This window comes from Pipra filicauda, unplaced genomic scaffold, assembly GCF_003945595.2.
Source record: "Pipra filicauda isolate LSUMZ 115617 unplaced genomic scaffold, ASM394559v2 scaffold63_size3267554_pilon, whole genome shotgun sequence".
Lineage (NCBI taxonomy): Eukaryota > Metazoa > Chordata > Aves > Passeriformes > Pipridae > Pipra > Pipra filicauda.
The window spans coordinates 296,401-367,259 of record NW_024104798.1 but is presented as its reverse complement, the minus strand read 5'-3'; the positions used below and the strand labels follow the sequence as shown (position 1 = coordinate 367,259).

At 45.3% G+C, this 70,859-nt stretch overlaps 3 protein-coding genes and 1 long non-coding RNA gene across 9 annotated transcripts; 1 reads left to right on the top strand and 3 right to left on the bottom strand.

The window, feature by feature from the left end:
* Window positions 1–6,868: 6,868 nt before the first annotated feature.
* LOC120324656 lies at window positions 6,869–10,870 on the bottom strand. The gene is made up of 4 exons (XR_005566142.1): window positions 10,689–10,870; window positions 9,571–9,969; window positions 8,548–8,721; window positions 6,869–7,080 (listed from the first exon to the last, which is right to left on the bottom strand). It is a non-coding gene; the product is annotated as an uncharacterized LOC120324656 (long non-coding RNA).
* A 5,617-nt stretch (window positions 10,871–16,487) lies between these two features.
* On the bottom strand, window positions 16,488–49,631 carry EIF4E3 (eukaryotic translation initiation factor 4E family member 3). Of its 5 annotated transcripts, none has more exons than XM_027710673.2 (7): window positions 49,603–49,631; window positions 25,766–25,838; window positions 23,669–23,763; window positions 22,514–22,574; window positions 20,702–20,768; window positions 18,450–18,605; window positions 16,488–17,930 (listed from the first exon to the last, which is right to left on the bottom strand). In XM_027710673.2, the coding sequence occupies exons 3-7, from the start codon at window positions 23,692–23,694 to the stop codon at window positions 17,899–17,901; spliced, it is 342 nt and encodes a 113-aa protein (XP_027566474.1). In that variant the 5' UTR covers window positions 23,695–23,763; window positions 25,766–25,838; window positions 49,603–49,631; the 3' UTR covers window positions 16,488–17,898. The 5 variants fall into 5 exon arrangements, with proteins under 5 accessions (XP_027566474.1, XP_027566436.1, XP_039244294.1 ...); XM_027710635.2 differs by lacking the exon at window positions 49,603–49,631 and adding an exon at window positions 34,618–34,729; XM_039388360.1 differs by lacking the exon at window positions 49,603–49,631 and adding an exon at window positions 34,289–34,573.
* GPR27 (G protein-coupled receptor 27) lies at window positions 49,545–51,749 on the top strand. Its single transcript, XM_027710623.2, has one exon. It carries the CDS (start codon window positions 49,561–49,563, stop codon window positions 50,701–50,703), a length of 1,143 nt encoding a protein of 380 aa, XP_027566424.1. The 5' UTR covers window positions 49,545–49,560; the 3' UTR covers window positions 50,704–51,749.
* Window positions 51,750–62,387: 10,638 nt separating this feature from the next.
* Window positions 62,388–70,169, bottom strand: PROK2 (prokineticin 2). 2 transcript variants are annotated; one of them, XM_027710601.2, is made up of 3 exons: window positions 70,054–70,169; window positions 66,258–66,387; window positions 62,388–63,328 (listed from the first exon to the last, which is right to left on the bottom strand). In XM_027710601.2, exons 1-3 carry the CDS (start codon window positions 70,138–70,140, stop codon window positions 63,183–63,185), a joined length of 363 nt encoding a protein of 120 aa, XP_027566402.1. In that variant the 5' UTR covers window positions 70,141–70,169; the 3' UTR covers window positions 62,388–63,182. The 2 variants fall into 2 exon arrangements, with proteins under 2 accessions (XP_027566402.1, XP_027566411.1); XM_027710610.2 differs by having other exon boundaries at window positions 66,262–66,387.
* Window positions 70,170–70,859: the final 690 nt, after the last annotated feature.

Below are 70,859 nucleotides of genomic sequence, written 5' to 3'. Positions count from 1 at the left end.
ACATGAAAAATCCCCATTCCTTGGTAACATCTGCACTTTTTAATATGATTCTACAATTTGGGCTAAAAGTACCAAAGGGCTCAGTTGGCTCCCATGTGCTACCTTCTGTCCTCCTTCAGCATTGAAGCAACTCTTAATTTTATTTACTCTACATTAGACTTGTAGGACCCAACCTAAATGATACCAAGATCCAAGAGGTGCTCTCTTGGGAAAAGCCCTCCGAAATGGATCCCATGTCCAAATTGAAGATGACACCAACATTGGTTTCATTTCAAGGCCATCCAGATGTTCAGTAAAGTGATTAGGAAGTGGTGTGTATCAAATATAAGATACTCTGCATTGAACTAATGCATTTATTTGCTCTGAATGGTTTTTCAGTTCAGGGCAGCACTTTGCCTGTCACAAGTAAAGTGCTTTGACAGAACACATGGACATTTCTGCTGCTTAAACTGAGCCAGCAAACAGAATGGCCAGCAATTCCCAAGTCTCAAAAGAGTCCAAAGAAGTACTGTCACACTGATATATTTATTTCCTGGTCAACTAAATGCATGAGTTCAGGTCCCATTTTTCAGCATCCTTCGTGTCCACAGCCATTTGAAAGGAAGCAAATAAACATAACAACATTATCGTGGGGTCATTGAGTTTTCAGCCTCTTACTGGCTACCAGGTGTCCAGAATATCGCTAGAATCAGGTCGTATGACCCTTTGCTTAGAAGAACAAAGGCCAAGAGCTTGTCCCAGATATAGGTGGTACAGCACCTTTGCCCAGACAGGTTTGTTTCAGTGCTGTTCCCAAACCAGGTGTCCATGCTTGTGGCACCAGGCTCTGGTGCATAACCTGGCTCCAGCTGTGTAACTGGGAAAAGGTAGGCAAAACCTGCCCAGGGCTAGCAAAAGGTGGTAAAGCCTTGTCTCAAAGGTGCAAGCACCTTCTGCCTCTCCCATAGGGACCTACTGGGGATTTATCATTCCCTTCAAAGAGGAAGAATGAGGATGAAGTACAGCTGAGAACATGAAATTGGTGGGTCCCCTGTTTCACTGCCGTATTTAGCAATCCAAGAGAATAAGTAGCCCCCTTCTTCCTACTTATCAGAGAAATGCTCAGTGGATATGTTGACTATTCCCCTGTTTGCCACAGTTTTCTAGGGAGAATTACAGCAACAAAATCCCCAGGCAATCACTAAATCCAGAGGCATCACATCCTCTGCTAATGGAAAACACTAACTCCATCCAGCTCAGAAAAGGCACCAGCCACCCCATCCCATCCAAATGCAGCATCCATAGACACGAGCAGGATCTCCCCTGTCAGGGTCCCTTTTGACTCTGAGCCTATGTTTCTTTTTCTCAATCAGGTTTCTCCTTGTACCTTCTGCTTGTGAACAGGGGAGGACTCACAGGCACATGGGGGAAAAAAATCCAGATAAGAGAATGCAGCTGGGTTGTAATTTGTAGTTTCACAGTCCTCGGTGGATAAGCCCCAACACAATACATCCATTTGCCTGCAAATTCCGAATTGTGTTAAACCCACAGTAGTTCTAATGTAACAATATCTTCATGCTGAGCAACTTGAAGACTGCTGAGAAATACAGCACTTAAAGAGAACAAAAAGCAAATTCCCAGCAGCACCTTCCCACCCTCATGTTTTTATTGAGTTTTAGTAGAAAAGAATTCGAAAATACAGAGGGCCTGCAGACCAGATTAGGCATTGTCTGCATTAATTTGGGGTTTACATTACTTTCAGCTGATACTCTGATGAAAAATTAACCCAGCATTCCTCCATGGCTTGGGATTTCATGAACAAGTTTTGCAGACACATCTCTGCTCCCTGTGGCTGGTGTTCCCAACAAATTCCACTTACATGGGCACATGGGAAAAGGAGGAACAGCCCCGTGAGTGTATATTTGTTTGCAAAGCAGTCACACAGATGAAAAAGAAACATGTAGAACATCAACTCTGACACAAGAGCTCTGGAAGGGGTTGTGGGAACGTGACTTTTCACCAGCTTTAGCGACAGAAGAATCTGGCCACCAAGATTTGTATGGTCTTTTGCCATACAAATATCAGAAACTGATTTAAGTGGCATTGAGATTTTTCATTAGTGCCTGAAGGAGCTGGAACTCACATCTTCCTGCACATGAGGAGGTGTGGGGCTCCTCAGTCTTAGGTGATCTTGCAGGTTTTTATCTTAAGCCTACCCCTGAAGGCAAAAATAAAAGTTTTTTAAGGTTATGAAGGTGTTATGTTCCCAGCTGAACTTATCCCATTATGAGATCTTAATTCTCAAAATATATAACAACTTCATAGTTGTCATTTTATTAAGATGTATAGGATGCAAACCAGAGAACTGCATTCATAAGATTCATCAGTGTAACATATTTACATTTCCTGGCTTATTTCTGATGGAAACTAAGTTTTTAGCAGCCACCTGTAAATTCAAACACCTGAGGTCCTCCCTCTCACCAGAGGTTACAAACTTGAGCCACTTCTCCCAAGAACATCCAGGACCAGAAAACTCTCACCGTAAGGGGCACTAATAAGCAAAAACTCCATCTGTGACTGAGCAGGAGGAAACATGACTGTGGGAGGATAACAGGGCATCAACACACCCCAGCTGAACAGAGCACATGCTGAGCACTCCATCCAGACACCTTCAGCAGCAATCCAACATGCTTTACCATCCTGGAAAGACAGGCTCCTGCAACACCACCATAGTGCTTCCACCTTCCAGGGAAAGGCTGGTGGCCTTTTTCAGTAACAGCACGTCCAACTCCTGGGAAGTACCAGCACAAAACTCACTAAGTCCCATCACTAACGCTTGTAGCTTCCCAAGGCACAAAAATCACTCCTGACTCCACCAAAACCGCTCCTCTCTCTCAGTTTTTCACTGCACCCCCCTCCCAGCAGCCCGTAAGCCCCCCAAGCAGAGCCCAAGAACACCTACCTTCCCACAGCAACACACGGTCTTCCTTCTCCCTGTGGCTTCATTCCAACCAGCCTTGATCCATAGCTGGCAGAGAGCTGAAAGGCATGGGAGCCCCTTCTCAGGGGCCATATTTCCCTTCTCCCTTCCAAACCACCTCCCCAGAGGAGAGCTTACCTTCCTTGTGGGCTCTTGTAGCCTGAGGGAGCTCTGGGAAAACAGCTTGTGCAGATGGAGCAGGTCAGGCCCATTCCCTCACTGTCTGCTCACAGGTGTAGGCGTTTTCCTCTCCTGAGCAGGAACTGGAGGTTGCAAAAACACAGTGTGAAGCATCTCCCTGCTCTGCTCCCTCAGGTGGGACGGCAGGCAGGAACATGGGGACCTCAGCTCCAGAATTTCTTGTCTGGATATCCTCCACTCAAAGGATTTAGACCCTCTAAGTTAAAGGAGTTTACATGAGACAGGGTGGCAAATTTGGGATTAAAGCACATAAAACATTAGGTTTTAAAAAAATACAGTAAAAAACAACATCAGTTGGAAGTGATTGGCAAGAATTAACATGGGCATTCTCACTGGAGCAAGGTCTAGAAGCTGTAGCAGACAAATACAAGCATTTCCATCATGCATTGCTTTATATACACCCTGCAAAGGCAAATCACTGGGTGGGAAATGGAAATCATGAAGGAAAAATATACATGTTTCTGATTATTCTATCCCTAATGTTGTGTTCTGTCATTATGGCAGATTGCTTAATTGTGCTGCTGATTACTTTTCCTGAATTCTTCCTACAGCTGTAGTTTTTGCAGCGCCGTGGAAACACTAATTAGCAGGAGGAATGTTGCCTTACATTTCTTTACAATATATACATGTTAAAAAAGAGAATTCCTCAGCATTTACTTACTTAGTCCTCCTCTGTTGTTTATTTAACCCATCTCACTCCTTGTTGATCTGTCCCTGCTGCACACCGTGCCTGGGAAAGGTGCAGAGGTCACGTCTCGCTGTAGGCTGAAGGCAGCTGTAATCCCAGGCAGCAGCAGCTCAGCTCAGTCCTTCCCACCCCACAAAACTCACCTTGTCCAGCAATCCGAGTGTGCATTCACTGTGGGATGGGTTAGTCTTTTGCTACCAGGAATTATCTCTATACTTTGCAATATGCAAAATAAGCTGCCGGTATAGGAACATCTGCACGATGCTGTAATCTTACTGCATGTTTAGACTCCACATCCTTAATGATCCATCACAGGGCTGATTGGAGGTTGTTTAACTCTTGTTTCACTGTGACGTGTTTGCCCTGCTTGTCCTGCCATATATTCCTGCAATATATCCACTTTCTGAGGAGAAATGCTTATTATTTTTTGGAAATTACTGCTGTGGCATTGGAATTTTTTATTCTTTTGTCCTTAAGTGCTAACTTCCAGTTCAGCCAACCTTCCTCTTCCTCCTTGTCATCCTCTCTCCAGCAGATGCAATGGGAATAGAGAAGCTGCTCACTAGAAGTGTGTGTGGAGCCCTCACATAAGTTATTTTAAGAGGGGTCGGAGGGGATCCCAGTCTGACAGTTCCATAAACCCACCAGTATGGGATTGTTGGGATTAACAGCAAAATCTGAGGGGGAGTAAGCAGCACATGGCTGCTGTTTGTAAGCTTTGCCTCTCTCTGAAGTTACTGATGCATTGACCCCATCTAGCACAGCACTTTTTCTGTTTCTCTTGCACATTTAACCGTGGTCTGAGCCAGCACCTCAACTGTAACCCCAGGGCCAGCCAGCTCTGTGTAATCAGCATTTTAAGCCTCCAGCAGAGGAGGTTTTGCTCTGGATGCTTGAGACTACAGCTATTCCGTCAGCTCAGTTTGGGTTTGACTCTCTGGGAGCTCGCACAGCCCACGCACCACAGCACGGCCACCCTGCTTCCCAGGAAAGGAAACTTGGGTGGGATGAGAAACCTCTTCAGGCGCCCCAGGGGCCCGTGGCGTGGCTGACTCATGAGCGATGCCCACGGGGCTGCCGCCCGGCGCTGAGATTTCGGTGGCTTCAGCGAGTTCCCCACTCAGCCCTGCCCACGGCCCATGACACGAGCGATGGGTGTTTCGGTTCACCAGCAGCACCAAAGTCAAGACAAAGCAAACCAAAAGCAGGTTGGGCTGAGCAGTTTAACAGCTCAAAACCCAAGGCGAGGAACATCTCGGCTCAGCTGAGCAGCGGCGGTGGGTGAGAAGTGCCCAAAACTCACTGAAATAGGGTTTGACCACCTGAAAGCTGAGAAGGAAATAAATGAGAAATCTGGGTAAAGCCAAGGGCAGCTCATTAAGTCCCATTTGTAAGCAAGAAGCCAGCTTTGGGGCTTAGAGCACATGCTCAAGGAACAGAGGCTACACACCAACGCAGATCCATTGGAGCGGCCTCCATGCTTTATGTACTTCCACAAAATCCATTGGCTTCTTCTGGCATGTATTTTCCCACCCATATATTGCTCCTGAAACTAAAATGACTTGAACAAATAGTGCTGTGCACCAGGACAAGGACTTGAGGATGCATCACACTGACTGAAGCTGGCTGTACTGCTGAGACAGGTTGTAGGCAGAATCCTTGGCACCTCCTGGGCTTCCTACACACCCTTCAAAGGACCAGACACCACGTGCATGGCCAGCCCCGTGGTGCTGGAGGCACTGGGCTTGCTTTGAGCCTGCAGTGGAAGAGCTCGTGCATGCTTAGCAGGCGAGGTCAGCGTCTCTGGACATCTGGCAGCTCCCAACAGGCTGCCAGACATTGGGAAATCTGAGACAAACACACAAAAGCCTCCAAATGGGCCCGTACACAATGGTCAGGTGGGAAATGCCTGGGGAAACCAGCATGTATGGTAACCTGGCACTCTACAGTCTGCTTTGCTTTAGCCATGATTGGAATGCAACCAGTTCTGGGTTTTGTGGAGCCAGGAGTGGGACCTTCATCCCTGTACCCACTTCACAGTCAGGTTCACTAAGGTATTTAGACACTGGAATCTCATTGAACAACTAAATCCCATTCATTTCACTGGACCTCTGCTCACAGGGAGAAGTCCCTACCCAAAAGAGCTTGCCAGTGAGGAGCAGAAATGTCAGGTAGAACAGATTGTTAAAAACCAATAGCAGACACATATCCTCCAGAAGAAAAGCCATTTTATCTGGCTGTTTCCAGTAAGTACAGGAAGAGGTTTCATGGTCACCATAAGTATTAGGATTGAATAATGTTTGGCTATATTAATCTGAAGTGCACAGCAGGGAATAAGGTAATTTTTCCATCCTTCTGATTATATGTAAAATTTTTATATGAGCTTTTTGTGGATTTGATTGCAGCAACTTGGGATGTTTCCCAGTTTGCTCCTCTCCCAGGACACTTTTTCTGGATCAGCTGCTAGCGAGCCCTAGTAGAACACATGCCATAAAATATTTGTTGCTTTAACATTTCAAACAACCTAGAGAGAGGAGGTTATACTCTCCTGGCCCGTGGCCCGTGTGCAGTGCCTTTGCTGTCTCGGAGGCCCTCTGTTAATATCTGCTACAGCCAAGCACCAAGGAGTGGGATGGTCCCACAGCACCATGTGGGCTCACAGTGACTCACCTGCAAACAGAAATCCATGCTTTCCTGCCCCAGCATGCCTGGTGACACCTTTCAGTTTGGTTAATCCAGGACATGTTGGCTAAGAATGTCCTCACCCACCCTCTAAGTGGCAGTGCACATAAGTCACTTTGTTACTTAAAGTCTGTATTTCTTTGTTAAAGGAGATGCTGCAAAGTGCTTGCAAATACTGTTGGCTGCTGTGAACTGTGGTGCCCGAATCAATGAGGGACATGACAGTCAATTACCCTTCCACTTTCTGTTTGTCCCCAGCAATCAACCTGATCGATACCTTCAATCTCAATTGACAGGAGATATCAAATCTGAAATAGGACGTTCCATTGTTCTGGAAGTACTGTCACATTGTGTGCAGGCGGCCACCGTATTTATTTAACCACTCATTTCACTTCCACCTGCTCCAATCCAGCGGGGTGATGTGCTCTCCAAATGCATCACATTCATCCTTCCGGCACAAGTGCGTGGCCGCCGTCATCGATGGGGACAGCAGGACCACAGCTCATTGCCCTGGGGCATCTTCACTGCAGAGTTAGCTACCTGAGAGTGGCTGCGGTAGAAAATATGGATAAAAAGTTTAGGCCACTGCAGCAGGGCAAAAGGAGGAAAAGCAGGAGGGAAACTCAGGTGCTGAAGCAAGGAAGATGTTTCCCAAGGTGCTGCTCCGCAGAAGCGCTGTGAGAGTGGATCAGGCCCAGCCTTGCTCTTGTCCCAGGTGGCATCTCCATCCATTGCCACCCCTCATGTCACCCAGTCACCGTTCAAGCAGTGACAGTCTCTTGATGTGCACTCACTGGCAGAGCACTTGGCTTTGTGGGAGGGAGGGTGGTGAGGAGCAGGAGGTTGTGCCTGTCTTTGTTACAGGAGACTTAGCAAAGCTTCCAAATATTTGAAGAAGAGCCCTGCCAGGAGCTCTTTCAGAGTTTCCTTCAAAGATGCCAGTTCGAACAGGCTTTTGTAATTGAGAAGGATGATTTGCATTTGTAATGGTTTAAACACAAACCCATACACACCGGCTGGGTGCAATGCAGCAGGGACAGGGCTGACTGGGATGGAAGCAGTCTGGAGCAGGGAAGAGCTTCCCTGTACTCCTGCCCTCCCACCCAAAAGCCTTGTGGGCTTTTTTTGGTGTCCCCCACACATCCCTGCAATCACAGGCTGCATGACATCTCCCTGCCATTGGCACCTAATGGTGCCCAGGCCCCCCACCATGACAGACGTATCCTCTTGGTGGCCCTTCAAAACCTGTCCTTTGAACAGCAGGATAAGCTCCTCAATGGAATGACTACAGCAGCCAAAAATGGCCATGCTAACTTCTGGAGCTCTGTTGCCAGGTACCTGTGGGCAGTTCAGCTGTGAAGCCAGAGGTCTCTTGCCTGCAGCAATTGCTCCCCAAAGGTGAATCCCAACTCCATGACTTACCACCACAGTGCTTCCAGCTCCTGCAGGCTTCACTGCAGGGAACTGGCTCCCTAAAGCACATGTCCTGGGGTCAGACAGCCAAGGCTCTTGGCTTCACCTTAAAAATACTCAAGGAGGTGGTGAAAATAGGAGGAGTACCTGCTGCATCCTTGGAATCATGAAGAAAAAGCTGGAAGACTTGTACTCAGGAGCTCAAGATGTAGACAGCAAAAAAACTGCTCTCTCAAAAATGATTTACTATTGGTTGGCTGTAACAGGTCTGAGCTGTGGGTCCCCTCACCCTCAGTGACACCCTCAGCGACACCCTCAGCTCCCTGCAGCATCGGGCAGCCCCAGCAGACCCTTCAGGGTGCACTGCACAAGCAAACACCGCAAGCCCAGGCCAGGACCATGGCTGGAGGCTTGGATGGAAAGGAGGGGAGAAATAGCTAATCCATTCATCAGAGCACTGCACAGCTCCAGCATATCCCAGGAAGGACTGGGCTGGATGATGCTGCTCACAGCCATGCAAGTAGGAGGTACTCCTGATGCACACCTTTGGCTTCTCTCATCCTGCTCCTTATTATCCCTGAATACAAACATCCAAGGCAACAACCTTAAAGGTAAATTCAGACATCCCAGTGTTCCCTCAGCCCTTGCAGCCCCAGGTTGGTTCTTGAAGCATCCTGCACACCATTTTTAGAGGACAATCGAGTGAAATAGATCCTGACGAGCCGGCCGTGAGTAACGATGTTCCGACGTCCAACGTGCAACGGAGGCAGGAAAGCAGCTGAAAGATAATGGAGATAAAGCATTATTTCTAGGATTGCCGTATGGCCAGGAGCCAAGGCATTCCCCTTTAATACACAATCCTTGTCATAAGATTGAATATCCATTTGGGGGCAGAATTTCCCTACTTTCCTCTGCACACTCCCCTCTGAAAGCGTTGTAATGCTTTACTTATTGGCATCTTATTTTGATGAATAGGCTGCAATTGGTGCAAAAATCTCCTGAATGGCTTTAGGAGGCTCAGACATGTGATCGTTGGCCCATTTGCACTAAGTATCATCACTCAAAGTCTGTATTACTTACAGGATGCTTAAGCCAGCATATTTTCCTAACAGGCACAGTCCTCTGAGGGTATAGCTAAGTGTGCTGGGGACTTCTTTGAAGTAGCATAAACAGTAGTTACTCCCCAAAGACCCATTCAGAAAAACACCCTTAAAAACTAAGTTTTGTGCCTTTGGAGAAAAAAAAGCCCAACTCTAACATACTGCATAGGGAGCAATGCTGGGAGGGGTGGCTGCCTGCTGGGCTCAGAGTGGCATGGAAAGGAGAGATGTCCTGTCTCTGCTCTTTGGCTACAGTGAAATGCAGGTATTGGTGGGGAGTAAAAGAAAGGGAAGGAAAAGGGACTTCGGAGAAATGTGGGTCAAGTACAAGAGGCTGCTTTTGTTTGTTGTATTTTATGTAACGGGCAGGGATAACCCAGGTCACAGTGCCTGGGAAAAGCAGACCTCAATCAATCAGCGGTGGCAGCAGCGAAGTCTCTGAGCTCAGGTGCATTTCTGCAACCTCTTACAGCCATGAAATAGCTTCTCTGCTGACAAGCTGGCCCCAGTACCAGACTACTCCTTACCAAAGCACTTTTCCTCTCTGGAGCCCAGGGAACGCAGGTCCTTAGGGTGGTTTGTGTGAGCACCCCTTGGCAGATGTTTTGGGTGGCACAGCCATGCTGTGTGAGGTTCAGGGACACCTGTGCTGGGCAGCACAGAGGGTAATTAACACCAGCAGCTAACCCAGTTATGAAGCCCTCCTCGTGCTGTGTGGCAGGAAAAGGGCATCACTACCCCCAGCACACTCACCTGTATGGGTTTTGCTGGTTTCTTCCAGAATTATTCCTGACCTTGTCAGTACTGTAGGAGACTCATCCCACTCTTACCTTCTGAGTGCAGAGATGCATTTGATATGCTGCTGTTTACTTTCCAAGAGTCAGATCCACACAAGGCCCTGTCTTAACATCAAAACCAGCTCATTTCTAGGTGAGGAGAAAAGAGAGAAAGGCAGCTATTCCATTTAGCTCAAGAGAGGGGAGAAGCCACTTGCAGCATATAGAAGTTCCCTCCGTGGTTTAGTATTTCTAATTACAATTAATTAGAAGTTGTAGTGTGCTCTACCCCACCCTTTCTGCCTCTTTTTGTGCAAAATGATTGGCAAGAGTTTTTTTCAAGAGTGTTGTATTTACAGTGTCAGAGATGTCACCAACACAACGGTGTTAGCTGGCACTTTGTGTGGGATGTGCTGCTTTGCCCCACTGTGGACATAAAGTGCTTTTTCTATGTCATACCAGGAGTGCAGAGCCCTGGGAAGAGATCCCATCCCATCCCCAAGGAGCAACACCAGGGCAGCACTGCCAGCTCCACTCCAGCTGCAAATCTGCCCAGCCATGACAGCTTCTCCCTGTTCCTACAACTTGCTTTAAACTTTGTGTGCTCAAAGAAAGTTATACCCTGACTATTTTTAACTTGCAGTTATGTTCAGAAATGCCCCAGAAATCAAAGACTATGAATTTTTCATCAACAGTTGAAGAAAATCTATTTCCTTAGTGCTCTTCATAATTTAGCCACCCTCCCCTCTTATTTGCACTGTTTATACATGAATTCCTACAGCATTATGTGCTTTGTGTAAGCAGGAAAAGTCCAGTCCAGACACGGCTCCATGACAGATCCCCCTGACTAATAGCAGAATTATCCTTACATAAGTCCTTTCTCTTCCTTGGCATTTTTTCTCCCTCCAGGAGGGTGCTTCCCCGCACACCACGCGGGATGGAGCGGCTCAGCTCCATGCCTGATGTCACAGTGCCATCTCATGGCAGCTCCAGTGCCAGCCTTTTACAGGAGATCCACTTGCTTTCAACTCTTAGCAGGTGTTTCCTTGTTGAGCTGTTGAGGTTTTAAATTTATAAACTCTTAAAAAACCCCAAAACATTAGAGGTTTTGGTAGTTGAAAACTATGTCCAAAACTTAAGAGGCTTCAAAAAAAGTTCTGAGATGAGCACAAGCAGCAGACATAACTTATTTTCTTAGAAGATGATGATCAGCTTTCCAGCCCAGCCTGCTGCCATATAAATGGTAACACTACACAAACATGTGTCTGCCATATTCCAGACCATCCCTAATGGCTCCTTCATTTCAACAAAGAGAAAAGAGAAGACAAAAACATACTTAAGTCTGGAAGCCATTGCAGGCTTTGAACAGTAAAACTCCTGCAACTATTGAACTTCCACTCCCACCTCCTCACGGCTCTCAGAAGCTTCCAGCAGTAAATGCCCATGGGGGTTCCAAACACCAAGAGCTCCATCCTGCTCCATCCAGCATCTGTGGGTGCACAGCAGGAGCACCTCCATAAAGGCAGCAGAGGAGAAGCAGAGTGAGCACACACTGAAATTTGAGTCTGCGCCCAGTCTTGTGGCGTTCCAAGGAGCTGGGAGGAGTGTTGAGGAAGCCACGCTTTCTACAGACCTTTTCTTCAAGGCTGCAGCTCATCCTGTGCTCACAGGAGGATCAGCAGGAGGCCTAATCCCAAAGACTAAGGTCTGGATGCCAGCAGTGGTGGGAAGCTTTCTCCCCCTCAGAGCAGCAGCACACACAGCACTGGCGTGGAGGGGTATCCTGCTCCAGCAGGGAAAACCCAGGAAAATCAGATGTTGTTTCCAACCAGCTCAGGACCCTATTGGCAGAGGTCCAGTGCCAGGGTGGGAGATAAGCTGTCAGGACATGGAGGGTCTGCTGCCCCCCATACCAGAGGCAGCTCAACAGGTCCCTCTTTGGGAAAACCCGGGGTCTATATCTGATAAAAACAATCAGGGAAAATATTAGAAAAAAAGGAGGTGCAGCATCTGCCCTGCTCTTGGAGCTCCCTGGCAGGTACTTCCCCTGGCTCAGGCTCAGCCCCCTCTGCTGCATCCATCCCTCTGGTTTGGCTTTGACTCTCTCAAGACTGTGGGTCTGGTAGGATTGGGATCTCCAAAGAAAGCTGAGAGGTTTACCCAGAGCATGGCAGGGTGGCATGACCACCAGCAGAGTTTGTTTTATGTGAAGACAGTACCTGCCTCTTGCAGACTTCAGGCTGACTCAAGAACTGTGTGAAGGAGGGAGAGGTGCTCAGGGAACACAGACTGTGAGCGGCTAGAAAAGGTGAAAAAGGAGCAGGAAGGATGAAGGTGAAGGCAATGAGGATACTCACATCACTTTTGTCATTGGCTTGACTCCAGAGGGAGGATTGTCTCTGGAAACATGGAGAGGGGCTGCCTGGGCTCCTATGGTTGGGTGTCCTGCGGGAAAAAATTCCAGGAAAGTCACCTGGTGACTCCTCACCACACAGCCAGAGCAAGAGGGTGGTGGATCTGAGACACAAAGCCAGAAAAGCAGTGCTGCCACTGCTGCAGAGTGTAGATGTAGAGAACAACTAGTAAGGTGGCTGGGAAATACTGAATGCAAACAGAACAAAAAAGTCCCCCCCAAATTATCCCAAAGGAAAAAAATAAGCCATCAAGCTTTCTGTGCAGACCATGCCTGTGCCACACACTGCAGGATCATTTCCCAGGATCATTTTGAAAGGTTGCTGAGAGCCAGCAGTGCTAATGCATTTGGGTCAGCATTTTCCTACTCCGAACCCACTGTTTCATGACCAAAAAACACTCAGGAAAAATCCCTTCTACCTTTGTTTGGATTTACTATGTGATCTACCCCATGCCTCTGACAGCTGCAGGGGGAGGCAGAGGTGCAGGGTGCCAGGATAGGTGCTTCTCTGGTGTGATGGGAGGTCATGGAATATGGTTATAAGCCCAGGAAGGGCACAGCATGGCACAGAATTACATGTACCATCCATCACTTGCTGACTGTGTTGTTTTCTCTTTGCACACTTGTATGGAAATGTAACTACAAAACGTTCCTCTGAACAGTTCCCTTATGTGCAAATATAGCTTTAAATGACTTCTCTAGGAAAGAATCCTCAGTATTTTATACAAATTGTCTTGCATGTTTATTACACAGAATCGTGATCCAAAAAGAAGGGGATTCATCCCATGCCTGTTCATAACACTGCTGTCCCTTACTCATTAGGAGCTGGAACATACTCCAGGCCCCCTCATATGATAAATGATACTGACTTTGCTCTTTGCTTCCAGCCTGCTTGGATGTGCTTATTTATGGAGCCTCAGTGCACTGATGGATACGGTTCTCTCCCAGTCCCTCCACGAGACAGAGCACATTGCGGGCACTGGACTTGGAATAGGCAGTTTGGAGAGGGATCAGTAGAATCTGAAACTCTGCTCCTGGCCTTGCTGCTGTGCAGGGACACCCTGGGACCGCTCCAGAGGTGCTGCACTTCCCACTGACTCTCTCTTCCCAGCAGCTGGTAGCTTCCCCACCACATTTAAAGCCCTTTTACCCATCCCATGACTCAGAGCAGAGCACCAGGCTGGACTCTGAGCCACGCAGGTGCATGGATGCCCACTGGCCTGCCCTGGGAATGCTGTGCCTGGGAGGTGTGAGCAGGATGTCTCCTTCTATATTTAGCTTGGCTGGCTCAGCCAGCCCATTCCACTGTCTGCACAGCCTCGGGGAGAGTGGAAGGAAACAACGTGCTGCCCAGCCAAGCCAAACACCAGGAGGTCAAATGCTGCAGCACGGCTTCTCGGAGATGACACACACACCCGGGGCAGGTCCACTTGACTCCTGGCACAGGAGCATCTTTCAGAACCCTGCAGTAACACCCCAGCTCCAAATGCCAGCCCCTGCCCCAGGCTCCAGCACAGGGATGTCTCCCCACCTCCCTCCCAGGGATGAGATTTGCAGCCTGCGAGGGAGGAAGGTGCTGGGATGGGTAATCCTGGTGCAGAGCACAGCCCCCCTTCCCTGGCAGTGCAGGGGAAATAATACAGCCTTCATTAACTTGTCAAATTAAGAAATTGAGAGCTGTCAAAGTGTAGCGAAGATTGGAGGTGGCTTTTATAGCAAACCTTCGAATCTCCCACTGTTTGTCTAATCTAATTTCCTCATCCTCTTGTCCTAAGAGAATCATTACAGGAGAGGGAGAAGTGGAAAGATGAAGACAGGAACAGTTTCCATCTGAAAGCACCTCCCTTCCGTGTGTGTGTGTGGATGAGAGTGTTTATATAAGCTGTGCGGGATCAGCAATTTTCCTCTGCCAGGTTTATGTTTTAAGACAACTCGTAAACTTCATCCCCTCTGGTCAATCTGCCACAGGAAGAATATAAAAATAAAAATATTCTTTTGTTTTGGTGAAAACCCTGCTGTCCTCCAGTGCTGGCTTTTAAGAAGGCAGCGCCAGAGAGTGTTCTGAAAAAGCAACATGTGGCACATCTCAAGCCCCTGCAGCTGAGATAAAGCCCTGGAGGAACCTGCTGGTGACAGCAGAGGGTGAAGAAGCTGTCCAACGACAGCACAAAACGCAAATAAATTCATGGTTAACATCATCTCTGCTGGGGAATGAAAGGTTAAAACCACACCAGCAACTGATTGGGAACAGGCTTTTGAGGCAAAGCTGCCATTCCTTGCCTGCTAATTGTTATGTTTTCCAAAGATTTCATCAAGTAAGTTGTGTTCAACAAACTGCTATTTAATTACCAGAGTAGAATCCTGTTAATTAGCCAGCCCCAGAAGACAGCCCTTCATCCCTGTTAAGTGAAATTCTCAACTAATCCCTCCAGCAGCCACTGTTTTGCAGCCTGGGGAGCCCCAGAGAGCTATTAGAGATGCCCCCAAAGGTGGGGGGAGCATCAGAGCTCGGCCCCTGCCCAGGACTGTCCTCAGCCCTTGGAAGGTGCAGACCAGGACAAGTGTAGCACTCAGAAGTAAAAAGCTGTTTATTCCTCAGCTCTCCCTCCCAGCGCTGTTTTCCCAGGTGGCTTCAACCATAGCCCAGCCAGCAGCTCCTCTTCCCCTGGGGCTGGCACTCCCATTGCATCCCTGGGCTGCATCCCCGTGCTCCCTCCCTTCCTCCGCACAGTCTGTGCCCGTGCAAGAGGCCACCAGCTCCCCTTCAGCCAGTTCCCCACCATCCTCCATGTACCACCACATAGCATCAAGACTTTCCCCAGCTTTTACAAGGTGCTACAAACATTTCCAAACCCAAGCAGTGCTCTCTCCTCTCACCTCTCATGTCACCTGGTACAGAGGACAATCCCCATGTGACAGTAACTCCACACCCAGCAGACCCGGGGGGGCAGGACAGGCGTATCAAGGATATGAAGTTCCCATAAAACAAAAAAACCAGTGCTCCAGCTGTGTGAAAAGATTCAGCCTTTCTGGATAGAGCCCAAGGGCACCATCCCAGGGTGGGAGGGATCAGCCAGGGCTTGTTCCCACCCCAAGAGGGAAGCAGGTTTCTTTCATTCTGCTAATCTGGACAGGAAGTTGTAGGCATGTCTTTGATTTCCATTTAAACAATTTAGAAGATTTTGAAGAAGTGGGGGGGGTGTCATTTAATCAAGTTCAATAAAGCAAATCTCCAGGTGAAAATAATAAATATTTAAAAGAGTAAAACTATTAACTGTTCAACATCATTTGGAAAAAATACATCCCTACAGATGCAGGGATGAAAGGACAGTTCAAAAATTCTACAAAGTCTTTAAATCAATGGTTGCAAAATACCAATATGCAATTTGTCAGGTTCCTGTGAACTTGCCCTACCCAGTCTGATCCAAGCCTGATTTTGGATTGTGGCATACGATACACTGAATTTTAGGCAAGAACACATCCATCAACCCTGATTCTAAGTAATAATAACTATCATCAGAATTAAGCCATATGGAAAAAAATCCATGATTTTATAGACCAATGAAAAATTGACAACAGTTTGTAATGTGGACTTTAGTAGTCAATGTGCAGCTACCCTGCCCTATGGGTAGAATAAAGTGTCTCTCAGTCTCTACCCAACATTGAAGCAGAGAGGTCTTTTATATTAAAGGGGCACACAAGGCAACAATATAAAAATAATTTCCTTCAATAGGATGAATAAAGTAATACCTTAAATTAGCAAGTTCCAGTGACATCACCAGCTCAGCCATTCCTGGCAGCAGATCCAACTCTACTGAAATCAACATCCGTGCTGAAAACAAACCTGGGGAAGAGGTAAGAGAGTCTGGCTTGTTTCCAAAAGTAAAACAAAGAGGAGGGAGAGGTGTGTGATTAATTCTCCATTGGTATTCCACTCACATTTCCTCCAAAGACAGGGAAGTATTTCAAGTGAGAAATCTTGCTCATCAAGCTGTTACAAACATTTTTCCTCAATGTGTTCTACCCCTCTCTTCTCTGAAGTCACTTTTCTTCTCCATCACACAGGCCTGGAGGCTGTCCATGTACATCCCACCTGCAAGTATCTGCTGGCACTCCATACTTTTTCATTAAAAAAAAATCTCAATCTATGAACAGAACAGATAGCTTTTAAGAGAGTTTTACTGAAAAATACACAGGTTTGAAAAAACAGGACCGGAAACATTTCATCTCAGAAAGCAATTACAGAAGCAAGACATTTGGACTTTAGAAAATGTGTTTAATTGTTAATACTCATTAACTACACAGTTCATAAATACAAGTTAAAGTTGTAAATACAAGATGAAGTTGTAAAAAAAAAAAATCTCAAGTGCGTGATAATTATTTTTAAATTTATTTGATTTTTACTGTTGTCTCCTTAGTATGTGGAAATGAGTGCAACTTGAACAGCTGCCAAACAAAAACCTCTAAACGAGGAAGGAGTGCTAAGTGGCACAGTCATCTGTACCTTGCAGCTTCTTCTCGTAAGGGGAACTAAATCAATCTTTGGTAGTATATTAAAGCACCTCAAATAGTTAAAATAGACAAACACTTAAAGGTTAACACTGTTTATATTTCTATTCTTGCTGCAACACAATCTATTACTTTTCTGTATTTTTTGTTTGTTTTAAAAAGGTCACTTTGGAAGTTTTCATGGCTTGAAACTACAGATGAGGGAGCCTCTTCCTTAGCACAGAAGTCAGCAGCAATTCTGACACTGACCTAGTGGGTGCAGACATGGGCCTGAAGTACTCCTGGAAGTGGGAGGGATGGATCCAGTTTGTAAAACACATTAGAAATTATTCATTACACTTTTTCATGAATGTACAGAAATGTACCAAAAGAAAGCATACAATATAAAAACATGAGCACCCCATCGCTTCTTAAATAAGATGGGGTGGAGTTTGCAGGTTTTCCTACCAAAAAATTTCTCATTCTAGCCTGAACGAGGGTTATTCTGAAATCAATACAATCAAAAGACATTAACATCATCCCACACAGGGTTAGTCCCAATATAATGAATATAATTTAATGAACCCTTTTCTATTTACATTTACAGTATGTGTGCTGTTGTCAGTGCACAACCAGATTACACTGAATATTAGAATATTAGAATAAATGCAGTGCAATTTCTTTCTCTCTTGGGACAAACTCAGTGAGTAAATCTTAGCATGATAGGAATGTCTCAAAGTGAAAATTGAAAACACATTTCCCCAAGCCAGCATTCCTCTATGCAGAGCACATCTCAGAGAAGCAGCGCAGCATCTCTGTGCATGTTTGCTTTTCACTAAGTACAGTACAGAAGGAAAGAAAGCCTGCTGTCTGAATGAAATGGGAATATAGAATCAGGTTGCAAAAAACAAGTGGCCAAAATATCTTTTAAAAGAAACAATGAAGAATTAAAAAGGTCAACTCAACATGAAGTGATGAATTGCACATTTAGCGGTCAAGGCAACTGTTTTTCTTCATTTTCAACAGCAATAGCCCAGTTTGAAATGTCAGAAACTCAAAAGGACCAACTGCATGTAGCACTTCTGCAGGGCTTCCACCATTCTCCTCCTTGTCCAGACCACCTCAAAACACCAAAGAACAAATGAGCTTGGCACACACTGCACTTAATGCTTTCCATGTCAGCCTTCGAAAGCATGATGCTCTCTGTGGGCTAGGGAAGAGAAAAGGGGAAAAAAAGAATAAAAGAACATGTACACTATGGCAAGGAAAAGATTAAAAAAACAGAAGATGGCAGTGTATAAATCAGTCAAGGAAGACATAACATGCCAACAAGTGATCTTTGGGAATACACTATTCTGATAATACATTTATAGAGATATTAAAATACGAGATCCCTTAAAATCCTGATTGTAAATGGTTCCTTTAAATGAATCCTTCAATTGAACAGCGTGTAGCCTTGAGAGTTATCAAGAGATTTGTCTCACTTGTTTTATGACTCAGGCATATTAAACGTGAAACAAAATATATTCTACGATTAAATTAAAAATGTCTTTTGAATGATAGCTAACTTTTACATTGAAGGGACCTAATTTTAATGCAGTGACAGATGCTATGTTCCTAAGTGATTAATGATGAATCAGGCAGGATATTCCCATGGAAATACCCTCCCAACATCTTGTTTTTCTAATGAAGGTGGAAATTAACAGTACAAACAGTACAAAACACTTACGTTTATAGAAGACTGCCTTAAAAGATGTGTGTGGCAGAAGTTTGTGAATCTTCTCTAGAACTTTTGCTTCACTTGCTGAAGAGGCATTCTCGTTCCAGACTTGCACAACATCTTCACGGTCCCGAACGCTGACACTAACCCCTATTACTTCATCTTCTGCACAGAAGGGGAAGAATCATTAAGGAATACTTTAAAAGTGAGACATGTCTAATTTGCTACTTATGTATTATGAAACAGTGCCCAAAAGCTGAGGAAAAAAATGAAGACTTGAAAAAAAAAAAAAGCAATCTCCAGTGAGGAAAATACCAATGTTCAAACCAGACAAAATAGTTACCAGAAAGAACCACTGTGTTTATAGAAGCTATTGGAAATATTACCTCATAGTGTTTTTTATGAAGTGCCATAAGATTATTCATCTTTGCTATTAGCACTCTTGATTAGAAGGGAATCACAAGACTCCCTTCAGTAAGGTCAGCAATAAGATAATTTACCCACAATAATGCCTACAAGCAAAAATGTGAGGATGAGGGTGAAACAACTAAAACCCCAGGAACAGTACCTGGTGGAGATCAGATACCAGCTTTTCCAGACTTTGTTCCCTTTTCCCCTTACATTTTGTCAAGATAGCAACAGAAAAAAGGAAAAAAAAAAAATTAATAAAGCCCCAGTCAGGCTGCTGCTGCCAGTGCTGGTAATTCCATGTTTTGCTGAGAAAGCCCTTTTTGGTGTGAAATTCTCAGGATGCAGCTTTATGGAGAGCTCAAAGGCTGAGCCACAGCTTTCCACTGGGAGCAGTGGGTGCCTCCAGCTGTGAGCTCCATGGCACAGCTGTCCCATGCATCCTAAGGAAGGGGTCAGTAATGATAACACAAAGATGGTGCCAAAACCACATGGACAAGGGGAAAACTACCTCTGTAGGCAGCAGAGTATCATAAAGTGACCCCAAGTCAACCCTATCAGTATATAAAGGGTGTGAGAGACACTGTTTGGAAGGTCTTTGCTGAACTGCTCTGTGAATCTGAGTAATGAAATTCTTTTTTATGGAATGACAGAGCAGTGAAGGAACATTCCTAACAGGATATTCACAGCCACTGTAACATCCAGTTTAGTCAGATATTCATGCTTAGGAGAGAAGTAAATATGGTCAAAAGAAACGATGGAGAAGTGCCATTTGAATTGAAAAGTTAGTTTAGTAACAGCTCCCAGAACACTTTCCCTCTAGGCCAGTGGGTCAGCAAGTTCATCGTTTGCTTCACCCAGAAGCAAGAAACTATTCTTTAACAGAACCTTAATGAATTAAATGGTCAGACTTGTACTTGCTTTTCATGACTAAGAAGTTGCCTTTGACAATCCGTTTTAAAGCAGCTAGTGTTCACAGTACCTTCTCAGAGTTCCTTTCCTTGCAAGGAACCTTGCAAGCCTAGAGAAGATATTTATTCTGAAAGGGACTTCATTAAATTATTACCTCTGACCAAAATAATATGTGAGCTTCTGGATGATTAATGCCCATTTTCCAGTAAACCAGTAAAGTACTTTTAGAATATTTATGTAAATTCAATTACATGAAACATTACCTTGACCTGAGCAGTATTTTTAAGCAATGAACAAAATATTGCTTCTGGGTAGAGTGCTAACCTGGGATTCAGGAGAGCCAGGTTTGTGTTGTGGCCCTGCTGTGGGCTTTTAATGTCACCACAGGCAAACCACGCAGTGTCCCTCTGCTTCAGGTCTGCATTGGTGCTTCCCCTGACAATTCCTAACCAGTGGGACCATGAGGGCAAATGGGGACATCTATTCAAGGCCAGGTTGGATGGGGCTCTGAGAAACCTGCTCTAATGGAAGGTGTCCCTGCCCATGGCAGGGGGTTTAGAACTAGATGATCTTTAATGTCCCTGCCAACCCAAACCTTTTATGATTCTATGATTGATCTAATTTAGATGCTTCCAACAGTGACAATCCAAACAATCTGCATGGAAGTACCATTTAGGGTTCCATAATCCTGATACTGGGGAATGAAAATTAATTATTTAAATACTGGCTAACTGACAGATGTTTAATAACTAGAAAACCTGCTGGCTTCCCACAGACACAAGCTGTCGAGCTTGAGTCTTGTACAAAGGTAGTCAGCATACCTTGTCCTCTTCTTAATGACAACAGGTATGAACAGGGTTTCCAGCCCTACACCCCATTTTTAGCAGTGCTATCATGTTCTGTATTCCAACTCAATTTGTCATGCTTGCCTCAACCATTACCTGCTGCACAACAATCTGTAAACTGCTCTCCAATAGTTGCCAGCAGTAGCTCTTTCCAAACTGCAGCCTAAGGAAGCAGAAAAAAGTTACATTTGCATTGTTATTTTTTAATTTAAAAGTTAGTTTTGCTAGCTCAGTTTGGAGTGTCTTCTCTTTCTGAAGTTGTCTAGAAAAAAAGGAGTATTTATTGCAAGTACATGCTGTGTTATATAATTCATAGTTAGGTCTGAACAAGATGGTTCATCTCAGTCAAGGAGATGCTGTGCACTCGTGATGAAGAACGAACCCAAAAAATGAGAAACAGGCATAAAGGTATTATTTATGTTATTTACAAGGCAATGAAAGCTGACTGAAGTTCACCTTCAAGCAGACCTTTCAGAAGTGACTGGGGCCATGTGGTGTGTAGTTTGAGAGATCAAAAGTACCTTCATTTCAAAAATGGGCTGTCATTCAGCCTCTGAAAAACAAGGCCTCTGGGGCCCCTAAATTCACTGCCCAGTAATACAGGCTTCCCAAACCACTTGTCACTTCTGGCAATCTTCACACCTTGGATTATAAGAGGAAAAAGACAATTTGAGTCTTTTGTGATCACTTGGGACTGCAGGGGAGGAAAGCTGCAACTCACATAGAGGAAAAAAGCCCACAGGCAAAAATCAATTAACTTTTGGCTGAAATTGAGTGCCATCTTTCAGCATTTAATGCCTTCTGCAAGGCTGTCACATTTTCCTGACACTTCACTTTTCGTGTTTAAAGGCCTGATCCAAAGCATACTTGCACACATAAACACCACGTGTGAAGAGGTCAAATCTCCTCGCCATGGAAGTTCACAGGAGAAGTTACTCACGTGCATTTGATTAGGGATGCAAAGAGAAACCCAGTTATTTCATCAGGGCTCAAACAATGACATGCCTGAACAGACTTAATCTTTAACACTTTTGAATTTAAAAAAAAAAAAAAAAAAAAAGAGAGGGAAAAAAGAAAAAAAGAAAGGGAAAAAAACCTGAGCAGCACTGCAATTTCCCAAGAAGCACACCAGGTGCTCTGACAACTCACCGTTGCCAAAGGGGATGATCTTACTTGTCTTTTCTACTTTACGCCCATCAAAAGCTCTCCTGGCCGTACAGTCTAATTAAAAATAAAAAAACCCCAGGAGACGTTTTGCAACAACAGAGTGTACTAAGCTGGTTCATTAAACAGTCTGATCAGAGGATCAGAGCCAGTGCAAGAGGGATCAGAAAAGAAGGAAGCGAGATCTTGCCTCTTCCAGTGGGAGCACAGCCATGAGTTACTGGTGGAAACAACGCCTTGGTCCACGTTTGGCTGTAGAAAGTCACAGGCTACTCAGAGCCATCACAGGGGCAAACAAGCCACACCAAGCAGAAATAGTCCTACAGAGTTTGACAGAGTGTTTAGGAGCATTTCAGTGAAACTCTGTGCTGTGTCGACTGTGGTTCTGGCTATAATTTAGCATAGATTATCAGGAAAAGGTTTCCTGTTTTCCTTTGTATGCCTGTAAGCAAACAGTCTCGAGAACAAAGGTGATTATAAATTCCCATGTTTCCAAATGGAAACACTGCAGCTTTCATTTGCTTGATAACACGTTGCCAAATGTTATCTAAAGCAAGAGAGACGGAATTATTGGAAAAGAAACTTTTGCTCATTGTATTTAAAAGGTTACGTATGGTAAAACAGTGTTTGGTTGTTGTGTTGGATGATGTCAGAAGTAAAAAGTTTTACAACAGCTTTATCAGATACAATTTAAAGATACTCCCTTACTAAACAAGGTCTGAGTAAGAAGTCAATATAACATACCGTACTTCCTTTAGGGACCTTCATTTTCCATATACCTCCTTTGGCATTGCTTTCTTCTTCCCTGTTATGAGAAATAGATCAGTGAAAATAAACAGTCAATTCCACATCTAGATAACCTTATGTTTGTGGTTTAATTTTCCCAGAAAAATCCCATCTGAAACGCAATTACTAACTCCAGGGAGCATGACTCTGACTTCTGACATCACAGATAATTCTTTCATTGTTCATATGAAGTGTATCTCTCAACACCTAATCCCTTTTCCTAAGTTTTGTGTCTTGGAAAATACTTACATTTTCCCTGACAACAGACCGTCTTTGAAGTGGCTGCACACTGTATGGGAACAAGCCACAAAACAATTTTACGTTTTACCATGGTAACCTTTTATTTTGGAAAACCTCTGGCATATTTTCACAGAAGCAACTTATTAGTCTCCCATTCATCCAATTTAACAAAAGAACATGAGCACACTTCATTTCAGTTTTGTGACAGCTAGAAATTAATTGCTCATATTTAAAAAAGACTGAAGTCGCCCAGGGTCAGGGCAGACATAATCATTAAACTGCCTTGTAATGACAAAGGCACGATGTACAAACCTGTGAGCTCCTCAAGTTTATTCTGCCACAATTCATTCAATAAGATTTTAAATTATCGCTTTTACTTTCCTGTTAAAACTCTGTAAAAGCAAAGTTAAAGGAATAACCTAAAATTCATCTTTGGTGGGAGACTGTTGGTCCTGGGGAATTTCCATTAGGTTTCATAGGGGGTTTAGATATTCCAGTCCTGACAGATGCTGGGGAAAGGAGCTGGGAAGCTTTAGGAGGACACTTTCAAAAAACCTGCAGTCCTCAATTCTTACTTCAGAACTGGTTTTTCTGTCTAAAAAAAAAAATTACATATATGTGTATATATATATATATATATATATATAAATGCTGATATTGGCCAATATACTTTTGTGTGTAATTACTGAAAAGTTAGTGGGTTACTGATGATGAGATCAACCTCTGGCAATCCCTTTCCTAAAATACAAAATTACTTTGATAGACTTAAAATAAAACATAAGCAAGACATTCCTGTCCCACACCTGTCTCCTTTCTCCAGTTCAGGTTCTTCCACTGCCCATTCCCAGAAATGTCTGATGACAACACACGTACCAGAGTGGGCGTCTTTCTCCCCGCATTAAATGGTAACTACATCTCAGAGGCAAATTTGTCACAGGAGGAATGTTGTTGTAGACACTCCAGAAATCCTTAAAAAGAAAAAACACTAGTTGCACTAACACAAGAGAGTACGTTTCCTGCAGATTTACTGCCTTGCTAGTTTTCTCTAAAACAACTACATATCCTTCTCCTAGAGAACTGGCATCTTCTGTGTTATAACAAAATGCTAGGAGAAGAACTTGTTAAAAGTTAATTTCTACTTTTTTTTTTAGATGCCAATTCTTCATAAGTGAAGGTGGAAAGAAGGGAAGCAGTCCAAGTGTGGATTATTTTAGAATCAAGGTCCTTTTCAATAGGGAGGGAAGAAAAATAATAAAAAACAGAGTTACACTAAGCATGTGAGAACAAAGCAGCACATAGTATTTTATTAGCATATAAAAAAAATATTTGTATCAAATATCCTAGCCTAGCCTAAACTTCATTGTGATTATCCCGAGTTACAAAACCACCACAAACGATAATTCTGGTGAACTAAATGCCTAACCAGCAACCCAACTATTTTGTCTAAATGAAAGGTTTCAACCACATGCAAAGAACGTGATATGCACATGTTAATACAGGAAGGGGGGAGAAATCAGAAGATCCAAGTTACCAGGAACCATTTGATTACTTCCCAGTGTCTCTGCTGGTACAAGCAGAAGCTGTCATGCATGTTTGGGGTGGATAAAAGGCACCCAAAAGCAGTGGTGAGCAACAGGGAGGGATGACTAAAAAGATCCCAATCTCTGTTCTTCTTTATCCAACAGCCAGGAATAAGATTTTTAAAGACTTAAGTTGCATCAACATGTGGTGATGCAATATTAATTAGTAGTGCAACTCATTAAGTATTATCTACACATAATATTCAAGTATTATCTAATACATTAAGTATTATCTAATACTTAATCATTAGCATGATTTTAGTAACAAAGATTGCAACATTATGTGATAAAATTTTGCGGCCCTTGGTGACTCTGCCTACCAGCAATTACCATTTCCCAGTCACAAGAAGAGAGATGGAAGACTAATAAAAATATAAAAACTTGTTATGAAACACCTGTTTCAACTTTTGTCTTATTCTTACCTGGTTGTTTGCCCAAACTCTAAAGCTACTGACAGAAAAAGAAGCAGAGCTACACTGGCAGATGGCTGTGGAAGCATTTGAAAGCTCTTTATGTCCTGAACCAAGGACTTTGTTTGGAAGGTTTTGGGTTGAAAACATCCTTCAGGTGGTGGAGGCTGGAATTCCTCATTGTGTAGGTACTGGCCATGAAGGAGAGTGATGGAGTCAATGAAGATTTTGGCTTCACTTTCCCAAGGAAGATCATATTATATGAAAGCCTTGTTTAAAACTCCAGGAGATCACTACAGCTGTGCTTCTCAAAGAGAAGGGTTTGGAGCTACCTTAGAATTTCAGAGATTTAGTGAACTAGAATCAGCTTAGCATTAAGGTGAGACAAATACCAATTGGCTACACTTCATGGTAACTGTGGTATTAAAACAGAAAGGCAATTTTACTTGCAAGAGATGTCCACTGCTAGGCACTGGCAGATGACACAGACATGCAGAATTTCTCATTACTGTGAGTATTCCATGATGTAAGAGTACTTTAATTCAAGTCAGTTTGCTAAATTTTTTTTGATTCATGCTCAAGTAGGAAAGACTAAAAAAAAAACAACCCCACAAGCTGCAATTTTTAGTCTTTGTATAATGAATTTCTGTGTTAAATAAAACATGGGAAAAAAAGCAGAAAAATTATTAAAATAAATCAAGTATAACAATCCAACAGAGGTACAAGTGGAAACTCAGGAAAATTTAATAATCCAATATGTTCAATCCAGTATGCCTCCTCCTTTCCTGGTCTGGAAAGCCAAGTGAAATTCAAACAATGACTCAGTAATACACACACACAACTCCAACAAAACTCACGTTTCACACCTCAGGTAAGCAAAGCCACAGTTGTGACTCATTCTGTGAGGAAAAATGAAACTTAAGGTGTGAAGTTACATTAATAACGTGTGGTAGCTCCTGTAGCAGAGCCTGACACTTTACCTGCACTGTTTGTACTGTATAAATCTTCTTCAAGTTTGATGCACATTCAGCCGCTGTCGTACCAGGAAGTGATCTTGAAAACAAAGTACAGATTAATTAAAACATCTGTTTTATCAAGGAGGGAAAGAAGGGAGATGGAGATGGAACGTGAATCGCATGAGTGCGAGGTTGAAATATTCACGTGTCAAAGTGGAAGCCCAACTCCAATTATCATGAATCATTTAAAGATAAGAGTTAAAAAGTGCTTTTATACTTGTGAATAGGTTAATATTGACCACGTAATTTGTAAAATATGTTGATTAAACGGGAGAATTAGGAGTTTTAAACCAAGCAGCACAGCGCTGCTCTCAGGGCCACCCCATCCCCTCAGAGCCCTGCTGTTCACAGGTGACGGGCTACCAGAAGGGGACTGCATGGTCATCCTCTGCAATTATTTTTAATTGCACTTAATACACTTTAGCCCCCTTTTTTAAGCGTTTTAAGACACTCCCAGTGCTTCACACTTGGAAAAAGAACATAATCCGCGCTGTTCCCAGCGCCGGCCGCTAGGTGGGGCAGGCGCACAGGCGGCGGGAAGGCGGGATGCGGGATCATGGAGGGATGGTGGGAAGGCAGGATCATGGAGAGATGAAGGGATGCGGGATAGCGGCAGGACCTTCCCTCAGCCCCACACCGCCCTCACCGGGGCCAGTCACAACTGTCATGGGTCCCTCTGATGGATGGGTCATGCACACGGGCTGAGGAGAAGCACACGTCCCAAAGGGCAGCTCCCCTGCCAGGTGCCATGTAAACCAACGCACACAGCTCTTCCACCACTGGCACTATGTCTTCAAGCCACATCTACCACCAGCATGTCCCATAAAGCCACAAGATTCTCAGGTTGGCCTCACTGCCAGACACGCTGGTACACCAGGAATGGTTCAGCTTCTCCAGCTCACCCTCATACTGACCATTCCCAGCTCCCACCTGGAGCTGCTCCCTTCAGGCACGCACAGCACAGCTGCACCTCATCCTCTGGAAGGCCTTTTCCAACCTAAATGATTCTATTTAACCTTCATCATGAATCTTCAGTGCTTGAGACACTGGACGGTGCATCCACACCCTCAGACATCACTTGGCTCCTGTCACCACACTAATAGTGCATCATAACACCCACCTTACAATTCCCAGCACACAATCCCACAGACACAATTTTTAGAGGAATGAGGTCAAAATTGCTAAGGCACATTCAATTTGTTAGAACTGGAAATATTTTTTCTCTTCAGAAGCTGAAGCAGGATTTCTAAAGAAAAATGAAGATCAAAGACGAAGCAACCTCCCATTGTGTCCCAGAAGAGGATACAAAAATGTGTAAAATTACTAAATCTGGAAACAGAGGCAACAGAACAAGTTTAAGGAAACAGAAGAAAACGCAGCTGTTGCTCAGGTACCAGCTGAAGAAAGGATAAAAGCAAACTAGATCTCAGTAACCCTCCCTGATACATCTGATCAGAATGAAATATGTCCAGGGAAACACTGAAGTTACTCTCAGTTGTTACAGATATCATTTAGGCTCTGGGGCAAACCCTAGACATTCACATAAAGGAAGAAATTTAATATGCAAAACTACTGAAACATCATCACATCTTCAGAAGTCTAATAATAGCTCTAAGGTTTTTTGAAGGCTCCTATCAACATAAGTTACTTTAAAAATACAAAACCAAAAGAAAAATCCCTCCCAGCTTTTCCAGTATAGAACACCTACGTTATTATTTGCCTGTTAATTACCAGACATAAGAGCACATTACAGTGGTGGAACTGGCAAGAAAACAGTGTTACATGTCCAAATCTCAAAAATCACTAACTAGAGGTTATAAAAACAAGCAAACAAAACCCAAGAAATTGCTGTGGCACAGATTCTAGTCCTGTGCTCATGAACTATGAAAACTTCCATGAAAAAAACTGGTAACTTGAAACCAGCAACAAACAAAACTGTCATCAATGCGATCAAAAGGAATTATCATAGTAAGGATTTGGGTTTTTTTTGTGTTTTGGCAGTTTTTACTTACACCTTACACTCAGCATTGAAGAGCAAAAAGAGAAATTCACATTATTTAATAGAGAGTGCCAGTCAGCCTGGTTTTGAATGCACACAAGAAGGTAGTAAATAAAACAGACTTTGAAACTTATCACGTGATATTTGTCAGTAGGGAGTAGTGGATTTGCAAACTACCCCTTGTTTTTAACTTGTTGCTGACAGAAGTAGCAGCCCTCTACTAACACTTGGTTTCATGTAGAATAGAACACAAACAGGCAAAGCCTGAGCTAACTTTGCCTCTCGCTGTCCCAAACCCCTGCTCAAGAAATTACTTCTCTTAGGCACTCTCAGTAACTTAGCAGTCACCAGTGCATGTGGGGTAACATATGCTGTACAACACACAGTATCATCACTCTATATCCTCATTCTGATACTGCCACTGAGTTGCCTCAATAGTAAGGTTTACTCAAATAAAAGATTAAAATGTGTTCTCCAACCATAGCCTTCAAAGGTTACCTCGATAATCATGGTAGTCATTTAGCAAATTCAATGCCGTTTAAAAGAGCAGCTAAGACAGGTAGACAAAATATTCCACTCTGAGGTTATAAAATGGTTCATTTTGATAGCTGCAAATAACATTTTCCAGAGAAACTGTGATCAGCTGGCAGAAAGCACCAACCAAGCAGTAAATTATCTTTTAAAAGTTATGGTGAGTGACCATTTATTTCTAGTGACCTGCCCAGTAAATGCTCCATGCCCACGAGATTACATAGTGTTATTTCAGCCTTTCATCTAGCTCTGGAAAGTGTCAATCATTTATGGGTATGAGCATGAACCCCCAAACATTTTTATTTAAAAACAAACAAACACAAACAAAAAAAACCAAACAAAAAATCCCAACAATCAAACAAAACCAAAACCCTATTGAAAAGGTTGCAATTGAGAATATGATGATGCATCAATTTAAAAGTTCAGGGTCATTTGTTGCAGAAATTACACCTGTACAAATTTGGTTTGATGGATGTATATAAGGCAGAGACAGTATTCTAATCACAGACAGACAGAAGGAAAAATTCCTGCAAAATTCCGGACTGCTGACAAATCTGAACTGCAGTATTTCTGGGATAGTCACCCATAAACTCAGCAGATCCACACAGATGATCACTGTGGGGGTTTTGTGCCTTGAAACCCATGAAGTTTTGATTTTAATTTTTTTCAACTGAGTATAGAGCATAAATTTAATTTAAGTTAGCAGAAATGGCAGATGACTTCCAATTGAAGGAATCTGTAGAAATTCCTACTTCTGTAAGTCTTCCAGGAAACACTCACACTATACACTAGGAGTACTAAGATGTTTGTGTACTTTACTAATAACCTCAATACACATGGTACTACAAAACAAGACCCTGCAAATACTGACCCTTGAAATGAAGCCCCTACAGGAATCCTCCCATTTGGATAATTTTACTGCCATCAAAATAAAATTAATCTGATATGCCATAGTGACCTGTCAATTACTGCCATGGAACAATTCATTTCCAAGGAACTCAGCAGGCCCTGCCAGTCCCCCTGAGCACAGTAACAGGAAGGGACATGGATCACAGCACCAGCCTGGCACCGACAGCTCTTCTGGGCATTGAAGTAGTTGGTCTGTTGCCACTCCACCTACAAATGCACATCTGGGTTCCCCGTGGAGAGTCTGCACATAAAATATTCAATGGTTCTCCTGGCCTGCCTGCTCTGCTTCTTCAGGACACTATGGGAGAAATTTTAGTGCAATATCAGGGCTAATTGAGCTGCCTAATCAGGCCAGACCCACTGTACAGCATCTCATGGTGAACCACATGGGAACGTGGAAACAGGAATAATCTACATAAACTGAATCCTAATGCTAGCTTGCTTCACTACTCCTTCATTATTCCAGCATAAATAAAGAACAAAGGATACAAAGATAAATCCCATTGTTTTATCCATGAATAAACCTCCAGGTGGTTGTGCTTATGTTAATTTCTGATGCTGAACTGTAGCTTTTCTGTTTTTCTGCAAAGAATTAAGTATAGAAGTTGTTTCATATGTGCTCACACTGGCCTTTGTTTCCCGGTGGGAATCTCATCACGGCTTTAGCGGGAGCTTTAAAAGCTGCCAAGCAGTTTTGAAAATACCCCTGCAAGTGCTTAACTACAACGGTTTTTGGTATAAATAAGCAAAATATTTACTTACAAAGCATAAACTCAAAAACATGCTGTGGCAACTAAATAAATCTGGTAATCCATTCTGACTACAAAGACTGATTTCAAGCCATCAAAGCCTGTCAAAATGCACTTAGTGGGTTGAACATTCTTATAATATTAACCACCATTTTTTCATTGTAAGCCACCTACTCATAAGCTGTAATAGATGAAATAGAGGATCCTAGATAAATAAGATTTTTCTATAGGGAAGAAGGGAAATTATTAAGTTTAGTTTCAAACATCTGATGTGTTCAGTTACGAAGATTAACACATTATTAAAATAGCTCAGTTATCAAAATTTATCTACTAAACTTTATATAGAACTCATCTATAACATACAGAGAGAAAAATCAGCGCAGATAATACATTTATGCAAGAATATTTTGTCTTTCCTGGAGTAGACTAACAACCCTGCATATTTGACAGTGTTTATAAGCACATACTTCCCCTCACAAAGATACTGAAGAGTTAAACTTTTCTTGCAACAGAAATAAAATTATCTAAAGAGCATTGTTTGAACTCGGCCGAGAAGGCAAGGCAGGCAGGCCATGATCCTGCAAAGGGACCTGCCCTGCTGTACACTGAGAGTTCCATGGGAGTGAGGTTTACCTAGAAATGAGGCTCAACTCCTGATAGCACTGATTTGTGTAGAAGGGTTCTGGCATTTTCCTCGCTGTTGACTGAAAGCGGTCTGGCAGCAGCGCTGGCAGCTCAGACGCAGTGAGATCTTCAAACGATGGCTTTTTGCAAGGACGTGCAACGTCTTCATTATCACATGTGCACACACACACACTGGACTGAAAACCCTGACCACTGACAAAGCCTCTGGCTTCTTGTGATGCCGAAAAAATCAAACAGCTACTAGGACTCCGTTATTTCGGTAGCAAAAGGCTCAGTGCAGCAATAAACATGAGATGTGCACTGGTTTTGGCTGGGTGGAGTTGGTTTTCCCCAGTTGGTCTAATGGGGGGCTACATTTTAGATTTGTGCTGAACACAGGGTTGCTAATATAGAGATGTTTTTGTTATTGCTGAGCACTGCTCACACAGAGCCAAGGCCCTTTCTGCTTTTTGTACTGCCACACTGGCATGCAGATAAGTACTTGTACAGCAACGCTGGCTGGGGGTGCATGGGAAATTGGGAGGAGAGACAGCCAGCACAGCTGACCCCAACTGACCCAGGGGATATTCCAGACCATATGCCATCATGCTTAGTCTATAAAGTGGAGGGAAGAAGGGGTGACATTTGGAATGATGGCATTTGTCTTCCCAAGTCACTCTTATGCACGATGGGGCCCTGCTCACCTGGAGTTGGCTGTACACCTGCCTGCCCGTGGGAAGCAGTGAATTAATTAATTCCTTGTTTTGATTTGATTGTGTGCACAGCTTTGGCTTTCCCTATTAAACTGTCTTTATCTCAACCCACGAGTTTTCCAGCTTTTACCCTTCCAATTCTCTCCCCAATTCCGCTGGTGGGGGAGTGAGCGGCTGTGTGCAGCTTGGTTTTTGGCTGGGGTTAAACCACGAAAAAATGGCATGTGATACCCAGGTTAAGTAACAGCTGGGATTTGCAAACTAGGATATTTTCATGATGTCCACAAGTACATCAAAAAGCATAATCGGTTTCACAGCTTTATATTCATACAAATATCACACCCAGATCCACAATCCCAAATCCCATTAAGTGATGTTTTTAAGTGCCTAACATGGCCTGTTATTCAGCCTTTGATAGTCATGTTACTTGACTTCTTTTGTGCAATCCCTATATTGAATGCACTCCACAATGCAGTGACCAGATTCATAATCCTCATTTTTGATTAGTTATATTCAGTGATGCACACTGACACTTTGTCATAAAAAGCGATTTAAAGGCTACACAATGTAGCAAAAACTAAAACGGCAATCTTTCATTTCAGAGCTAGAGGCCACTACAAGCAGCACCAGCATCTCACCAAGGTTAACAGAAGTGTAAAGAGCCACCAGCATGAATCAGCTTCCCATGGTGGCACCAGCAATCTCTGGAAGACTTGCCGAAATTCCCCATGCTCCCTAAGACCACTGCATGCAAAAGTCCTGCAAATGAGACATGTGGATATGAACTTGGAAACCTGCTGAATAGACAAACAAAACTGCAGATCTAAACTGCTGGTTTCCAAACTTTTACTACGTGACCTTAGAACATTTTAACCATTAAAAAGGAAACCTCATTGCTCTTAAATGAAAAACACCTGCCAGCTTTTCTGCTGCCTTCTATGAAACTGCTGACCTGTGAGCATTTGAAGATCATAGATGGGATTTTATTTGTCCAACTGGTGAATAATATTCTCCCAAAGCTTTTATCGTGCTCACTTTCCTAAGGCATTTATGGGGTAGGATACCAGACAGCGATATCAGGTGGTGGCTATTTCAGACACACATACCAAGAAAGGCTCAGAATTTATGGGAAATGCAGTTGCCCTGTGACATGTGTGAGGTGATGGCAATGAACCAGGACCTGCCCATAGGATACCGGCCTCCAGATGTTCAGCCTGTGCCAGGGCATTCACAGAAACAAGTGCTGATGTAGATCAAACAAAGGCATTTAATTCCAGGGCAGGAGATGTATGCAGTGATGCTGTGATAAAAGCAAGGCTGTGAACCCCAAGGGTAGCACATCCCTAGTTGCTACACAGAGCACCACTTAGCTGATGGATATTTATTTTAACAGCGTGACTTAATGAAAAGATACATTTTAGAGATCCTAAAATTGTATGTCATGGATCTCTCTCACAGTAATTTAATAGAAAAAGATAACTACATATCTGTCTCGACATCTATTTATCCTTACGCATCACTTCTTCCTGCTTTTCAGTCCAAGTACAGGGTAAAATGTAGCAGCAGCCAAAAATCAATACCATCTCCTGAGGAAAGAGCACTGCTCCACACTAGGTACTACTGAAGTAAGTTAAAAAAGCACCCACAGTTATCTGCTACAGAAAGTCCATCCAACACAAGCCTAAGCAGAGATTCCTCCATCAAATCTCCATGGATGTACCAATAAACATCCCAGCCACTTCTCTGCAGAGACATGAACCTCCACACACAGCAGTAAATTAAGTTCTTGGTTCCATCTCCTGTGTGCTTTTTAATGCCTTGAACGTTTTTTTGACAATAAAACATGCCTTGTTTGCCATCATTCTTGTTCCCTACCATTATTCCATTGCTGTTGTCAGTAAACAAAACACACAGTTTTGTGTATAAATGATCTCACTTTTTTTTTCCCCCTGATACATACACTCTTGGATTTATAAGTTAAGAAGCAACAATACTAATTAAATGCACTTATATGTGATCTGAAAGAAGACAAAACCAAAAAATCAATAGAATAACTGAATTTTAAGAGTCTAAAGTACGGTCGAACCAAGACTTAGGAAAAAAAAAAATCATGACACAACTCAGGGACTTGGAATGAGTTTTAACTTCCGATGTTGATTATAAAAGATAGACATGCTTATCTCTACATAGCTTGTGTAAATAAACAGATCTGGTTGGGGGCTTGCTTAAACACCAGTCCAAATGGTGCTTTTTACAGATAAAGACACAAAAAGTATTACTCGGACCCTGAACCCGACCACAACTATGTCATGAGTACAAAAGGATTAATCAGAAATTATTGGTGGGTTTATTTATTAGATTTGATTTGTGGGACCTGATAATATTTGTGTGCTTTCAACAGTTTCTTGTTATTTCCCTGTCATGAGTTGAAAAGTTACCAAAAAAATAACTAAAGGGGAGAATTTCACCAATAGTGTGAGGCAGTTGAGTGGCAGAAAAGCTGATAAAGGAGAGAACTTTCCTTCTGGAATGGGGGGACAGGGGGGATCGGAGAAATACACCAGAAAACTGGTAAAAGGAGACAGAGAGGATTAAAAAACAAGACGTTAGAAAATACACACTTGAAAAAACAATCTCAAATTCTGGTTATAAACTTTCTGTTTCAGTTTTGACTTTGGTACTTTTCCCCTATGCCTCTCTGTGTGCACCACGGGGGTGAGCTCCCCTGGCAGAGGCTTTCCACGGCATTAGAGGCTCCAACTTCAAGCACACAAAATGTAATATGAACACTGCAGCTAATTAATAAATTTTAGCTAATCTTTCAAAACAAGAACGGATCACCTACAGGAGCCAAACCTGATATTAAAAGAGTTATAAGACCAGGCACATCCCGGCCGCTGGGACCGGGTCCATTTGGGCAGGAGCAGCAGGGATGCACAAACCACAGCAAGCAAAGCACAACCTTTACTCTTCCATTCCCGGGGCTGTCGAGCGTCATTTCTAAATTTAGAGCCCAAACCTCCACCGACGTTTCCTGGGTCAATGTGCGGCCGTTCAACTACAAAACCGAAAGCGTTTCCAAACCGGTTTCACTACGCGGCTCCCTCCTCGATGGGGACAGGCACCGGGACAGTCCCTCGCACCAGCGCTTCTCCCGTGTACGCAGCCCGAGATTAATTTCCCGGTGTCCAATCTGTTGGACGAGCGAACCGATAACGCGCAGGGATGCTCTCCACGGACGGATTTGGGGGGTTTTCTCCAGCTCCTCTCCGCCCCCCTGGCCCCACTCACTTGTCCAGCCAGAAGGTCCATGGCGAGTGGAGCGGCAGCCCCGGTAGCCCCGGCGCCTCCTGCTCGGGGGGGCTGAGCGCCATCAACCCGGGCGGGCGGGGGGGGGGGCGAGGGGCGGGACGGGCGCGGGGAGGGGACAAGGGACGGCGAGGAGGGACGGGGAGGGGGCGAGCGGGACTCGGGCTTGGAACAGGGGCAGGGGAGGGACAGAGAAGCGGGGCAAGGGTGCGACGGGAAGGACAGACGGACGAAATGGGGAAGGGGAGCCACGGTGATGGTGACAGCGATGGACGTGCCCAAGGGCCCACTGGAGAGCACGGGTGGCTCCCCAAAGGGGCCGTGACCCAGGACATGCACTCGCCCGGTCACTGCCTCTCCTCTGGGAGGGGAATCGCCGATCTGCTTCCTTAGACCTTTACGAGGACCCACGGCCAGGAGGCTCTGGGGCAGACAGGGTACCCGAAGTCCCCGTCCTGCACCGCGCACGCTGCTGGCAGCCCCTTCTCTGCACAGGCACAGGGCACATCGCAGACCTGATGCGTCTCTGGGGCTGCCTTTTTGAACAAATTAACCTTCGTGCTCAGTTTGGCTTGGCAACACTGACCAAAACACTAAATCTCTCTGAAAACCCGAGGTTTAGGACGCAAAACCTTTGCACGTTCATGTAATAGAGGGATGGCCGCCGTGCAAACTGACCATGGATGGAGACAACACAACAACGAACCTTTCCAGACTTTGGGGGGGGGGGGGGGGGGGATAATTTCTTTGTCTTCTCATCTTCTCTACAGCCCATTTAATTTATATATTTGGTTTTATAGGGAGATGTTCCTCACAAATCCAACATGGACATGTGCAAAAAAACCCCTCACGTTATTTTTATAATAGTATTTTTAAAATTAAGATTCTCCCTATTGGGACTGTGCACAGTAGTAAAGTTAAACACCCACATAAGTGATAGCAGGATCAAAGACTATGAATCACAGATTGCCTTGCAAGCACATTTAGTAGGATGAATAACTTCATATATACTTCATCCTATAGGAAAAATCAATAAAGACACACTCCTTTAAAGAAATAAAAATCTAACTGTAGGAAAGGGCAAAGATCACCCATAAAAAGCAGTCTGCACAGTGACAATAAAGAAACACAAAAAGTTAATGATTATGTTGTCCAGATGGAAAATGCAAACCGCTAATCCAAATTAAATAAGATCTGGAAAACCAGTTGCGCCATCTCATGCAATTTAATTTATTCCTCTTTAAATAGAAGGCAAGATAATGACCATTTGGGAGAGCTTGGATCTAAAAATTCATTGCTATGCCCACTCTGAGCATTTTCTCTCTATTTTAATGGTGAGCCCACCAAAAATGTTAATCCTGAAAAAAAACCCTACAATAAATGGCTGTATCTAGGCACAGATTTTCTCAGAAGAGCTGGAGGAGAGGAGGAGAGTGCTAATTTCTTATGACCTCAAAGGGCCACATCTTGCCTCTGTGACTGCTGACGACAGTCTCCACGCCCAACACATTTTTGGTGTCCTCTGCTGAGGTTGCCAACAAAGTATTACATTTTGGATATGCAGCAGCATCACTGTGGAAGTGAGGCCTAACTCACTAGGCTGTATTACAAAAACTAACTTTGAATCCAGCACCTGCCTCTGATGAGAACCACATGCTTCAGCGAAAACCTCCAGATTCCATTAGGAGGGAGCTGCTCATCACTTAAAACATTATAGCTCAGGCTGAAAACAAATCATCATGTTATAAACAACCTGAGCTGCAAGGAACAATATAAAAGTACAACCCCCACACCTCTGAGACACGGAGTGAGAGCCAGGCAGCACAGCCTGTATCATTATTCCAAATGAGACATGTAAAGCCTCCGTTTATTCCTTATTTACATCGGTAAATACCAGGCTTCACAGTGGCACAAGGAACACTGTGGGAATCTCAACTAACAGTAAATTAATTTGGCTGTGGAGGAAGGGCAATCACAGGATGCATTGAATTAGCACATCCTTTGCTTACAGAGATTGCTAAGTCGTGACACAGAGGCAAGAACGAGTCTCCCGAGATGAATCTCGCAAGGAAAAATGATCATGAGCGCAGCATCCTGATTCTGCTCAGCTACCTCGCACTGCCAGCACATCTTGAGTGAAATCAGTTCAGAGATTAAAAATCCCAGCAAGTTATTACCACTTTCAAAAAGGTATTTATAAGGCTTTAATTAAAAATTTATTTTATTGATATTTGCCATCTATTTGAAATGTTCTTTTGTAAGGAAACCCTGGTGATGCCTCCTGTGCTTTTGTATCTTCTCAAGCAGCTTTACCAGAAACAAACAGTGTTACAGTTCAGCCCTGTGCTAAAAGATGGTGCAGAGATGAGTTGCTTAAAGCTCACCACCAGGGAAGGGGCTTGTGGCTCCATTCCTTACACCTTCTCCCAGCCACATCCTCCTTTTGCTTGCAGAGTTCTCCAGGTAAACAGGTAGTTTTCTGCTAAGGCCTTATAAAGCGGGATTGTGGGGAGGAGAGCAGGACTCAGCCAGTAGATTAACTCAGCTAATTTCTGATGGGTAACAGCTGAAATTTGCCCAGGTAGCAACTGGGGAGGAAAAAAAAACAACTTGGAGTGGGGAATACTGTTCTGCCCCATTTTGTGTGCTCTCAGCACTGTTTGGCTGTACCCAGTTTCAGGCACCTGAACCTTTTTGCCTCACAAAGGCCCAAACCACTCCATGCTGTGCTAATTAGAGCTGAAGAAGGTACATTACAGCCAGAAGAAACAACGAATACTTCCTACCTCTTTCCATGGTTTTACTTGAGATTTAAATCCCTATTCTTATAATCCTTGCTGATCCCAAAATCTTGACAGCAATGGGTACATTACATGTGCTTGAAACATTATTTGCCTATTCCAGGAGATTTTCCAATAGTCCCTGCCCCAGCTAGTGCAGGAAATCCCCCTGCTATGATACAGTGGTGTTTTGAGGGGACACATTGCCTCTTAAAACCATCAGGACCCTCCTTTCCCCTGCTGAGAGTTGTGCACCATCACTGTGGCAACTGGAGTGCCTGCGTACATGAGAAATATTGGGAAAGCAATAGGCTTATTTTAGCTATATTCTAAATATTAGGAAAGCATTAGGCTTATTTTAGCTATATTCTAATGTAGTGCAGCACCTGGAAGGGAGGAAGGGAACAAGCACCATATGAGCAGTCCTACTGCATTTCCACCCTGGAAGCGTTCCACAGCTATGTCCGAGGCAACAGGCACCACACCTTAGAAAACATCTGAGATAACCTGGGTTCGTTCAGTGCTCCTGATACAAAATGAGTGGTGTGAAAGGTTGGGCTGGACCTCTCTCCAGCCAAAGCTCCTCTTTTTCACTCTGAGACTGAGTTAGCTGGAACATAAACCTTCCTGGACTTGAGGGATGGCTGGAGCACAAGCTTTGGCTGCTGTGCCCAGCTGCTGCTGCTGCTGCTGCTGCCTCACATCCCGAGCCAACAGCCATGAAATGTAATTTCTCTACCAAATGCTGGTGTCACGATCACTTGCTCTTGAAACACTGCCTGGGACTTCAGAAGCATATTAAGTAACACAGGAGCTGCTCCTGAGAGGTTCCCAGGAAGATAAACTGAACAACCGAGAGCTGAAGCAGAGGTGAAGATGAAGGGATTTTAGTTGATATTTGCTTCCAGAGGCTTAAATAAATGTTTTTTAAACCCTAAAACACGATAATAAAGTGTTGAATCCCAATGCTTTTGGCAAAAGCTCCCTCATCTAGGAATGATTTCATATCAGCCAAGCTGTTAAGCAGAGGTTGTCATGGAAACAAGTTATATTCAAATGATATGGCCAGAGATATACTGTATTTAGTGAGTTCTTCATTTGCTGCATGTTGGGAACATGTCAGAACTAAATGATATTGCATAACTTTGTTTTGTTAAAAACAAACTGGCTCGCTGCCCCTGTTTTTTCTCGCAGGCTTGTGTCCAGTCCTGCCTGGGACAGGTGGTTTTCCACACTGCTCCACAGGAGAGGCTCCTCACACAGCTGGTCCCTGCAAGCTCCCATTCATAGAAGCCTTCCTTCAAAGGCATGAACCTGCCCGAGTCAAACAAGCAGAGGAATCTTTCCTTAGCTTCTACAATTGACATAACCATCCCTAACGAGTCCGAAAAGAAATGCTGTTAACTAGATCCTTTCCTCCTCCACTAAAAAAGTTCCTACATATGCATTGTGAAAGTCTGAAAAAAAAATATCTATACAATTACATAAAAGTAAAGCCAGTTCATGTGTTTGTGGGCATCCCATAGGTGTCCATGACCTCCTTGTAAACACAGGAATCCTATTAACTTACTGTTGGTGACTGATGCCAGAACAAATCTCAGAGAGGACACATGCATACTAAATTTGTACCTCTGCTTTTTTAGCTGTGGAGCTGTTAAAAAGTGCAAGAATTTTGTTATGTATCCCATGAGTAAATGCATATTTTTCTTAATATAAACAAAATAGATGGAATCATTCTTGCTCAAGCTATAAACCAAAATCAAATCATCTTTGGCCAGGATGCTGTGTAGAAACTCTATCCTGAAGAGCGAAAACAAAAATGAAATACAAAATTGGCTCCAAAATCACTCTCATGGGAAACGCTGTGCAGCTTTTATGAAGCAGAGTCCAAAGGAGGGTGGTTTAAGCAGTCTCCCAAAGGATCAAGATTCCTGATTGCCCAATAGAAGCTGAGCAGTAAGTATAAGTCAAACAAAAGTAAAACCTTACCCTTAAAAGTTGTTACATAACTGAACATACTGTAAAATGCTTCATGGGAAGGTGATGGCATCTCACAGCCTCCAGGTCCAGAGGCATGGAAAAATGGAATGGGAGCTTGCTAACGTCTGGGGCAGGTTATTCTAAATTTCTCCAAGCTTTCTATTACAGTTTATAAAGAAAAAAACGAGGCCAAATTGCTCCTCTGGTATCTGAAAAAGCAAATCACAGGATGGAATTCTGCCAGATGTGAACATGAAGAATTCAGTACCAGTCCTCTACCTCCCTCAGGTTAATGTACAAGTTGGAAATACACCAGTCTTCCCAGGATCCTTGATGCATTCCAGAATCACAGCTCTCTCTGGTTACCACCACTTGTGAAGGAAGGCTGAGCCTCATCCAAAGCCCTTTACAGTTAAATAAAGACATGGATTGACTTCATCACGCTTTAGATTAGATCTTTTTCCTTTACTTAGCCATCTTTAGGGAGCTGAACTGGCCTAACCCAACACTCAATACGTGCATCGGGTATTAGGAGGCTTGAATTTCCTACTTAGCTTTGGATAGTTGGCTTCTGCTTTCATCCCTCCCTGTTCCCCACCCTTTGAAGGCACTGGGACTACCTAAGGTGCTAAAGGGATGCCCAGCAAAGGTGAGGTCAGGGGCATAAATGCAAGAAATCTAACAAACCTCAAAGTTAAGTCATATGTTGGAAACAAACTCCAGAGAGCTTGCTTTTCCCGTTTTTCCAGTAAAATATCTGCAGAGTGTTCCACTTAGATATTGCTTCCCCAAACATGAGGATCCCAAAATAGCACCATCTTCAATGCTCTTCTGTGTTATAATGTTATTGGCATCACATCTGGCATTGGCTTTGATGTGGAACATGAGCTTAAATACTGATCTTTTTCTTTTACAGGCATCCCAGTACACAGCTGAAGGAAACAATGTGCAAGAGTCACATCCTACACGCTGAGCAAACCATGTTAGTCCACACCACAGAGTGAGCCTGGGATGGAAACCCTCAACTATTACTGATATTGTAAAAAATAAATTCTAAAATATAAACCCCACAGAAAATAGTATTTTATAGGCTTTATGCTCATCTCTTAAAAATTACGAGCTCTACGGTTCAGCTCGTAGGGGTCATTACACTTTCTGCATCACACCATCAAATCTGGGACCTGTCCAAGCCAGGAAAGCCAAGGGCCCCTCTGGAAATAAACCACTAGAGGGAGACTTCAGCAATGGAATACCCACAGGGAGAAAATCCTGCACATCCATTAAAAAACCCCCCAAGATTTGGGTCAAAGTTGCTCTTTGTGTTTCTTCTTCACAAACAAAAGTGGCTGATATTAAAGGGTCAAGTTTGGCTTAGTTACTGTAAGCTGAGGGAGCGTTGTGTAAATGGGATCAGGCAGTCACGTATTCCTCTGCTGTTTGTAAGAGGTTAGGCTGACTCTATTAAAAAAAAACCATACCAAAAAATACCCCAGCCACTGAAAATACTAATAGCTGTATCCTAGCAACATCACGGATTCCATGTGGACTTTGTTCTGGAGTCTACAGTCCTATTTCATCAAAATTATTGACTTTCTCAAAGTCTCTAAACGACCATCAAAAAACCAGTTAGTGCTTAAAAAATACAAACATTTAATTAGTCACATTAATAAGAAAAAAAGAAGTGCAGCATTGCATGCTAGCGCTCCCTTTTCATGGAGCTCAATTTAGCTTCCTTTGAAATCATCATCAAAATTCCCACTTTATTCATTCATTCAGTAGCAGAACCGGGTCCCTCCTTCAAGAAAAAAGCTGGAAATGGCCCTTCAGAATTTGGCAGATGAGGTTTGTTTCCCAGGCTGAGCTCACTTATTGTATGGATCAAACTCACAGAGCTCTCCATGATCCTCCTAGTCATCATGTCCTTACTGTGAAGGTAAATCAAGTGGCATTCAAATGATATCCAGAGGCTTTCTACAAGGCTTTTGTACTATGCATGTAACCAGTGTCCTCTTTTCCCCTAAGCTTTGTTTTTATTTAACCACGACAAATTTTTTCAAGATCACAAAAAATGTGAAATCCTGTTGGATCTTCCTAAAAGCTCAGGCCCTGCTGCTCTCACGTATGAAGACTTCAGGTTTAACACAGCTCTGGGAGGCTTTTCCTCATCAATCCTGCACTGCTGAAGTGAACTTTATTAGATAAAATGCAAGGGCAAAAGGCCAAATAAATAAAAAATGAAATGACCCAACCCTTCCAAAGAAAAACCCTTGGCACAAAAAGAACAATTGAGAATAAACCCAACCCTATCCGAAACAATTAAGCTCTTACCCTTAACAACTTGCATGATGATACAAGGAATCCTGGGGCCTTTTGGCATTTAACTCAGGGTTTGGGCAGACTCAGGTTTTGGTCACAAGTTTCACTCAGCTCCAAACTACACCACAGCTTTTCATACAGTTTTTATCTATTATTCCAAGCTTCAATAAATTAGCAAGACCTTTTACCAGAGAGAAAGCACTGTTAAAAGAGTAGATTCCTTTTCATCAGTCTGCCTCAAAAGCTCAGTTGATAGGGTAGCACAGAGTAAAATGCTTCTCATGCTTTACTTAGCCCACAAAGTTGGTTGAGACCCACCAACACTTTTAAACTGCAAAACCTTTTAATGTGCTATTTCTATAGTTCAAAGTTAAACGGCGAGAGAATGCCTTTGTTGAAGAAGTAATTTAAATACAGAAGGGTTAGTTAGAGACTTTCAGCCCGTGACCATGAATCTGGTGATGGCTGGATTTGAATTCCAGGCATGGCACTGAACTGTCTGTACTCCTTCAGCCTTGAGCTGACCTCTGAACTGCTGCTCCTGGTCATGGGAACACGCTGCCAGATTATCATCCTGCTCCAACACCCCAGGAAGGGCTTTATCTCAACAGACAACACCTGTTTAACTGAGAATTTAGCATTCAAGTGTTCATGGGCTCTCTGATACTGTTAAATCTCACAGTTTTAGTCACACTGAAGGTTTTTACATTGCTCATCCTTTCAGTTCCACCAGCTGTGAGGGGGGAAGGGGCCGTAGGCAAGGAAGGGATATCCATTTGCACAGAGTGCCAAAATAAGGGAGTAGTTCTGGCTTCATATAAGCTGTGCACAGGTGTAAACCAACAGGGTAATAAATATATAGGACAACAGAGCAGCAAAGAAATGGGCTTTCAGATTTTATTTACTGAAGTTAAAAGATGGTATCAGAAGCTACTTCCAGGACCTCACATAACTTTCCCTGGTGACTAGATTAATTCCAAAACTGCTCCAAGGAGAGCAACTAAACAAAAATTTGAGAGTTGCATACTAAAATCTGTTGCTAATTATGCCTTGAAAGAGAGCTGTTGGGCTGATTTATACCTGTACGTAAATATGTAAAGGGGGGGGGGGTGTAAAATACACCATAAAGATGGAGATCCTTTGACTAGCCAAGCTGCTTTGATTTGAAGGCTCTCTTTAGCATTTAGTAGGAGTAGAAACCTGAGCCTGTTGGTCAGTTGCAGCAGGATTGCTTTTGATGGCAGACACTTCAGACAGCAAGTGGAGAACAGCAAGGGCTGAATTCATACCAAGGAAATAAAAAACTGCTTTCACGGTGGCTTTGAAAAAGAACTTTCAGTTGTGCATTACCTCTTTTTTTTTTTACCCAGTGAATTTTCTAGACAGGCATTCACAGTAGATCTATCCAAAAGCAGAGAAAGGATAGCAATGGAAATAAGTTGTTTCATGATCAGCACAGCCACCTTTTGTTCCGAAGCTGCCCACGCTGTCCATGGTGAATTTCCTGTTGGGTGCCAAAGGCCATTTTGCTGTGATGAGGGTGATAGATTCATCCTGGGCTGATGAGACAGTGCAGCCCCTGTGCAGGGAAGGCCATTTGTGAGGGCTGAAGTCACTCAAGTAGGGAGACGTGACAACACAGTGTGTAAAACCTGTTGTTGCCTGCTTGTCCTGCTGCCAGGTTTAACCTCAACCTGAGGAGACAGCTGCAGCACATGCATGTACACACATGTAATTAGGTACACACTTATTTCAAGACTTTGTAGCCCCTCCTGCTAACCGAGAACTTGGGGCCTGAGAAGCACTGCAGCAGCAGAGCCACAGGCTGGCAGTGCTCCTAAAAGCTCCTAAAAGCTGCTTATCTTTGGCCTAAGGAGTTTATAGCACCCATGTATCCCCAAAAGCTCATTAGCTCCTCAGTAAGCAGCTGAGACACTAGATCCACTGGCAGAACAGCGGTGGTTTGAGTTTGCTACAGCACAGATAAAACTTCTGGGCTTGACTAGTCTGCAGCAGGCTGGTTCAATAGCCTGAAGCAATCCCACTTATGTATAAACTGGAGAAAGCCTGATCTCGTGAAATGCTCCTTAGTATCTGGCTTTGCTAGAAGGAGTGTGTGTAGCTAAAACTCAGCTCTGCCACGGGGCTGCACCCGCCTCCCTGGTACCCACCGAGAGCCAAAATCGGCATCTGGCAGCATCCCCTGCCATGGCTGCTGAGGAAGCCACGTGCCCTGACACGGCCTCACATTGCATCTGCTTCTCCCTTGCCCCACACTCCTCCATCACTCATTGCCTCCAGGGCAGAGGGGTGGGAATGCAACCCAAGCAGCTGGCCTGCATCCCAGGAGAGACAACTATGGAGACGGGAAAGAAGGACAGGAAAATCAGTGCCTGGGGAGGTTCCCCTGGAGATTTTAGAGGAATGGCTTTCCATAACTTTCTCAGTATGGCTGTGGGACTGGATAGCAGCTACAAGCTCCTGTAGAAAGCCATCATGTCAGGGATATTTCCTGTCTCACTGTGGCTATTCCCCGTGTCACAGGGGAGGTCTTTCACAAAGGAGCTGCTTCTGAAGAACAGCATGTCACCAACAATTCAGCAGGTTAAGTTTAGCAGAGCCAGTGACAGATGTGAGCAGGAAGGAGCTATTCTTCCCCTCTGCTTTTCTTCCCTCTCCATTGAGCAAAATCTTTAAAGACCAGCTCCCTTTGCAGAAGGCTACAGAACTTTTAGCGAGTGGCATGCATGGAGGCATTCACAGCCATGATACCTGTGTCTGGTTATTTCCAGTCAAAATAATCTCCTACTCAATTATGGAGAAGAATAGAGAAGCTCAGCCTGACTCACAATCACATGGGGGAAAAATGAGAGGAGTTGTTCAAGTTCAAAACGTTCAGCTCGCTGTGGAGGAGGATTAGTACTGCTGTGGAAGGAGGCTTTCTCTCCCTCTGCAACAGCACAGCACTAAGGGATGGAAAAGACCCGAGTCCACTTCCCTGCTGTGCCAAATATACTCCTCCGTTCTTCTCTCCTCCCTCCCCAAGAGAGCATATGAAGTATTAAACAGCCAGGAATAAGCCCTTGAAAAATGTGATCGCTAGCTGTCAGATACCTCTCTGCCACAGAGATGCAGCTCTGTGACTGTTCATCTGCAGATCCTCTGCTGCCATCCAGGAAATTGGGAGCCAACAGTGACATTAATACTCCCATCCACTGTGGCGTCACCTGCACATTTTGCACGTCTGTGCTAATAATTCTGTGAACAAAACCACATCCAAAATGCTTCATTAGTGCACTGCTGAGCACAGATCCAGGCTCTGCTGGCCCATGCCCTTCCCAGTCTGATGGCAGTGCCCAGTGCCCCATCCCTGACCCGACATCTGGACCCTCTGCAAGCGAGAGGCAGGGTGGGGGTTTTCCAGCATTGTTTTAAATCTGTCTTCATTTCACTGGCATGAACCATGGCTGTGCCCTGGTTAGAGAGGGCAAGCATGGCTCCTGTGCAGAGGAATTATTTTGGGTAGTACTGTAAATTTTGCAGACTGAAAACTTCTCATGCTGTTTTAGCCAGTGCCCAAACATTACCTTAATGTGTCATCTTCTGTTCTGTCATTGCCACAAAGTATTATCATGATCCTTGTAAACACCCACAAACTGGCCTCATTATCTCCTGGCACTCCCTCCTCCCCTTCCAGGGATGACTGATAGCCACTGATCTGCCACTGGCATTCCCTAGGCTGCAGCCTCGTGGTTCACTCATCCTCCCCCTTCCTTCTCCAGGGTTCATATCAGCTCTCTCACCCATCACACCCTTGGATTTTAAGTTCCCTTGGCAAAGGGACAGCTTTTTGTTTTGCTTATGTAGCACCCTGGTCCCTGACTCACTCTGTTAGGTGCAAAGATAACACAAATAATGAATGTCATCTGGAGAACTGTCTGGGAATTACAGGAAGCTGGGAAGGAGGATCTAAATCTTTTTGTGCCAGATCCGACTGAAGCCTCCGTTATCCCTTTTTGCTCCAGACTGACTTTTCCATCTCCTTGATTGCTAAGCCTGAAAACTTTTCTTTGCCTGAATTATCTGTGACAGCAAAATTGCTTTGGCTGACTGCTCTCACCTGTCCTGCTTCCCTGTGGCATCTCAGGCCTGATGGGGCTCTGGAATTGTCCCCCAGGCATGTCCAGACATTTCCTGCTTCTTCCCTTAAATCGCACCAGGTTTCTACTACAGTAGTAAAAGGGTACAGGACACTTCTCCTTCCAGAAACATTATGCAGAGCTCCTAGACAGAGGAACACAAATAAGACCCCCCATAATAAATAGCTAAGGCTTGGGGAAGCACCAGTGACTGATAGAAAGAAGGCAATATGCCACAGTATTTACTGTAAGAGTCCCTATTTCAGCTGTCTTTCCTGTTCAAGGCAGCGAGAGGAGAACATGAAGAGGCAGCCAATTCAAGTAAAGCACACTGAAAGGTCAGAGGAATCCATCTAGCTTGTGCAGCACCATTTTGTAAGCAGAGAATAGCTCTTAGTTAAACTCGTTTTGTGAAAGTGATTGAAGGGAGAAAGGAAAATAGCTTAACACACTCATTACAATCTCTGAGAATTACCTGTTCCTCATGACTACTGTAATGGGTCTGGTTTTTGTCAGGCTGTGCCCAAACCAGTGTGCATCCACTGTTTCCAGCCCCTGCAGAAGCACTGGAGGCAGGAGCCCCGTGTTTCAGTGCCATGTCCAGGGGTACATCCTGCAGCATCCTGCAGAGCCAAGCAGCACCAAGGACAAAGGCTTTGCCATGGGCATGTCAGGGCAATCTCTGCTGCTCCTTTTGACTCTTAGTGGTAGGCACCTCCTCAGGCACTGCAGTCCCTACAGGCTGGAAGAGCTCTTTGAGCAGCTCTGTAACAGCAGAAAGGTTGCAAAATACCCTACTTCTCATTTTTTAGTCAAATACTGTAAATCTGGTACTGTCCTAATGTCCAAACTGAGACTGAGCCTGGACAAGAAACTTGTTTGAACCTGATGGGTCTGATGCAAAGAAGACATGAAGCAGCCTGAGGTCACTTACCTGTGTGGGGGCACCCAGGTGGGGCAGGGAGACTGGAACCAGGGCTGGGTGTAACCCATGTCAGTCTAACCCTTTGGGAGGTGAGGAGCCTGCTGAGAACGAAGACTGTTAACCCCCCACCTGCCCCTTATTTTCTCCATACCTTCTGGCTGTCCCTTTAGTGTCTCACTTCTCAGCCAGTCCCAAATTCCAGTCTCACACCTCCTATAGTGCCATATAGTAGCCCCATCAGGGGAGCGGGCATGAAAAGACAGATGAAACACCATTCCCTGCCGGCTCTCCTCTCACTACAGGTGGAAGAAAGATGAGCTAGCAATTTGCTGCTGGCCTGGCAAGATAGCAGTGAATTACAGCAGCTCCTGAGCCAGCTCAGCTGCGCTGGCGAGCATTCAGGGAGAGGAGAAACCCTTCCCGCAGGCACGGAGGAGGGAAGCAGGTGTGCTATTCCCTTTTGTTCGCTTGTTGGCAGAGATCACAGAGCTAACACGGGCCATAAGGTCTCCTCTGCTCCTCCAAAAAGCCACACGCCTCCAAAGACAACTGATCCTCCTCGTACTCGTGGTTGGCAAAGCGCTTTGACTGCTGGCACCCTGCCATGGGAGAGCCTGTTAACGCAGTCCCGAGCTGCACCTACGCGGTGTCCCGGCTGCTCCAAAAAGACACTGCGCCCGACAGAGGTGCCGGGGCTGCCGAGGGGACACCGTGCACCCGGCACTCCAGTCACTGCACGGATGTGAGAAACGCCTGGAAAATTGCACAAAGCACTGAACAACCCGTGGGCAATTCTCTGTCACAGTAAAACTTTGGTGCAAATGAGAAACCTAACAACTGAAAACAGCTCAGATGCACTGGCTGGAAGCAAAAAGCAGCCTCAATTATCCACCACCTTTTTTTTTAACCCCTCTCAGGATTTCTTTGCTCTCCTAACACCGCAATAAATAACAGACACAAACCAGATCCATGGGTAAATAAAGTCCTGTGTGTGATACACATTGCCCTAGACACATGTTTGGCCCGAAGTCTGGTTTTGGTTCACCACTGTTTAAATGCCAGTTCGGCAGAGCTGCTCTCGTGGCACAATCAGGGTCAGTGCCTGGCCCCTGCCACACACAGAGAGGCTTTCTGAAACCAGCCAGAAAGTTCCACTCAAAAGATGCTCCACCAACATTTGCTTTTGGGGCTAACACAGATGATTTAATTGCTACAGTTTCTGGAATAAAGCTGAATTTACTGATGGCTTTTAATAGAATGCTCAAAAAGGATTTCAGACGTGTCCTTCACAAGAGGCCATGAAGGAAACTCAGTAATAGTACGATAATTGCATTAGCATCTCCAGCGAGCCCAGGGCCGCGCGGCGGTGCGTGCCTTACAAGGCACACAGAGAGGCCTTGCCCTACATACACAAGGATGGCAAAGTGGGAGAGAGGACAAGGATCTGCATCTCACTGGCCTACATTAAACTGCGTGTTATAAACCCGCACCAACAGCACAGGGGCATCAGCAGATGCTCTGTGCTAGTCGGGTCAAAGGTGTTTTATCCAGCTCAAAAAACCTGCCCCGCCCTCCACAGGTCCTGTGTAACTGAGCCTAGGAGCTGGTAAGCCCCTGTGCAACACAAAAACAGGGAGAGCATCCTGTTCAACCTTCTTAGGAACCCTACTCAGCCCCCAAATGTCAGGCTCCTGACTTGCAGAAGCACTTTTCCCTCAATGTTCACACTGAAACATTTGCTATATGAGCTTGCTGGAACGTCTTTACCCTGCAAACCACTCTGCCCTGCAAAGGACTGCACACACAGATGCTGTGCTGCAACAGGTGCTGCCGGACTTGCCTCTCCTGCGAGCAGAAAGTTAACTGGCCATTTACCATGGGTAAATCTAGCAAAAAAACACTGGGGACTGTGACATGGGTATATCGTTGATGTGTGTCTATATCAGACCAACACATGTGCCCTGGGTACCAATACGAGTGTATACGGGCACATATACACCTGTGACACGCCCATGTGGAGACAAATCGGCTCCATCAGCTGTGAATGGCATCACCACCGCCCGCGGGAATGGCCGCAGGGGGTTCGCGGGATGGCCGCAGTGGCCGGACACCCCAGCGCACCCCTCGGACCCCATCTCGGCACCCGCCCCGGCGGGAGAAGGGCAGGGTGCGGGGGTCCGGCGGCGGGGGGCTCCTCCCAGCCCAGCCCAGCCCAGCCAAGCCAAGCCCCGCTCCGCTCCCGTCCCCGCTGCGGCAGCGGGACCTCCGCGCCGCTCCGCGCCGCTGCGCGCCGGGCTCAGCTCCGCAGGGGCCGGGCTGCGCGGGGGGCGGGCGCGGGGGCGGAGGGACGGAGGAGCAGCAGGAGGAGGGAAGGGAAGAAGGAGGGAGAGAAGGAGGGGGGTTTACCCCATTGTCCTCGGCAGGAGCTGGGCAGAGCCGCCGCCGCTGTGCGCAGGCTCGGCCGGCCCCTCGCCCGGCGCGGAGGAGCAGCTGCCGGCGGTAAGGGGAGGCTCCCCCGGCTCATCCCCGATGCCCCCGGGGCGGCGGCGGCGGCGGGCGCGGAGCTAGCGCGGGTGCGGGAGCCGCATGGCCCGCGGGGAGCGCGGCGGCAGCGCCCCGCCTCGCCGGGGCGGCGGCGGCAGCGCGGCGGCGGCGGCTGCGGGCAGGGGGGCGCCGGGCGGCGCGGCCCTCGGCCCCGGCGCGCTGCCGCGGCGCTGAGCCCCCGGCCCTGCCCGCGCCGAGGAGGACGAGGAGGAGGAGGAGGAGGAGGAGGAGGGAGGACCCGATGGCGAACAGCAGCGAGCTGGGGAGCAGCAGCAGCCCGCACCTGCCCAGCGCCGGCGGCCTGCTGAGCGCCTCCGGGCTGAAGCTCGCCACGCTGGGGCTGATCCTCTGCGTCAGCCTGGCCGGCAACGTGCTCTTCGCCTGGCTCATCCTCAAGGACCGGCACCTGCACCGCGCGCCCTACTACCTGCTGCTGGACCTCTGCCTGGCCGACGGGCTCCGCTCGCTCGCCTGCTTCCCCTTCGTCATGCTGTCGGTGCGCAGCGGGGCCGCCTGGCCCCACGGGCCCCTCAGCTGCAAGGTGCTGGCCTTCCTGGCCGTGCTCTTCTGCTTCCACGCCGCCTTCCTGCTCTTCTGCGTGGGGGTCACGCGCTACATGGCCATCGCCCACCACCGCTTCTACGCCAAGCGCATGACGGGCTGGACCTGCCTGGCTGTGGTGTGCATGGTGTGGACCCTCTCCATGGCCATGGCCTTTCCCCCCGTCTTTGACGTGGGCACCTACAAGTTCATCCGGGAGGAGGAACAGTGCATCTTCGAGCACCGCTACGTCAAGGCCAACGACACACTGGGCTTCATGCTCATGCTGGCGGCCGTCATCGCCGCCACCCACTTGGTCTACATCAAGCTGCTCTTCTTCATCCATGGCCACCGCAAGATGAAGCCAGCCCAGCTCGTCCCGGCCATCAGCCAGAACTGGACCTTCCACGGGCCAGGAGCCACCGGCCAAGCAGCTGCAAACTGGACGGCTGGCTTTGGCAGGGGGCCCACGCCGCCCACCCTCGTGGGCATCAGGCAGGCCACCCACAGCCAGATCAAGAGGCTGCTGGTGCTGGAGGAGTTTAAGATGGAGAAAAGGCTCTGCAAGATGTTCTACATGATCACCTTGCTCTTTCTGCTGCTCTGGTCCCCCTACATTGTGGCCTGCTACCTGCGGGTCTTCATTAAGGCCAGCTCCATCCCCCAGGTCTACCTGACCACCTCCGTCTGGATGACGTTTGCCCAGGCAGGGGTCAACCCGATCCTCTGCTTCATCTTCAACAAGGAGCTCAGGGTCTGTCTCCGAGCCCACTTCCCGTGCTGCCAAAGCATCCAGAGCACCCAGGGCACCATCCTTTGTGATCTCAAGAGCTTTGGGATGTAGGGGGGCTTTTCTCTTTCTAAAAAAGAAAGATGGATATAATTTTCCATGTTTCTGCATATGATCTCAAGAGAGTGGGGGACATACTAAACCACCACCCAGCACCCAAACCTTAGGCTGTAAGAAGCTATTTTATTTATTTTTCTATATTTTGCGTATGCTCTCTTCAGAACATAACCAGTTGCTGTCTATGGGAACAGGTACTTGAGCAGAACACCCCCAAACCTTAGGCAGTAAGAAGCTGTTTTTCTTTGTGATTGTGTGGTTTTTAAAAACAAAACAGGGCTCCAAGTTTCTGGTCTTGCTTCTAATGTTTCTAAACATGATTCCAACAGATACGGATTAAGGCCATGACATTTTTTTTTGTTTCCCTATTCCTGTCTGTTTTGATAAAGGCTTAACAATTTTACTCATGTAATATTTGATAAGGGCCAAGACAATTTTATACTAAAATTATTTTTGATGACCTCAAGAGGTGTTGTTTTATTATTATTTGATTTTAAGTGAAGAACAAGAAGAGGACGTTCCTAATGTGGTCAGAAGTCAGTTTTGGTGGGAGCTGTTGGGTTCATTCATTCTCAAATGGTTTGAATATTTGAAGCAGTTAGTTATAACTTTTGCTTGACATGCAAACAGTGTAGAACTAATTTCAATTTTTCTTGTTGCACTATTCATTTGGTAATATTTCAGAACTATTTGTGAAATGTGATTTTAAAATACCAACTTTAAAAATAATCAACTATAGCAGTTTTTAAAACCTAGATTGAAATTCATATTTTACTGCCTTTATAGGAAGTTATCTACAAACCTGGGTAATACTTGTACATTTTGACTGTTTTCTTTAATAAAATATTGAAAACCTTTACTGTATGTAATTGTTTCAGAATGGCAGCATTCTGCTTTGCTGACAAATAACTTGTGTATGTGGAAGGTTGTATGTCTTGTGTCTGAGTAGATTTCACAGCTGAGGTTATTATGGACAAGCACAATCCTTATTTGCTGTTAGATCTCAATTTAGGTGTTTATACCAATAAAAGTGACTAAAGCTATTTTTAAGAAGACTTAAGTTCATGATGGGCAACAGGTTTAAATAGCACAATTCTTTGTGTCTACTGAAACCAAAATTCTGTTAATGACAGGAAAGACTGTGTATTTGTGGATCACTAATTCTAGTTGGCAAAGCAGTTTTTTAACATGGTGGCTTGGTTAATACCACACTCATTTGTAAACTGTATTCTTAATGGGAAGTGTACATTAGTTAAGCAGGGCATTTTAATCTGCTCTGTTGTTCTACAAAAACTTCTCTGGAAGTATTTTAACCAGTAGCCTGATGGCAGGATCCTGAAAACCTTTGAGCTGTCTCAGAGGAAGCTGTCCTGGATTTGCTTCCCTTTCTGATGGATCGTGTAACATTTAAAAAATGTGCTGGAGCAAGTCACACAGAAAATGACAGGGACAACCTCAGTTTACATGAATAAATCTGCATATGCTATGATTATTTCTGTAGAGAGTAGTCCAAAATTGGTAGACATCGACTGAGAAACAGTTGTCCTGACTGAAGAGACACGTGTGGAAGATCAGAAGAGGGCAAAAGTTGCAGCTTCAGATTTGGGCAGGGAATGAAATGAGGTGGGGCTTCTGGTTTGGTTTTAAGTCTCGCTTCCCACTCCCAACTCAGATTTGAACACGAGAGAGGCAATGTTTCTTTCAGTGCATGAAGAGAAGGTTGGAATTTGAGTTTTTGGTATAGCTGCAGTAGAAGCTGGAACTGTACCAGTGCTGCCAGAACTGGGCTAAGAAATATGACCATGGATGGGGTGTCTTGAAAACAAAGGGAAACTTAATGATCATTTCCAAAGCTGTTTGAAAATGCACCTGGGTACAGAGGGAAAGCTGTCACGTACTTCAGATCACAGCAGCAGCTGGTTATCAGTGCTAATTATATTTTCAGCCTGCAATATCATCTCATAGTTTAGTGAATCTTAGAGAGTAACGAGGTTACATTCTTTGTGTTACAAAGAATGTGAGGCAAAGCATGGATGCTGTTGCTGGGAATTGTGTTCCAAGTATATACTTTACATGCCTGGTTTACTGTTAGGTCTTTTCTGCATGGTTCCAACTTTTGCAGAGTCATATTTCCTTAAGAAGCTTCCTGTGTAGGGGCCTAGAACTGTGATCTCTAACCCAAATCTTGCCATCTTTTTCCTAATCATGCTGCTACTGAAGCCAATATTTTCTTCCTCTATTAAAAGTATGATATTTTGGCATCCTCTCTCTCTTCCAGGCTATAAGTAGTATGGTTATGATTCTATTTAAACCACAGAGATGGGAAAATAGTTATTTTAAAACCTCCTTAAAAGCTGCAAGGACCAGATTTTTCACTTCCAGGAAAATTAAGCACAAGTTGTAGAGTCAGTCATATATGTGGGGGATGAAAACTCACCTTTGGGTGACCTGATGGTTTTATTTAGAGTTGGCTTACACAACTGCTGCTCTGTTGAATGCCAGTCTCTGTGCAGAGGCATCCCCCAGCTCAGTGATGCCCTCACTAGATGGGTGAGCTGGTTCTTATCTAGTGAAGATAATGGATGCTTTGCTATCACCCATCAGTGACAGCCAGACCCAATCTTGCTACAGCAAAAGAATACAAAAAAGGTTAAAAAGAATATCTGTATACTCTGCCTTTATCTTGCACACAGCTTCCAGGGCTGTCTTAGGACTTCTGATGTACTCTGAGGGCAAAATCAGTGCTGTTTGAAGTTAATGTTTGAAGTTAATTTTATACATTAGGTACTTGTAGTGTCAGTCAGATTATGATCCTGGCCATGGTAGTACAAAAGAGAAGGAACTCCAGTGGCTTTAATGCAGGGTTTAGATGGGTGTTGTACAATAGGGTTTAATTCCAGAAGATGTGAAACTAAATATCAAAGACATACACAGAAAATTAAACAGTACTGGGTGCCAACACACCAACAAACACCACTTCGCTGGCTGAGCGTGCACTAAGAAAGTAGGAAAAACCAGAAAGGGCTGGAGAGACACCAGAGAATAGGTATTCCTTCTGAAATCTGAGAAAATATAAGAAAGTTGCAAAAAAAAAAAAAGTAGCATTTCCAAAGCACAGCACTAACATCTCACAGCAGCCTTTAGCCTGCATATGGGGAAAGTGGGTCACAGAGATTAAATGCTTTGACCAAGATCAGAGAAGGGGTGTTGGAGAGGAGGAAAACCTGTTCTGGATTAAAAAAAAAATAGAGAAATAATGTTGGGGACTATGGGCTTAGTGCAGGGAACCTTTGCTGCTGCTCTTGGGACCTGTGAGGTGTGGCTGTAAGCCTCCCTATCCCAAAAGCCAGAGTGCTGCTAGTCTCACTCAGAAGTGCAATGGCCCAGACTCAGTGAGAGCTGGGTGTTAATAATTACCTCCCATGTCTGTGGGAGAAGCTCTTGCAGCTCGTGCAAATCCTGGGCTCACTTGGAAAAAGTTGGTTGGTCTGAACCCCTCTCCCCATCCCCACTGACTAAAACACAAAGTACTTGGAAGGTTTGGTGGGCTGTACAGCAGTGAGACTTTCCCAGCTCTTCCATCGACCTGTGCTTGACCAGAACATAGATTGAGTCTTCTCTATGCCCCTCCAGGCTGATGCATCATAGTTTTCCATATTCTAGGCACCACGAGTGCTGAGTATCAGAGGAAATACCAACATCATCTCCCCCAGAGATTCTTCACAGTCTGGCTCAGAGGTCACAGCATGCTGCTTCTGCATATCTGTGGTGAGGAATTGCAGTTGTGCCGAGAGCTGCTCTGGAAAAACTGTGGTTGCTGCTGGCATCTTCATTCACCAGGTATTTAACACATTCCTTACAAACATTTCCAGTCAAAGTCTTGAAGTCAGTGGAAGTTTTCAGTATAAACTTTAGTGTCAGGCCAGCTTGAAAAATGACACTGGTCTGAAATCCCAGCTAGTGGCTATAATGATCTGATTTACAGCTCTCAGTGCCTGGAGTACTCTGGGGTGCTTCTAGCTCTGCTGTTAGATTTGGAATGAGTTTGCTAGGAAAGGAACTGAAATATGTGGCTTCAGCCAAATTATCTTGTTAGGTAAAGGTCTCATTCAGTGGTCATGCTAGAGATGAAGGATGAGCAGGGGATGCATAGCCCACAGGCTGTCATCCTTTGCTTTTCCAGTACCAGGTCTGCACCAGGGGAGGCAAAGCTGCTTCCCAGGATGGTGTGAAGCACGTAGCCTTGAGTAAAAGGGCAGGAATTTGGCGTAGTCTGATAGCAACAGTTGTTTCCTGGGGCTCTGTCTGGATGTGATACAGCTACATCTCCAGAAGGCTTCTCTGCCATATGCTGCGGGACTGCCCTGGGACACATTGTGTAGAGCTCAGAGGAGAACAAAGCTGGCATTTTCCCTCTCTTCCCAGAAAAGTGTGCATGGAGTTTGGCTGGACCTCTGTCACTTACCCCACATAGTTAAGCACAGTCACCTTGCTCCTTGGAGGCACCTGCACTTGCTCAGAATTGCCAAGAAACCACCCTGAGGGAAGGGGCTCCAGAGAGAACAACAGACACATATTGTCGGAATGTGATGTTAAGTATCACCTCATTAACTAAGGCTGCAGATTGGATCATTCTGTGCAGTATCAGAATACCCCAGAAACCTTATTAGATAGTTATGCTGCAAATCAAAAAATTATTAGAAACATGGCAGGGGGGCTCTTTTCTAATAGAGGTTCCCTCATTTCTTAGCACAGCTTCCTTTGCAGTTGCTCAAAACACTGCACAGGCTACAATTAATTCTATTATGATAGGAACCAGGAAGCATTTCCCATGCTATCTTATTCTTATGCTTCAGAATATTATGAAGTATATGACATGCTGAAGAAATGGAGCCATCAGAGAAAGACCATCAGTGAAGATAGTCTCCTAAAAGCTGGTGCAGAGTCATGCTGGGCTAGGGCTGGTACAAGGGACATCTTACCCCAAACCTCCTTTTATGCTGGTGACCTCCGATGCCATGTAATTCAAGAAGGACCTTGTGTGGGGTAAATCCTTACTCATCTGTCGGTTGTAGAACTGGCAATAAGGAGCTGACTTTCCAACTTGACATCTGTGGCACTCTGACTTTCCCTAGAGCTGCTGATGCTGAGCATCTCTGAGCCTGTTTTCACTTGGTAGAATTCATTAACTGCCCCACACCTCAGTACTTTGTCCAAAGAATGATTAATTATTCTCACTCACCTTTGTACCACACAGAACTACTGGTGGCAAGAGCAGAGCATTATCACGGGTGAACAATCGCTGACTACACAAGCTTTCATCACTTAACTTTAAAGTCAAGCTCAGCCTTTCATGCAAGCTGTTGCATTTCTGTATTTCTATTCATGTTTAATGACCTCAGTACTTGCACTCTGTCTTTGATCTCGAGTCATGCATGGTTGTACTGTGGATGTATTTATTGGAAGGCCACTGTCTTCAGTGCTGCATTTTTCACGTTTACCGTGACCAGGTTGATAGCACAAAGCACTTTGTGTAGGAGGCTTTCAAGTTCAAAGCTAGTCTTGCAAGGGCACAGGGAAGCTGTGAAGTCCCAGCTAATTTTAGGCAGTCATCATGGCACTAATAGTGTAGGCAGAAATCAAGAGATCGCCTGGTGAAGAGAAAGCCCATCCTAAAGTTTCTGAATGTTATTTACTGGCATGTCATTAAAAAAAATAATCCCGTGTTTGTGTGAGGATGATTAACCATTGGAACAAATCATCCAGAGAAAAAAAATGGATCCTCCATCTGTGAGACATGCAGTGTGAGCCTGCGTGCCTGCCCACGGCACACCTGCCCGGAGCCTGCTCCCTGCCCAGCCAGGGTCCCTGTGCCAGGATCTGGGGCTCAGCCCCAGCACAAAGGGCATGAAAAAAACCCAGAAATGCCAGTAAACAGCAGTGAACGACCAGTAAACAGAACCCTCTCTGTCTCAGGGTGATTCACTCCTTCCTTTTGCTGACTGTTTTAAAACACCAATTTTACCATACCATATAAATACCAGTGCTCGTTTCAGAAATTTTAGCAGAGGTAGAGCTAAAATGGCTTTGTCATTAAAGAGGGAAACACAGGAAGATTCAGAGGAAAGGCTGAAGTCTGGGTGCTTTCTGACAGTGAGAGAGAGGAATGATTTAGTGGAATATTACCTCACTGCATCGAACCACTCAATCTGTCCCCATCTGTCACTGAGCGCTTGCAGGAGGGTGATGGAAAGGAAACGGTTGAGCAGCTTGATAGTCAAGTAAATCAACTGGGCTTTTTCCTTTTCCTTTCCCTCCCTCATTAGACCTCACACACTCACACTACACAGCAGGTCCCTCAGCGTGCTGTGCCAAGGGCAAGGGGACGGTCCCCTGGGTGCCATGGGACTGCAGTGGCTCTGGGGCAGACAGACCAGCTCTGGGTGCCCCCAGGGTCAAAATGCCCTTAGGAGCCAGTTCCAGTGGAGCTGCAGGAGACATCTGGGTGTGGAGGAAGGTGGATGAAGAGGCAGTATGTTCAGCCAAACTGCAGTGTGACTAAAGGGGGAGAACATGGGCACCCGAGCCAAGGAACCAGCAGCGTCACAGGCAGAGGTAAAGCTGGAGCCATGGTGTGAAAGGAAGGAGGGACATGTTTGGGCTGAGCATCACCAAAGTGCTTCCCAGCAGGATGATGAGGGATGCAGAAGCTGGGCTGTGCAGAACCTGCCACAGGGCTGCTGGTGGGGACAGAGGTGTCGGTAATGATTTTCCTCCCCAGGAGATCCTGAACTCTCAGCCAGACAGACTTTTTCTTACTCTGTGTTTGTGCAATAGCTCTCTGAGCCTAAGTGCTGATGTAAACCAAATCCAAATAGTCAAAGGCTCTGTTGCAATGTTGAAAGGTTTGTTAGTAATTTTGGGAAGTTTAATGAAAGCAGGGCAGGGAGGGAGCTGACATTATGACACCACCACAGTCAGGAAGTTTTGCTGTTGGATTTGAAGGGATGGTGGACCTTCCTGTCAAAGTTTCACCCATGAGAGAAGAAACTGGGGAGGAAAAAAATTAAAACCCTACTAATTTGACAGGATGTGGTGAAATTTTTGGAAAGAGTGAGAATGCTTGCAGCTGCCTCGCCAGTGCCTTTCCCTCAGCTGGCCCTTCTGGCAGGTCCCATGGAAGAGGTTAGAGGTGTGCTCTGCTGCCTGGGCTCCCATGTAGCCCGGAGGAGTAAATAAAGGGTGATCCCAATTTTGCACCCCCTAGAATCAATGTCTGCTTTGCTGGTTTGTGAACTCTTTGCGGCAAGAGCCACAGCTGCCCATTCCTGTTGAAAAGAGCCCACAAATCTCTGCATGAAATGACACGAGTGCACTCACGTGCAAGAGAAAAAGTAAATATAGCAGACCCAGCTCTGCTTGCTGGGCTGGAACCAGGCCATATTTTCAGTCTGCTTCTGCAGCGTGTTACAGCCTTGGGATTTACAAAACCACATTACATTTAAAACCAGATTTAATCCCTTCCACATGTTGCGATGCTGTGGGGGGGTTTGGGAGACCTGGTGGGATTCCCAGCCCAGGAAGAGAGAGGCTGCCCAGGCAGTGCAATGCAGAGCTCCACTGGGGTCCATGGCCCATTCTTTCTGTACCATTGGCTGGGATGCAACACAAGGACAGCAATGAATCCCAGGACAGCTCAGGCTGCAGCGATGTGAGTACACGCTGCCTGAAGCACAGACACTTGCTTTGTAAGATCTATGAGATTTGTAACCTTCCAGGGACATGCCTGTAACATGCTGACATCTGGTGCCATGGTACAAAGGAGCATCAGCCTGGGATACTGTGGGCACTCCTGGCACACAGTTAACAGGTACCCAGTTTCCCAGGTAAACTGGGGGTTGCAGAGGAGACTTTCTGTCATTGGGACATTGTGCCTCATTTACCCCCATACTAAGGTGCCTCACACTCAGACCTTTGGGAAACCCCTACCATGGGGGTGTTTGCAGGTGTGCTATGTGGTCCTATTGCTCATTCCTCCTCTCCTGCACACTTTGCTGTCACCCTGCACTGAACTCCTTGCCGTGAAACAAGCTGCCATCCATCCTCCCCTCAGTGCACCAGACTTCCTTGGCTTTAGTCAGAGTGGCCCAAAGACTGCCACCATCCTCTAAGGCAGACATGTCTAAGGCAACCTGCCCGGCCAAATCATTGAGATGTGTCCTGCTGCACTGGGCTGGGTCTGTCCCCAATCAAGACTCTCCTTGAGAAACAAGAGGTGATTTGCTTTATGTACATTAAACTCATCTCCATTCCTGTGCTCAGAATTATTGATTAGTCTGACAGCTGTACCCCTGCTGGTTTGCCATTTCATATCTGTGCACAAGAGAAAGGCACATTGATTTTGCTATTATCAAAATCCTCTTGTATTTGCACAGTCTTTTCTCTTCCTGCAATTTTCTAATTCCTTCTGGAAAACATGCTACACATTGTCAAGATCAAATTTCTGAGACATCTTGTTTAAATCAGGGGATTCTTAGCACCTTCTGTTTCTTTTGAATATCCATCTGTGCAGAAATAACAAACCAGAGAGCTACTGGGGCAGAGGGAAGCACCAGCAAGGGACCTCAGTCTATGGTCAGACTTGCTGCTATCGTACCTTTTTGTGGTGTATTGTGATGAGGTGCTGTGAACAAGTTGCCTAAAGAAGTAGCAAAATACCCCTTAACAAAACATGTTATAGGGCATCCTAACACATTAGACTTTTGAGGTAACAAGATTAGTGTTTCCAACCCACCCGCAAAGATATCAAATCAAACATAATCCCATTTACTTACCTCTAAACAGGTACATGTTCTTCCATTCTCTTCTCTCAACCAGCAATATAACCTTCAGCCTTGCTTCACTTAACCTCCTTTCACCTACTGGTCCTGTAAAACCAGTGTTTTTGTTAAGGTGACCTGTCTCCTCATTAAGGACCCACTCAGATCTGAGTCCCCCTTGCCACACAACCAGAAGAATTTATTTTGTGTCACCTCCTCACTCAAAGATTTTGTAACTTTATTATATTTTTTAAGTGACATAATTTCCCAGGGGGGAATTGTGGGCAGGAGAATGCAGATGAAGCTGAGCTTCATCTGGGCTTTCTCCTGCTCAGCAGCAGAGCCTTCCCTGCAGCCCCCCAGGCTCACAGGTGTGTGCTGGCTCAGCCAGCTGTGCACCCACAAACCCCAAACACCTTGCTTAACCTTTCCTAATAAGCATGTAATCAAATTAAGGCAGCAGCTCATTATATGTGGCTGTGTGTTTTCCTGCAGTGGCTCTCTGCTAACCCAAAATCCGGTTATAAACACTGAAACTCCTCCAGTGTGGTGGGATACCAACATTATTCTATAGCATATCTGTAATATCAATATTCATATACTATTAAAAATTAATGCACATGTTTCTATTAATAATTAATAATACTGCAATATTAATAAAATTAAACCAAACGTAGGCACAGATCTCCTAAGTGGAGTGAATAAAGGAAAGTGTTTAAACCAGGCTCTGTCTTCACAAACTGGGAAAGGAGGCTTTTCCCCTCTACCAAGGTGGTTCCAGGACTGCACAAGTTCTGTTCTCTTTTCTCATCTGATTTTTCCTGCCAAGAGAAATCCCCTTCCCTTCTTCCTAGGCAGGTAAGAAAGTTATTCCTGGCCTAGGATTATTGCCAAGGTGATCCTGGAGCAAACCAAGCAGCACAGGGGACTGCAGAAAAGTTTTCATGGCAGGGTTGGCTTGAGGCTGGCCACCTTTTCCACTGGTCATCTTGAGTCATTTGCTGTCCTCCTTAAGTCAAAACCTGTCTCCAGGGAAAAGCAGAGGGGCGTGCATGGCCATTTACATTTTGAAATGCTTCTTGTGGCCACTGGTTTGCCTATTATCACTGTAAAGCAAAGGTAAAAGGTTCCCTCTCAGCCCCTTCCACTGCAGAAAGAAATTAAAGGGACTTTGCATGTGCTTGAGTGAGGAAATCTCCCCTAGGATGGGAGAAAAGATAATTGATTAGGACAGACTTTAGGAAATAATTGGGATGCAAAAGCTTAATCTTCCTTCCAAAATGATCTCTCAAATCAACTAACCTTCATTGTGAGTGTCAATTAATGAAAATTAAATTACTAAAAGGGGAATCGTAATAATTATTGCGAAGTGAACATAGTGGGGATGTAGGACAGTGAGGTTTTGCCTTTGGCTCTCCTACGTCAGCAGAGAAGGTGTGGAGAAGCCCCTCGAGGACAAGTATGGAATAAGGTCTCTCTCAAAGCTTCACCTTTCAAATGCCCTGTCCAGGAGCATCTGCAGGACATGAGAACTTCCACCTGCTCTAGATGGTGTGAACTTTGAACTCATGTAATTGGGGCTGTTCTCATTACCCAGATAAATGCTTAATCCCACAAGTTAATTGGCACAAATTACAACTACAAAGTTGCTCTGCTCTGGTCTGATGAACTCTCCTAGGAGTTCAGTTTGGCAGGTCTGAGACAGTCCTCAGATATAATTGTCCACTCATTTACAATGATATAAACCAGGGTTACTGCCTTCAGTGCAGTCACTGGTGATTTATGCCAGCAGGTGATGAGGAGCAGGGCTGGTGTTTCCTACTGTGGTTCATCTTTCATGCTTTGGTTAAAAAAAAAATGGAGCAAGAGATGGGACACATCTATTTTTCTTCTTGATTTTCCCTTGAGTGTAAATTGAAGTCCATGGTATTAAGGTTATTTTATAGTGATAGACCTGGACAGAAAAGCAACCCCCAGACTCCCAGTGTGTCCTGCCTCTGCAGACTGGGACTGTGTGGGTGCACAGGGTGTTTGAGGAGTGGCAGTGGTAGGATCAGGTTTGGGGGTTGTTCTTAAGCCCAGGTTATGGAAGTTTCTGCAGCGCTCACATGTCACTGCACTGGCATGGGAATGAGCTGGTCTTTCACCAGCACAGTCCAATACAGAGGCATTGGGGTGGGTGCCCTGGGGTTGGGCTCTCTTGAGCAATCTTGTCCCTCAAGACATTTATTTTTCTAACATGTGCAGGATTCACGAGGATCTGGCAAAACAACTAGTCCAGTTGTTCCTTGCTGTCTCCTCAGGGAGGCTGTGGGGCCCAGTGGAAGGTACCTGGTAAACTCCCTGTGTTGTTTCTCCTCCTCTCCAAGTAATACAGGTCTTTGCCTTGATAAAAGTGTGCCAACTTCTCCAATCCCCCCACCCCCCCATCATCAGCAAAGCACTGATTGTGGAAAGATGAATGACTTCACTTTTCCAGTTCCAGCATATGTTTGCATGTCTGAGAGCAAGAAACGTGTGAATCTCACACAAACTATTGGAATTCCAGCTCTGGGGACTGACAAGTAAATATGAAGTCACACAGTATTTCATAGAAAACCCACAAATCTTATGTTTGCTGAGCTAAAGTTGATCCTTTGAGGCATGTGCCAAGAAAAACCTCTCATATTAGTTACACCGAGATTCCTCCACCGTCTAAGACTGCAGCTTGATTGAGGAGTTCATGCCTTGTAAAATCCAAGTTTCCCTAAAAGCAGCCAGAGGCACATAATCTTTTGCTAAGCTATCCGTAAGGAGCTCTGCTAGCTTGGTGGATCGAGTATGGGATAACAGATTACACTGAATAAAAATGAAAAGCCACAATGACAAAATAATGTTATAATATTAAAATAAATCAAATAATATACTGCCATTATTCTGATACAGAATTTTTACACAGCAAATTTGATACATATACAAGAAGTCAGGCAGCCCATTACAATATACTTCAGGGTTCCTTTTTTTAATATAAACTACATCTTAATACATAGTTTGAGATGATCGGGTAGTCTTACACCAATTCAAGTAACAACAACTTCTCATCTTAGAATACTAAAATAACAAAATCTTTTGATGCTTTGAATATTGAAATGCTTTGGTTCCACCTGCCACTTTTAAAAAGTGTAAAAACTACATCTATTGGTTAAATCTTTTTTCCTAGAGACGCGCCTAACTTACAAATACAGTAATATAAATAAAGATACGAAATGCAATGTAAATACAATTTTTTGGCAATCCTCATATGGTTCACACTGTGCACTTATTCAACTCTCAGTTCAATTCAGGTATTCCAAGGTGTAAAAATGTGGCTAAAATTTTTCGAAACTGACAATAAACTTGGATGTTTTCATTCTGGGTTTAAGCTGGAACCATGAAGACCATGAAATGGTTAAGCCCCTGCTCTCAGACAGAAGTTTTGGTTTAGCAGATGTCATTTTGCCACCCCAAAATAAAAGCATCTGCCACTGCGAGTCCCTCCTGAAAACCTTGGCCACAACAGCACAGCATCTCATCTCCTGTTGATGTTGGTGAGGCAGGAAAGTGTGGTGAAGGGTTTCCCCATGGCAAGTACCTTGTTCATCACAATAATGAGAAAATGAGAATAGCGAGTGGCTCGTTCTAGCCCGGAACAGCTCCTGCTAAAAGAAGACATCTTCTTTTCTGAAGTGCAGCATACATTTGAATTTGCTGGAGGAAGTCCGTCCGCAGGTGAGGCCCGGGAGGCACGGGCAGGTGTGGTGCATCCGCCGCCCCGAGAAGGGAACCTGAGCACAAAGAACACAGACGTCAGGGACAGGGAGCACTGTGGCAGCGGTGCTTGGGGGGATGGATTCAGAGGAACAGTGGGAATACAGGGAATGCTGTCCCCCTCCCTCCTTCCACAGCCGGAGATTCCCCAAGAGCTGTGGCACGGGGGTGGAGAGCAGATGGCAAAGCCAACCCTGTCGTACATCCTGGTCAAGCCAGAGCTAAGGGCAAAATGTTAACAGTCGTGGTGCTGTGTAAATCTACATCTGTGACACATGTTCTCCATTTACTCCCGTTTCATAAAGGAGTCTGTTGTGAAATGACAGTGGCCTTCAGCATCAAATGTTGTGGTGTCACTGTGCAGGGGTTTCTGTTTGTTCCGATTCCTGCCTTGTCACATGGCACAGAGCAGGACCCAGGAACCTTGGGATCCCATGGTAGTCAGGCTGGAAGGGACCTCTGGAGGTCACCTCATCTGACCTCCCTTGGAGCAGGATCCTTTTCACCACAGGGCAGAGTTTTCTCATTTCATCCCACCCTCCCCCAGCCACGCTGTGCTGCAGGGAGCACATACGGACTGCATTAGACAAATTTAACTGTGCCATGACATGCACATGCACTGACACTTCAACAACTTGATCACAAGCTCTGCCTTTTACAGAAGCTGAGCAGGACAGCGCAGTGGGACGTGGCTGGGAACTGCAGTGCTGCCAGCTGGCAACACACACTGAGCATCGCCTGGGTGCAGTGAAGGAAGCACAGAGGTACAAAGGCACTGCCAGACAGGCAGGCAACCCTAATTCCCTCATTTCCAGTTTTCTAGGTGTTTTTAGCCCAGAATTTTAATATTCCAAGGTTGGTTTTTTGTTAGTGTGCAAATTTTCTCTTTAAGAAAGCCAAAGGGAGGAAGTCTCACACAGTCCCTGGTGCATCACACCAAGAACCAGCCTGACTGCAGTGACACCCTGACAGGTGGGGGGTGGGAGGGGAACTCACGTCACCTGCAGTGTCCTGGGCCAACACCAGACTCCTGGCCAGCACTGTCTGAAGAGCATCCTCAGCACAAGGGATACCTTGGGCTTCCCCAAGCCACCCACCACAGCTCCTCTGCTTCAGCGTGAGCAGGGAGGCCACCAACCACAGGTGCTGAGAACTCCCCATGGCAATCAAACCTATCAGGTGCCCATGCACAGCACTGCAGCAAAACCCACATCCTGAGCTCTCAGCCTTCCAACAGCTCAGGGGATTTATCCAAAACATTACAGTTGCTGCAAGGAAATCTTCCTTTCAGCGGGACTCCCACGCTGCGCAACCTCACCTGCCTAGTCCTGCCTCAAACCCTGCCTGGTCCTGCCTCAAACCCTGCCTGGTCCTGCCTCAAAATGCCAGCTGGGACTGCTAATGGCATAAATCCATCGCCATCTAGTTGCTGAGAAGGAAACTGGAAGGTGGAACCCCAACTGCCAGCCATCTTCTCCAGGGCATCTCCAGGCTCCTCTGGAGGTCCCTGAGGTGCCATGGCCGTGCTGGTGCCTGCTTTTGACCTGTCCTGCATGCAAATGAAAGGTTTTGGTGATGAGGGCACCAGCTGCTTGCTATCCAAATATTTAGGGGGAAGGAACCATTGAACAAATACTCCATCCTTAAAAATACCTAATTTTGCATACTATGGTAAATCAATTTGCTTTGTATTTGTCAGGAATAGCAGTGGGGTGAGGAATCTAAATCTAAAATTAACCTCATAAAGCTTACAAACATCAGTGCCTGACTAAGTCTGGAGTGGACAGGCATCTTTGTTTGTAATTATGCAGGCAATCATCTTAAAATATATCACAGAGTATAAATTATTGCCCAGTAGCAATAAGCTCATAAAACCCCCTAGAAGACAATTTCTCTTATCCTGACTCTTGGTAGTGTAAAGACGCCTTACAAGAAAAACCTGCTACATTACATGGTAAAAATGAACATATCACAGCAGAAAATTTAAAAATTTAACTGTAACAGAACAGAGCCTTGAACTTCTTAAAACTGAGAAAACAAGCCATAGATACTGAGAAGTCAGGCATTGGATGAAACAGTGACAAAGGCAGATAACTAGCTGCACATTTATAATTTGAATTTATTGCCTTGATATCTTCCTGTTGTGATGACTCTTGGGCCAAGCTCTTCCCTGAGGATGGCTCTGAAAAACACCAGGTTCTCAAACTGGTAATATCCCATTCAGTCTTTCGTATTACTTCTAAATAAACAGCTTTTTTTCATACTGCACATAATATACATAATTACACAGCCTTAAATAAACCTACTTGTTAAAATTATTACATTAATAATTCTGTGTATCATCTAATAATGTACTAATACGTAACTAATGTTATTTATATGTGTGTATATATGTATACATACATGTATCTTTGAAATTAATGGGTAGAATAGAAGAGAAGAGAGTCCATGGTGAACTTTCTCAAGTCCAAGTATGTGTGAACACCTTCTCAACGGCTTCTCAATGCACCAGGTGCCCCAATACTGGCTGGTGGCATTTTTATGCTCGTGATAGGATCTTGTCCACTTCCACTGGGGGCAGTGACATCTGCTACGTTCCTGCTCACACGAGTAAGGATGGCAGGGTTGGGCTTGGGAACCGCTAACGCTCTTTCAGATCACGTAACGGAACAAAACAGCAACAACAAACTAATAAGGAAACAATCTGGAAAGCATGTAGTGCTTTCATCCTCTGATTCTCTCCTGCATAATTCTGACAGTAATGTATTTCCTTACGTAGGTACTTTCAGCGCTGTTTCCACACAGATGCAAATGGCTGGGAATGGTAAGGAATGGGATGTCTCCCTGCCCGTTCACCACGCACGGTTTTTATGCAATGTGCAGGATATTCCTGCTCCTTTCTGCCCTGCCAGCTCCGGTCCCACAGCCCCCCCCCCGGTGACGTACTCACTCGGTGACTCAAGGGGTGGCACTCCTCTCCCAAATTCCCCATCGGCGTGCACATCCGCAGGCTGCGGATCCACAGGCTGACCGCGCAGCACATCCCGCCGCCGCACTGCTGGTCTCGGTCGCAGGCCTGGAGTTCAATACAGCATTAGGCAAATTAAATTAGTAATAAATATATTCCAGAAATAGGACAGATCAGGTGCTCAGGAGCTGCCTCTGACACCCCACAAGTTACTGCGGCTCATTAAGGCTGAATAATAAGATCTAAGGCTGATTTGCAATACTTGTATCTCCTACAGATCTGAATGTACAGGCTCCTGGAGTTGAGCCCAGGTTGTTTAAAGCCAGGACCGCACATGGAGCTGCTCAGGGCCAAATCCAGGACTGCCAGTGATTTGTAGTCCCAAATTCTGAGCACTGATGGACCATGGCACATGCCGCTCCCTTTTCCAGATCGGCACCCAAGTGAGCTCAGGAAGGAGCAAGGACCAACCACACTAAATGGTCACCAAAACAGTCACCAAAACAGTCTATGGAGAAGCTAAGACAGGAAATCAACCATTAGTTTAATGACTTTTAAGTAACTACTCCTTCTAGTTTCTTATGATAATATCATAGGGTTGAGTGCCCTTGCAAGACTGCATGATAGTTTGTAAGAGAAGTCCAAGTGGAAGTAGCTAAAATAGAAGTTTAAATATGGATTCTGTGGTTGTTGTCTAGAATTACATGTAACTAAAAGAGGTCTTAAGAAAAAGTTTGCCTAAGTGTCCGCATCCAAAAAATGCTGCTGTGGTTGCATTCTCCTCCAGGGGAGGGAAAAAATATTTTAGCCACTTACCCAATACAGCTTAGATAAGCACAAACCAAAATTCAAACTAGTGGGTATGTTTCAAAAACCACAAACCATGAAGAGCAATTGACACGTTAGGGTTTGAAAACAAGTTACTGCACATCTTTCAGCTACTTTTCAATCAAAAGCTTATCAGGCTTTTTATTACATGAATTTAATGCAAAAACCAGTCTCCTTTCTCTGATGGGAAATGCCCTTATTTAAAGGTTCTGATTACACCCCAAACGTAAGCTTAATTAACTCACTGCTCTTGGTGTCTGACACCAGCAGTGATTGACCAAAAGCACTGGTCAGCACTACGTAAACAGGCAGCTCATAAAAATGTACGTAAAAGATGATAACGCTCTGGGGAAGACGCATATCAGAATAAACACTCTCTGGAGGGACAAGCTTACAGATCTGACCTTGGGATTTACATGATAAATGCCTTTAGACTGTACTCTACTGGGTAAATATTGCACTGGTTTCACCAACAAAAGCCAGATCAAAAAATATATTTAAAGATCAGCCAGAAGCTTAGGAAGAAGCTGTTGCCTGAGGATAAAGTTATTAAATAGTGTGTGTAACCCAAACAGCTCCTAAACACACAGCTCTGTGCTGCAGGTGAGCCCAAACACCAGAGTATTTACTTGCAAGACTAATATGGCCATACAATTACCACTAGAGCCTGCCAGATAGATAATGTTCATTTTCTGACCTCTCTCTTACAAAATAAATAAATAAAAAAGCACTCTAATGATCTAATTTTGCCCTAGTGAAAAAAGAAGAAAACGCAGGTCCAGTGATTTTGGCTGCCCCCCGGCACACTGGTGTCCACTGCTCAGCTGGAGTCACAGGCTTTGCTATTTCTCACCAATCAGCTCCTGGCTTCCTTTTTTTCTCAGTTGTGTAGCTCAAACCCCATCCATCTCCATGGGACCAGTCCTGGGGTGAAGCACCACTCAGTTGAAAAACACACCTGCATATGTCCTAGCAAGCAAGGGTCTCAATGTCCATGCTGAACAATTTCCTTCTAAAACTCACACCCATATATATTTACATCTGGCAGAGCTTTTCAGGCTCCCTTTCCAAAAATGTATGACAAGTTTTGAAAATATTCAACCCAAACACTCCTGCCCACACCTTATCTGCAATGTGTAATTCATACTGCTTGCTCCTAATCTTCCCGGGACAACACACGAATACCCCATTTAAACAGAGTTTTGTGGAAAATCAGCTCAAGAATATTTCCCAGGTGAAATGCCAGCTGCAAAGGCAACTGGAGTCAGCACATGAACCACCACTGAAGTGAGGAAAGTTTGAATCAAGTCCTTAAATTACAAAGGAAAAGCACCTTGCAAGCTCAGAGGATGGGGACACAAACACCTACGTCAGTTCTCGTCTGAGATTTGTCCATTCATCAGAAGCCAAAAATGCATCAAAGTGATTTAAGAGGAAATGTTCTGCAATGGTTAATAAAGTAACATTTTTCTAGTTCTACTCTATTTTTGCTTTTTGAATATGCTTTGTCCTTGATCTATTATTCAGTGCCTCAATGTTACTTTATTTGATGGATCAATTATCTTTAAAGGTGTAGCCACAACTCTAATAACAGATAAACTGCTCCTCCACTGCTGGGAGTATTTCTATTTAAAAGGAACTTGAAATTATCAAATATTAAAAAATTCCTTCACATTGTCTGCTCTAAAAGATAATCAGTCCTGGTAACTGATCTGACTTCCAGAGAAATACCCATGAGCTGTTTCAGGGACTTTAGTGGTCCGGACAGGGAGTCTGGACAGCCACAGAGAAATCAGCCGCTGTGAGTACAACTTCTGATGGTTACAAAAGATATGCAAACTCTCGAAGGAATTCAAGTACTGGGTTATTAATCCAAAGCAAACACTTACAAAAAAAAAAAATCATTTTACTTAAGAGTGATGCAATGGTTTGGGTTAAATAACCTCTTTGGGAAAAAAAATATTTTCACAACCAAAGTAAATTTCGAGCCTAAAAACAACAACAACAGAGATTCATTTGCAAGGGGTGGCTATCGAGGGGGAAAAGCAGCATAGTCATATTCAAAGAAACGAAAGGAAAAAAGCAGCATTTTGCCGTGATTGCAATCCTGCCCTGTATGTGGAGGGACTGGAGGAGCTGCAGGAACTCGAGTTGCATGCACAGTGAGCAATGCAGTGCCCCCATCCAGACGCTCCCTGGACAAGTTTGGGGGTAGCTGGGGCTGGATCGAGGGTGACAAGAGACAGCTCCAGCTCTGGAAAAGCAGCTGGAATCTCTGCACGCTCCCAGACCAGCCTGGAGACAACCTCTCACTGAGTCCAGACATCCCTCATCGCAAAGGGACAGACCTCACACTGTGTCATCCCTCATCCCAGAGACCCACAAGTCCTGATATCACCCACCACAGAGAGACTGGTGTATCCTGGAATTCCTCACCCCAGAGAGACCCCCAAGCTTTGATAACAGTCCAGAGAGCTCCACAGCTCCGGGCATCCCCCATCCCAGAGAGACGCCACGTCCCGATATCACTTATCCCAGACGGACCCCCAAGCCCTGGCATCTCTCATCGCCTGGCACAGCTCTTCCTCCCACGTCCTGGTTATCACTTATCCCAGAGAGACCCGCAGCTACTGGCATCCCTCACCCTTCGCTAGACCCCTCCGCCCTGACATCCCTGATGCCGGACAGACCCCCGAGTCCCGGCAGCGCTCACCCAGAAAGACCATCTCCGGGCATCCTCCTGGCAGAGCTTCCCCCTCTCTCCTGGCATCCCTCATCCCGGGAAATCCCCTGCAGTCCCGCTATCACTCACCGCGCACGGACCCCGAGTCCCGTCCCCGCTGCCGTGGCGGAGCCCTCCCTCCCCCGCAGCCCCGGCCCGCCCCAGCCCTCCCGGTGCCGGTGCCGGTCCCGTCGGTGCCGTCGGTGCCGAGCGGCGACGCTCACCCCGGTGATGACGGCGCCGTGCCCCGCGGCCACGAGCAGCACCAGCACCAGCAGCGGCAGCGGCAGCAGCGGCGGGAGGTTTCGCATGGTGCGGTGCCGGTCCGGCGCTCCCCGCGGGCGCGGTGCGGCGCAGCGGAGCCGGGCGCGGCGGCCGCCCCGGCGTTATAAAGCCCGGGCGTGAGTCACCCCCGCCCGGCAGCGCCGCGGCCGCGGGGCGCCAGCGCACACACCGCGCCCAGGTGCGGGGAGAGGGGAGAGGGGAAAGGGGGAGCACCGGCGGAGGGCAGCCCACGGCGGGGGGGACACGTCCCACAGTATGTCTGGAGGACATCCCACAGCCTGTTGGGGACGTCCCAGGGCTGGCAGCGGGGACATCTCACAGCAAGTCGGGGGGAAAATCCCAGGGCTGGCCGGGAGACATCCCACAGCATGTTGCAGACATCCCAAAGAGGGTCTGGGGGAACATTCCAAGGCTGGAGGAGGACATCCTACAGCATTTTGGGGATGCGTTCGGGGGGCATTGCACAGCAAGTGTGATGGGACAACCCAAGGCTGGCTACGAGACATCCTGCAGCAGGTCTGGGGGAACATTCTAGGGCTGCAGGGAAATGTCCCACAGCATTTTGGGGACATCTCAGGGCTGTCCTGGGGACATCCCACAGCAGGTCTGGAGGTTCATTCCAGGGCTGACTGGGGGACATTCTGTGGCAGATATGGGGGATGTCCCACATCAGGTCTGGAGCTGACATCCCACAGCAGGTCTAGGGGTTCATCCCAGGGCTTGCTGGAGACATCCCACAGCAGGC

Excerpts from the sequence above, each read along its gene's own strand:
- EIF4E3 (XM_027710635.2), bottom strand. The coding sequence starts at position 34,700 with ATGGCGCTCAGCCCCCCCGAGCAGGAGGCGCCGGGGCTACCGGGGCTG. Across the intron at positions 25,839-34,617 it reads TGGACCTTCTGGCTGGACAA|ATCACTTCCTGGTACGACAG; the intron begins GTGAGTGGGGCC and ends TTTGTTTTCAAG. Across the intron at positions 20,769-22,513 it reads AGGTCCCTAAAGGAAGTACG|GCTGCAGTTTGGAAAGAGCT; the intron begins GTATGTTATATT and ends CTGCTTCCTTAG.
- GPR27 (XM_027710623.2), top strand. The coding sequence starts at position 49,561 with ATGGCGAACAGCAGCGAGCTGGGGAGCAGCAGCAGCCCGCACCTGCCC.
- PROK2 (XM_027710601.2), bottom strand. The coding sequence starts at position 70,140 with ATGCGAAACCTCCCGCCGCTGCTGCCGCTGCCGCTGCTGGTGCTGGTG. Across the intron at positions 66,388-70,053 it reads ACGGCGCCGTCATCACCGGG|GCCTGCGACCGAGACCAGCA; the intron begins GTGAGCGTCGCC and ends ATTGAACTCCAG. Across the intron at positions 63,329-66,257 it reads CCCCTTGAGTCACCGAGTGA|GTTCCCTTCTCGGGGCGGCG; the intron begins GTACGTCACCGG and ends CTTTGTGCTCAG.